This window comes from Pistacia vera, unplaced genomic scaffold (genome assembly GCF_008641045.1).
Source record: "Pistacia vera cultivar Batoury unplaced genomic scaffold, PisVer_v2 Contig2, whole genome shotgun sequence".
NCBI classification, from domain to species: domain Eukaryota; kingdom Viridiplantae; phylum Streptophyta; class Magnoliopsida; order Sapindales; family Anacardiaceae; genus Pistacia; species Pistacia vera.
Window position 1 is genome coordinate 413,196 of NW_022196001.1, and position 70,975 is coordinate 484,170.

The following is a 70,975-nucleotide window of genomic DNA, read 5'->3' on the forward strand; positions in this document are numbered from 1 at the left end:
AAGATATAGACGAAGCTTAGAAAAAACAACAACCAGTGGAGGAATGTGTTAATGGCAGGAGAAAGAAGAATAAGGTGTTTGGGATTGTTTGCAAGAATTTCGGCTCTTTGGGGACATATTGTAATTTTTAAAAGATTACACAATACTTCATTAATCTTAATTAACCATTAATCATGTTTAATTAACCTTAATCAACAATAAAGCTATTTACTTAACACTTTCAAACGATATGGCCTTTTAATTAAATTTGAACTTGATTTGGCCTTTTAATAATCATGTCTAAACAGCCCAATAAGAACCATCAAACTAAGTATAGAGTAGAGTTATATTGATACCCCACTAATGGATTAAAGAAGCCTCATTTCTTAAGATATCTTATTTCAAAGTTTTAAAATTAAATATTTTTTCTTATGGTACCTCATAAATTCTATAAATGCCCTTCATTCTATTTTTTTATATTTTGAAAAGGTTAATATTTCATTCCATTTACTTATGCTATACACCCCCTCACTATCATTATTCTTAAAATAAAAATTTAGATAATCAAATTGAAAGTTTAAAAAAAAAAAAAAAAATAGAGCTAAAAAAATATCTTACAAATAATCCCAATAACTTAATATAATTAAACAATACAAAAAAAATATAAGTTAAAATAAATACGAAGGCTTTGAAGAAAAGCTTACAATTTTGTATTGCGTTTTATGTTTGTTTTAAGCTACCTCTGAGTGGCCGAGTGGTTCGATAGGGACTATTGGGTGTATTACTCAAGAGATCCCTTCTCGGTTGCTAATAGGGATAGTCACTAAAACTCTTACCCGATCGATATTTCCAAGGTCTCAAGGAATTAGCTGAGGTATGCGTAAACTGGTCTGAATACCCCCAGTCATTAAAAAAAAATCTATGTTTGTTCTAAGAATGATTTGAATAGCATAAAAAAAATATTAGACTTTATGAGATAATAGTGTGGTGTGAAAGTATTGGAAAAGAATAGAAAATAAAGTTAATTTAATATAGGGTAAATTTGTCATTATAAAATTTATTAAAAAATGGGGTTTTTTTAGTCAATGGATTAACTAATAATTATAAGGATATTCAACGGCTGAACAGTCCCCCCCCCCCCCCCCCCCCCCCCCCCCCCCCCCCCCCCCCCAAGTTTGGGAAATGTAGTGTTTTCACCCACAATCTTTTAAAAAACCATTTTCCACCCATTGTTAAAATTTTGGGAAATGTAGTGTTTTCACCCACAATCTTTTAAAAAACCATTTTCCACCCATTGTTAAAATTCAGATGTTAGTTTTAATTATCAATAGGCATTCTTGTCAGTTTGCAATATATATATATAGAGAGAGAGAGAGTAAAACCTCTTTATAGGAATATTCTATATAGGAATAAACTCTACATAGTCATAAAAAAAAATTTATTCCCAATTTAGGATAGTTATAAATAAGAATAAACTCCACATTGTAATAAGTTATAATTTTTCTAATTCCTGTCTTAAAGAAAGTTGCCTCCATATAGTAATAATTATATATATTATAAAAAAAAAAATATATGTTATGTTACATTAAAGGTTTAGGATGAAATAAAATATTTATCTAAAGTTGTTTAGGATAATAATTTATGCTTTAAAGTTATTACCACATCTTTTAACTTGCAGATACATTATTCGCTAAAATGGACATTTTCTTGTTGAAGCCAAAACATTTCTAGCTTCTCAAGCATGTTTAGAGCTTCTTGGTATAAAACTTTTTGTATTTATGTACTATCATCCTCATAATTATTTCTTTTCTCTTCTTGTCTAATTGTGGTAATGATTTGCTCTTCTGTTAAAGCATACATGACTTGTTGCTTATTTAAATTATTAAGGAAGACATTAATATCTATTTGATTAATGTGAAGTTGTCGAATCTGATCACTCAATTCTACAATGACTCTTTGATTCTCATCATCCACTTCAATTGTAACTTGCAATTCATCAACATCGGGGGTCTTAATTTTGTAATGCTTAAAACAATTGGCGATTGTCTGTAGCTTCACATCAATTGACTAACAGCAACTGCATTTACAATTCCATCAAAGGCAGTTCTCTTGATTGGTTCCAAGACACGATCTTCTATCCGTTTCAAAAGTAAACAATTGAAGCGCTGAATTGAAACCCTAATACTATTAAAACATGAATTAAAATCTTAATATTGTACTACTAAAACATGAATTATGAAATAAGAAATTTTTGTAACTACACCTTTATTAAGTTATAACCTCCTCATAATAATAAAATTAGTTAGTCCCACCATTATGACTATAGAGAGGTTTTACTGTATATATATATATATATATAAATGATAGTTGATGAAAGCCACTTAGAATCCAGAGGCCTATGCAAACAGTCCAAGCAAAAACTCCCATGCATCCAATAAAAAATCCACAGCCCAACTCCAATCAACCCACCTTATCCCTTATATAACAGCCCATGAAACAACACTCATCCCATCATCTTATAAACTCAATCCACCCCCTTTAAAGCTAAGCCCAAAAGAAACTCCATGCCCAGAACCCATTAACAAAAATAAAAAACCCTTTATTGTTGGAGGCATGGGAGTTTTTACTTGGAGAGTTTGCATGGGCCGGGCTAGGTGTATGGGCAAGTTATGTAGGCTGGTTGTTTGGGCAATTACGTGGGCCGATTGTGTCCTTTTTGCTAGCTTTCACATGAGTTCCCTTTTGCGAGTTTCGTTTGAGTGGGCCAATTGCTTGGACAAGTTGTTGGGCTATTTCCGTGGACAAGTTGTGTGGGTTGGAGGCATCAACTTTTCTTCTTCATTTGCATGGGTTCGCTTTTTGGATTGTCCAAAGTTCCTTTTTTGGGCTACGTATCTTCAATTTTTATGATTAAAATAAAGGGTTGGAAAATGTTTTTTCTTTTAAAGATTGTGGGTGTGAAATTGTATATTTTCCACACTTCGCGTGGGAACATGTCATTCAGCCGAAATTCAGCCCATTCAAAAAAGTAGACTTGAAAAAGGATTCTATTGATTCTACAAGAGGGCAATAGCATTTAGACCAAGTATAACTTTTAATAACATTTTAGTCCCTATTAGTAACTTTACTCCCTAAGTTTGTCAACTTTCATCTTACTAATAAGGATCGAAACATTACCAAAAAATTATTGAAGACTCAAGTTTACTTAAATCAAACCTTAGGGATGAAATCTAATTTTTCTTCGGCTGTATTTCCACGTATTGTGCAAAGACATAGAATAATGAGAATGGACTTTGATTCATAAACTTATGAAAAGCCCCCAAGTGATGCATTTATGTATAATATAAGAATTAAATACTGTCATGCCAATCTATTTCATGCTAACACATGCTACCATCTCATACTACTTACAAATTATCAAATGTCAACTTGCATTAAAAGATTGGGATTCCAATCAACCATTATCAGGTTAAAAATAACATCACTTATTACACTATAAAAATAACATCACTAGATTAAAAGTTTATTACATTATCGAACAAGACTTTAATATGCAATAAAAATATAAAATCAAATTTATAATAAAATAATATTTTTAATTTTCTAACATTTTAAATAAACTCAAAGAGTTTATGAAAGGAGATCAAAGTCATCTACCTCTATGTCGCAAAGTGGTTCAATAGAGACTCTTAGGTATATTACTCAAAATGTCTTGATTCAAGTATTTCTTCGATTGTTAATAGCTTGGGGATTAGCTTGAGGTGCACATAAGTGGCCTAAACACTCCCAGTCATTAAAAAAAAAAAAAAAAATTATTTAAATCTATAAACATTTTTGGAAAGTTTTGAAGTTGTTTGATTACATTTCAAAAGTACCTATAAAAATTTTAAGGCTTATGGGAAAAGCTAAAAAATTTAGCTTGTTTAAAGAGAAAAAAATATACCTATTCAATTAAATAAATTTGACTTAATATGTTTTTGTATATTAAAGTTTATTTTGGGAAATTAATAATAAAAAACTATTCTAAATGTTTTATTTTTTTTTTCCATTAACTCTATTCGAATAAGTTGTAATTTTTTTTTTTATACACATTTTGAGAAGCGACCAAATAATTAAAAAAAATTAATATTCATAATTATATATAAATCATATTGACTTAATAGATAATCGAACAAAAAATACTTTTGACATTAATTAACATGTAATGCAATATTATTCATATATAATTTCTTAAAATACAAAAGTGACACGTACGAATATCGTGTATCTAAATCTAAGACTTTTTAATCACGTCAATTGACGTGTAATTTCCCCATTTTAAGGAAGAAATTAAAATAATCAAAATATTAATAAAAAAAGATCTAGGTCATCACGTGGAATGCACGTGATACAGAAACTGGTTTCACTCCAAAAACTAAATGCCAAAACAAAGAGATTTAGGTCCCCAAATCAAAGATAAAACCACTTCTCTCTTTCCTATCACTCGCCATCTTCTCCCCCTCTCGCTCTCTGCTCAAAACTGCACGGACGCTCAAATTACAGTAATTATTGTTTTTTCTTTAATATAATTTCTCATTAATTGTTTATTTTCTATTTTTGTTATTCTCTTCAGTTGATTCGATCTCCATTACTAACTTTCCATTATTTCCATTCCATTTTACGTTCCATTTTTTTTTTTTTTTTTTTGTTGCGTTTGTTTTTTAATTTCCATAATCCGTTTGGTTCCCGAGAAAACGCGAGGAAATTTGAAAACTTAAGGGAAAGTAGTACTGTATTGCGTTCAAAACCGTTGACTGTTTAGTGTTTAGTGCTGACTTTCTTTATTAAGTACTGTATTTCCATTCCATTTTTTGTTGCTTTTGTTGTTAATTTTCATGATCCGTTTGGTTCCCGAGAAAACGCGAGAAAATATGAAAACTTAGGAGAAAGTACTGTATTGCGTTCGAAAACGTTGACTGTTCAGTGCTGAGTTTCTTTATTGAGTTTGGAGTCAACGAAACTTGAGTTTCTTGTGTTTTCTTTCGTTGTTTTTGTTTGGAAACCAAATGGACCCGTTAGTTTCAGCTTGTTTATAGGATCTGTTATGTGATTTAAGTTGATCGGGTTATCTGATTGGTTAGAAGATCTTCCGTGTGAGTTGTGATGCTGTTTGTTCATGAATCAGATTGTGTTTTTTTCTTAAAATGGAAAGATTAGGAATAAAGAATGTGTTTGAATGTAAGTGAAAGAAAGACAGGTTTTGTGTTGGTTTTGATGATTAATTGGCTATTTTGTGTGGTTGCAGAACGAAATGGGGGTATATCTGAGCACCCCCAAGACTGAGAAGTTGTCTGAGGATGGCGAAAATGAGAGTCTTCGATATGGGGTGTCGTCCATGCAAGGTTGGCGTGCCACAATGGAAGATGCTGTGAGTACTTTACTTTTAGGGTGAATCATACTGTGTTGGTGGATATTGATTTTGAAGAGCAACATGAAACTTACAAAAAGACAGTAATTTGTATTTTGAAATGTGGAGCTCGTGTAAGACTTATAGAACTTTGACAGTATTAGACTTGTAAAATAGGAAAATGTAGGGACATTGGTATCAATGCCGATCAGTAATATAGTATAAGTCTTGACTTGAATCCTTGGTTTATGTTTGCATTTGCTGTTTGTAATTGGGTTTTAACTAACATGTTGAAAATATAATATTGGCATACACTTTCCTCATTTAGTTCTTGTTAATAAAGGAGCACTATGGTAAATTAATAGGTTAGTTACAATGTGAAAATGATGTATCTTTCCTGTCACTCATTATAATTTTGTATTACAATTTATAATTTGCAGCTAATTTTATGTTGCACTGTGTGGACAGTGTGTTGATGTCATGTTGATTCAGTTTCATTTTGGTTTGTTCGAAAGAGGCAGCTATTTGAAAGTGCCCTGGAATCTCTTAAAGGCTTGGAAATGCATGGGAGCTTTTAGTGGGACAAGAAGTTTTTGTGATATTTATATAGTTCTTGTAAATTGTTAATTGAGCACAGCGGTGCTCTTTTAATCGCCAAAACTATAAGAAGACAGTAGCCTGATAATGCAAGAATATATTTTATTACGAAAGTAGATACTTGTTAAACGTTGGTACTCACCGTCGTAGCGCTAAAAGTTTCAACAGATAGTCTAAGAATATACTAAAGCTCTAATTCCATTAAATACAATAGTAATGGTCCATAACATATCAAATTTTTACAGCCATATTATCTTACCTATATTGTCAATATAATCTGATTTGCATATCATTGCCATAGATAGTCTATTACCTTCTCATTTTGGTCAAATAATTAGAAGGGGAGATGATTTAGGAATGCTTTGTTGTATTTAGATATAGGCTCCTTTTTCTTAAGAAGAATTTTGGAGAAATTGAAAACCTCTGGTTTACAGCTTAGCAGGATTGTGGTCCATTAAAAGAGTCAGGTTTATACTAAAGTTACCAAGTCTATAGGTGCTTTACCTTGATATGGAATAGTATCTGTGAGTAATAAACACTTAAAATTCCACGTTAGACTTGAATCTGACTTAATGGACCTACAGTCCGTTCCAGAAAACTCAGTAACCTATTAAAATACCCTTAGCACTAAAATTTGGTTAAAACTGTTTAAATAAAGGACTGATGACTATCCTAAATTCTCTTGGCACTTATTTCTGGACCAAAAAGGAATATATATCATTTCTGGCCACAGCATCATTTCTTGGCTTCTAAAGAAGAAAGTGTCGTTTTAAACATGCTATTGATGTGGTGTGAAAAGGCATATGAATTTGAATCTGGGCATATGGATATAGGTCCCTTTTTGTATCATTGGGATAGTTAGTACAATATATGAATTTGATGAAACAAAAACCAGCTTAGTTCTATAGAAGCAAGTAAAAAATTGTATGGGTTAAATCAGATTTGGGTATCCTGTATAGGATATTTTAGAGTCAGTTATTTTTTTTGGTTGTTTTTGCGTTACACTGATATGTTTGTGCTAAGGTTATCATTTTGTTTGATTTCCATTAGAACCTAGGGAAATATGTTGCATACTGACTAAAGCACTTGATTATTCTAAAATTGTTGGTAATTATAATAACTTCATTTAGTTCATTATTATTACTATTATATATCAAAATTGGTGTTTTTGAGTTTCAACTGAAATAAAGATATGCTCCATGTATGTTAATATGCTGAGTGTGTTGGGAGACTAATGTGGCTTACTTGGGATTTGATAAGAGTATGCCTCTTTTAAATGTGTTTCTGCTATCTAAATAATGTGGCATATCTGTCATCTCTTCGGAGAAGGAATTAATGAAATACAGCTTCATAATTTGCTAAAACAAATGCATTTCGCTATGCATGCTAAACTCATATGAGTATTCTACAGCATGCAGCATATCCGGACTTGGACGATTGTACATCTTTCTTTGGTGTTTATGATGGTCACGGAGGTTAGCATCCAAGTTCTGTAATTTTCTGAATTCAGTTATTTGTTTTTGTTATATATTTAAGTATTATTTGTTGAAAATTTCTTCCATTTGCACATGCTGTTTGGGGTCATTAGGAGACGGCATGACATTCAGCTCCTTTAGAATGTCAAAGCTTTTCCTTAAATTCCACTGGAGGATAATAATTTATGAAATACAAGCATGCTGCTATTTCCAATGTATAAGCGAATTCTAATATTTTTTTCCTTCACCTTTCATTGTAATTTAACTTTTCATGACAGTTGTCAACAATAATGATGAATTGATTTGCTTTCNTAAAGAAGAAAGTGTCGTTTTAAACATGCTATTGATGTGGTGTGAAAAGGCATATGAATTTGAATCTGGGCATATGGATATAGGTCCCTTTTTGTATCATTGGGATAGTTAGTACAATATATGAATTTTATGAAGCAAAAACCAGCTTAGTTCTATAGAAGCAAGTAAAAAATTGTTTGGGTTAAGTCAGATTTGGGTATCCTGTATAGGATATTTTAGAGTCAGTTATTTTTTTTGGTTGTTATTGCGTTACACTGATATGTTTGTGCTAAGGTTATCATTTTGTTTGATTTCCATTAGAACCTAGGGAAATATGTTGCATACTGACTAAAGCACTTGATTATTCTAAAATTGTTGGTAATTATAATAACTTCATTTAGTTCATTATTATTACTATTATATATCAAAATTGGTGTTTTTGAGTTTCAACTGAAATAAAGATATGCTCCATGTATGTTAATATGCTGAGTGTGTTGGGAGACTAATGTGGCTTACTTGGGATTTGATAAGAGTATGCCTCTTTTAAATGTGTTTCTGCTATCTAAATAATGTGGCATATCTGTCATCTCTTCGGAGAAGGAATTAATGAAATACAGCTTCATAATTTGCTAAAACAAATGCATTTCGCTATGCATGCTAAACTCATATGAGTATTCTACAGCATGCAGCATATCCGGACTTGGACGATTGTACATCTTTCTTTGGTGTTTATGATGGTCACGGAGGTTAGCATCCAAGTTCTGTAATTTTCTGAATTCAGTTATTTGTTTTTGTTATATATTTAAGTATTATTTGTTGAAAATTTCTTCCATTTGCACATGCTGTTTGGGGTCATTAGGAGACGGCATGACATTCAGCTCCTTTAGAATGTCAAAGCTTTTCCTTAAATTCCACTGGAGGATAATAATTTATGAAATACAAGCATGCTGCTATTTCCAATGTATAAGCGAATTCTAATATTTTTTTCCTTCACCTTTCATTGTAATTTAACTTTTCATGACAGTTGTCAACAATAATGATGAATTGATTTGCTTTCATTATGGATATATGTGCATGCTTTGGTGATCAGCAGAAAACTATTTTTGATGATTCAGTTTCAGCTTACTTCTGGGTCATCTTTTGCAAGTTTGGGAGTCTTCTCACTATAACAACACTTTCAGACCTTGTCACTGCATGCAGTTAAAAGGCGTTTTGATTCTCATAGTTATTAATACTAGCAGTTTCAAGTTATCTGGAGTTACTGTATGCTTTCTTCAATAGGGTTGACATTGTCCTCTGTATTTATAGATGTCATGAAACACCTGGCATATACAAGATTGAGTGGTTGTTTTCGTTTAGACTGATTTTTTTCTGAACACATTTTTTGTTTAGTTAACACAGTATACAATTTGTACAGTTATGTTTTTGTAACTTAGGAGGAATTTAGTAAGTCTAATTATATGGTACAAGCTTAGACAAGTATTTAACTTGCCAGGGGTCTTCCAATTGACTTATGCCAAAATGCAGTTTTAGTTTTTGTTATTTCCTATCTGATTTTCTTAACTTCTTGGTCTTTGGATGAGTCTTGGCGTCAAAGGTGAGTGCATATTTTATTTTTTTACCTTTGCCTTTAGCAATTGTCTCAGAGATGAGAGGACTGAGCTATGCTGTATTGGTCTTGACTGTATGATGGGTGCCTTGATGTTTTCAAAACCTTCGCAGTATTGTCTTTCTTTTTTATATGTTGGTGATATACTGTCATGTTTTGTCCTAACAAAGTCCATAAATCTGTAGGTAAAGCAGTGTCTAAGTTCTGTGCCAAGTATCTTCACCAACAAGTGCTCAAGCATGAAGCTTATTCGGCTGGAGATATAGGCACTTCTGCACAGAAAGCTTTCCTCAGGTTATTTTATTTAGTATCTTCAGACTTGAAAATTTTCTACAGGTGCCTTAATGTAGTCATGGTCTGAGTATGAGGCAGATGAGATGTCCCTGTTCTGTAAGTGTCATGCGTTATTTAGTTTGATATCTGATACTGGACTATGGATTTACAATACTCCACATAAACTGTGTTACTGTCATAAACCTTTTCTTACATACCATTAAAAGCAGATTTTCTTATTCCAAAGTTTTTTTGTGAATTCAGTTTATATGAGATTTTTGTGTGTAAATACTTTTTGGACTCTTTTGTTGTTCCATTGCTAATATTTCCAATCATTGCTATTGACATTGTGCTCTATTGCTGGACACTCATTAGACAGAAAGATGGCAACTTTTTACTGGATCTGATCAGTCCTATGTATTCTACTCATGCTGCATTACAGTCGTAGTGCATACATTCATTGACTTTTGCCATGGTTGGCTTCAATTTTTAATTAATAAACTGGCAGGAAAATGTATTTTAGGATGATATTTGTTACTTCCATGAATATATATATATATATATATTTGGTATGTAAAACTTTTATTTTATTTTTATCATCTTCCAACTAGTGTAATGTTTCTGTACAGAATGGATGAGATGATGCGTGGTCAAAGGGGTTGGAGAGAATTAGCTGTATTGGGAGATAAAATGGATAAGTTTTCAGGCATGATTGAAGGGTTAATATGGTCTCCTAGGAGTAGTGAAGTTAAAGACCATTTTGATGATTGGACTTCTGAGGAGGTATCTTACTGTAGGAAACATACTTCTAATTTTATGTGGCAATGGCACAGTTTTTCTACCTTTTGGTCAGTTGATTTCTTTCAGCACTTGGGAGCATTAATGCTCATTTCAATATGCTAAAGTTGAGACTGGTTCAATTGAAGCTATCATTTTTCCTAATTTAAGTTTAATTCATAAAATCGTAAATTTTGGTGAATCGCTCTAAGTTCATATAGGAAGTTTTGGTAAAATCTCTCTAAGATAGATTGCATGTCACTCACATGATAAATCATGTTTATCAACAGTGTGAAAGATCATTAGCTTGTGCCATCTTAGAAATATATGCTTTAAAATTTAATGCCTATATACATCTTCTAATGCCTATTCTTATGTAGATATAAGGCCTATATACATCTTGATTGGTTGTCTATTCATCTGCTAGTTGTTATAGTTATATAGATTTTAAATAACATGATTTTATCTTGTAAATAGGGTCCTCATTCTGATTTTCATGGACCAAATTGCGGAAGCACAGCTTGTGTTGCAATCATTCGAAACCAGCAACTTGTTGTTGCAAATGCCGGCGATTCTCGTTGCGTGTTATCGAGGAAGGGTCAGGTATTTTGTCTGGCATTTATATGAAGGCATGAGGGGTGTTGTAGGAAGGACAAGAGGGATGTTGGTGACACTATAAGTCCAAAGACATCTTTCTATATCTTGCATGAATGCAGATGAGGGTTTTTCTTTTTTTAATATTTAGTAATCTCTCAATCATGTCCTAACATTTTCACTGAGTTATAAACTAAGACTGCTGTTGGACCTACATTCTTGGTAGTAACGAAATCTGTGAGATATAATACCTTAAGTAGGTGCCCTTAAGGGAGATCGGGCTTGACTCTTGATTGAAGCCAAAGGCTTAACCACTCAAACCCAACCCTTGGGGTTTTCTGCAATATGCTATTTTCTTTATCGATGATACTATACTCGCAAAGTTGGAATCCCAACTGATGTGGCAATTGAATTTGGCAACACCACCTTAATTATAGGATGACAAGTGATAAAGCTTGCTAAAATCAACTGCCAAATTGGTGCCACATTGGTTGAAGATATAAGGGATCCGAACTTTGTAGGTGTAGTATTGTTCTTCCCATACATTTCTCATTGTGCCCTAGGGTTACACTTGCAGCCATCACTGGTTTTAGTCCCATTTATCATAAGATTAGATATTAGCCAAATGGTTGCACCTGAACCTATCACTAGTTATTCTGATTTATTCTGAACCAAGACTCCTAAATAATGTTGTACATCTAAATTTTCATGTGCGTTGTTTTATTAATATCAATTTGTGCAGGCTTATAACTTATCTAAAGATCACAAGCCTGACCTTGAGGTTGAAAGAGATAGGATACTGAAAGCTGGTGGTTTTATACAAGTTGGACGTGTTAATGGAAGTTTAAACTTGGCAAGAGCTATTGGTAAAGATTTATTTCAGCCCCACTTGAAGGGGAGAATTTAGAGATTTCCTTCACCTTAATTTCAACTCCTTAAACAATTAAATTTTTGTTGGTTGCAGGAGATGTGGAGTTCAAGCTGAACAAAGCGTTGCCTGCTGAAAAGCAGATTGTGACTGCCAATCCAGATATAACTACTGTACGTTGCATCAGCACTTATGCATTATGTAGTTTTTGGCTTGCAATTTTTGCAATTTCACTTGGCAATAGAGCCATTGAGGATTATTTTTACTGTTTTTGATACTTATTTAAATTCTGTATATGTGTTTTGTGTGTTACTGTCTAATTATGTTCTTTTTGCCCTTGAATTAGATTGAGCTTTGTGATGATGATGAGTTTCTGGTTTTAGCTTGTGATGGGATTTGGTAAGTTACTTACTACTTCAAATTATATATAGAAACAGTTGCTAATGAAAAATCTATTTCCCTCCGACATGCTTTCTTCCCCTCTGTTGAAATGCTCTCTAAATGCTGTATGGGCTGAATTAGAGATAATATTTATATTTAAAATCTCACAGTACTTTTGAGTAAATTCCCTAACTTTGTGTGAACTTAATTAATTGCCACTGATATTCTTTATTACTTATGAGCATGGTTTGGATCGTGTTTGTTTTCTTTTTTTCAAACTATTGCTCCTGAAGCTGTTGATAGTTCTTATGAGCCAAAAAGGCGCATACGTTAAATATCAGTTTCGCTTTGACTTAGAAGTCTATGTTATTGAACAAGCAGGAGAATTATTCTTGATTTCTTTGGCTGGCCACCCGAGTTCAATCCTTGGGGATAGGGTAGGGGAACAAAAATTAGCTTTGGGCTATGACCCACCCCCTAAAAAATGGGGGAATTATCATTGCTAGTATCTGGATTAATGGCGGCATAGGCCCTCTTTTTTAGACCCTTAAGATTTCATTGCTAGTATCTGGCTATCTGCTTCTTGGTGCACTTATAAGTTGTGTTTGGTGTGTTGATTTCTTGGCTAACAGTTGGAACTTCAATTATTTATAAATTTTGCTTAATTGATGAATTTTTGTTGTTTCCATTAGGGACTGCCTTTCAAGTCAACAACTTGTGGATTATGTACGGGATCAGTTGGCCACAGTGAGTTTCTGAGACCCCTGGTGATATATTTTGACTGTTGTCATTGTGGTAACTAACATCTGAGGTCACTTGATCTGTGCAGGAAACTAAACTTTCTACCATCTGCGAGAGAGTATTTGAAAAGTGTTTGGCTCCGGTGGCTGGTGGTGAAGGATGTGACAACATGACCATGATCTTGGTTCAGTTTAAAAAACCTTTTAATGCTGGTGCTTCTGTGGCTGAGCAGCCATCTGCTTGCGATCAACCATCTTCTTGTGATCAACCATCTGAGCCTGAAATAAGTACTGCAGAGACTGAATCACAATCTGAGCCTGAAAGAAATCCAGCAGAAACTGAATCGAAGTAGTCGGAGCCATTTCTACTGACAAATTGGTAATGCATTTTCTACTATCTGCTAGCTACGGTGAGCACAAGAATTACGGACCTGAAATTTTACATTTAAAAAGTGATTCTGATGATACGATTGTAAATATTGAAGAGCATTTTCATTGATTAGATAAGCTTTGATGACTAATATTCTGTATATGTGTTGTGTTGAGTATTAAAATGTAAGCGCGCATTGATCAGTTTTAGGAGATGAATGGATCAAACACATTGACGATTTGTTACTGGGATGATATTTGATCCTGATCCTGTGCGTATATAAGTTGTCCGAGTTGCTTGAATAGTGAACAACCCAGCTTTCTGTGCAATTTTATTTTTTATTTTCCTTGAAAAAATTCAGCCTTCTGATTGTATGTCTGGTAATTTACTCCCCCTTTGCGATAAATAGTGGTACTTTTGTACTGCCTCCATGTTTTTGTTTTTTTTATGTGAAGGAGGTGTATGGGTTAGTTTACACGTATTCTAATTAATCTCTCTAGATCTTGGAATTATTGATCGAATAAGAATTCTAGTGGTTATTCTTATTAGCATTCAAGGAGGGATTCGAACTTAAAACTTATTAAGTAATATATTTCAGAGTTTTTATCGAATCACTCGATTATTCAAACGTAGTTCACCATCACCATGTTTATAACATATTGGGGAGCTCATTCATTATTCTGCAAAACCAGTATTCCGTTTCCAAACAGTAGTAAATAAAAAATTTTGAGACGTTGGGAATAAGTATTTGTATGATTGCTCTAAACATAAATTTTATTTTTTTATATTTTGACAAAGGATATTAGTTAGATATATAAATAAGATTTTTTGTTTTTTTTTATTTTGTGTATGTAGTGTACGACTAATATTTAGTTATAATTGAAGAGGTTCAATTTGTATTTAGTGGGTCAAGTCAATAACGAACCAAAATAATTTGAAAAGTCGATTAAAATCTTGGACTGCTTCTTGTTGAACAGTTTCAACCTCTACTTTAAAACCAAGACTGACTTGTTCGACTGGGACTCGACAGCTTCTCCGGTCCGATTCAGGTTTTAGGTGGGTTTTGTAATATTTAAATTTATAGGGATTAATTCTAAATTTTTAGGGGTGTTTTGGAGATATGTCAAAAGTTTAGTGATTAATTAGTCTTTTTTGGGGTATTTTTGAAATAAATAAAAATTTAGGGACTAATGTGAATTTTTTTAGGGGTAACTGAATATACTAAAATTTAAGGGGTTAATATGTAATTTTTAAAAAATAAAATTATTATTGACATCACCTATCCAACCGATTGACCCGTGACTTGGGTAGTAAAGCGGGTTGCCCTCCGATCCGTGTTTTAAAACAATGGTTGAACTCTCGCGACATTAATTTTTGGGTTGTGAGCATTGTTTTAAAACCCGGCCTTGCCCGGTCGGTTTAACCGGTTTAACCGGGACTCAGCAGCTTCAACGGGCCGAATTTAACTTTTCCGATTCACCCCCAAACCCTAAGATTTGGGAGGATGATCAGCGAACAATCGACGACCGGAAGGTTAGGGCTTTTGAAGACTAAGGTCCGATGAATGCAATGGTGGTGGCGTTGTTGATTTCCAGTGAGTAAATCGATCGAAAATCGAAGAAACCTGGCAGGGGCAACAATGGGATTTTTCTGACGATTGGCGAGACTAACGGGAGTGGTGAGGTGGGTTTAGGTCGGGAGGAACATGGGAGTAATTCCTGGGTGATGGAGAGGTTTGTCGGCATCGGCGTGGACAAGATCTGGCCGAAATAGAACCTATTTCGGCCAGATCTTGGGTAGATTTTAATGGAAATGGGCTTAGGGGAAGATTGGGGTTGCATCTGGGGTGTCGCCGCTGCCGATCAGTCGCCAGTCGATTTTCAGTTGGGGTGTGTTTGATAAAGTTCAAACATGTAGGGACTTGCAGGTAATTTTTAGGGGTGTATTTGTTGAGTTTTAAAATTTTTTGTCAACCGGTTTGACCAGCGGTTAAACCGGTCAACCCGGGACCCAGAAACTTTGCCGGGTTTCGCCCCGGGTTGGGTTTTAAAACATTGGTTGTGAGACTTAATTTGCGAAAACATTTGATGACCACATTTAAAATGCTAACTACTTTTATATTCAAACCTTTTTTATTATTATTATCATGATCAAGGTGTCCGGCCAATTTATAGACACCTCAGTTAATCTCTTGGAATCTTAAAACTATCGATCGAATAAAAGTTCTAGTGGTTATTCTTATTAACAATTAAGGAGAAACTTGAACTTAGGACCTCTTGAATAATGCATTCAAAAATCTCAATTAAACTACTTGATCACCTAGAAGTAGTTTTTATATTTAAACTTTGTGTCACAAAATAACAACTCGAATGGTGGTGAAGTCGCTGAACTCTGGATTAGACACTTTGGTAGCTGGGATTTTTTTGATGCTCATGAAAAAGTCTCTAGTTTCCCCTAGAGATGGCAATGGGCCCGACATTTTCGGGTACCCGGCCCGGCCCGGCCCGAAAGAGGCGGGCTTTACCCGAGGTTGGCGGGCTTGGGCTTGGGCCTGGGCTTGATTTTAAGGCCCGACCTCGGGTACGGGCCGGGCATGGGTACATCTTTAGGCCTGGCCCGGCCCGGCCCGTCCCGAAAATTTTAGTATTAATTTTACTAATTTACCCTTATACTATATATTTAATTACAATATTATCCTATATATATCTATTTTTCCCAAACTCTAACCTCAATTTTTATCCCATATTGAAGGTTTAACATGTTAAAATTGCCTTTAAATGAGTTAGATGGGTTTGGTTCAACTTATAAAAGTGGATTTCACCATAACATGTTATGCACAGCTGAAAAGTTAGTATAATCAAATATTATGGAGTTTTAATTACTCAATTATTGCTTAAATTATTTGCGAAAATAGTTTCAATTAATATTTAAAAACTATTTCTAAAATTAAAAATAAAAAAAAATTGAAATTTATTAATATTTAAAAATAAACATTATTAAAAAAGGTGGGCTTGGGCCGGGCCCATGGTTATAAAAAACCCGTCGGGCCGGGCTTGGGCTTTGCCTATCATACCCGTAGCGGGCTCGGGCCGGGCTTGAGCCTATGTCATGAGGTCGGGCTTGGGCCTGGGCCAAGGGATACCTGGTCCCGGCCCGGCCCATTGCCATCACTAGTTTCCCCTAGTTCAACAGCAAGTTTCATATCACAATCAAACGGCATTTGACAAGAACAATTGGAAAAGCCAGCAAAATTTCAAACCGTTTGCCATTGAACTCTTTTCTTTCTAAACTTAATTTGCTATATTTGTGACAAAATTTATAATGTGAAAAGTAAAATGAGTCCAAGTCAAATGTTCAATAATTTTACACAACCCAGTATCTTAAATCTTAATAACCAAATTTTATATTTGTAATTTGATCTGGTAAACCACTTTTATTATTTAAATCTCAGAAAGTGATAGGTTGATAAGGATGGTATGTCATGTGCACCAGAACATAGCATAAAAACCAATCACTTAGATTTTTTTTTTTTTTTAATAATTTCTGGCTAGACCTAACGAATTTTGTAATTTGGCTTGACTAGTGATGCCTCTTTCTTGATTGGAACTACTTGGAAATTTATTCTTTTTTTGTGAAAGTAACACTATGTTATTTTAAAGGCATTGTTTGGCTGATTAATTTTTTTCCCATCTGCAAACCAATATCCTCTTTGTTATGACTAAGAAATTAAAGGTTGACATGGAGTTGCGTGACGAAACGTGGCCTGCTCCCGTCAGAACGGTAAACGGATGTCAGGTCTGCCAAACGCCCTGGTGCTCCCATGTGTCCGCTAACCTGCTCCAAATCGCGTGAAATCGGCTTGAAAAATGGATAATGGGACGTAAAATCAGATTAGGTCCTGACAATCGCACCAACCCATGGATTTAATGATGATTACACGCTTCAGCTTGATATAAAATGAAGAAGACCCCTTCATTAAAGGGATTCGACAATTTTACATAAAAAACTCTCCCTCTCTCTTGTAAACAACGCATTTACTTTTTCTAAATCTCTTGTAAGTCAGTCCGCTGTTGCGACCTGACCCACACTATCAATATCAATACAAATCAGTGGACGTAGGACTTGCTATCTTAGCATCCGAACCACTTTAAAAGCTCTCATAGCATTTATTTCGTATTGATAATCCATATTCACGTGCGTTCCTTGTCCAGTCAACGTTGCGCATGTGTCGATTGGTTGGTGCCTAAATCACGCATCAACACTCTTCTTGTCATTTGGTTCCATTTAAGACATTATATGAATGGTTAGGTTATATATAGTATCTTCAATGCAATGTAAGAATCCAAGAAAATGGAGGAAAATGGAGGAATATGTTTGCTTGGGAATTTCTTCTTTTAAAAACATTTCTATGGGTGTGAAAGAGATGTTGATATTTGAAGTTGAGAAATAACTTATTTGGATACAAATGTGAAGAATTGACTATTTCTATATGGCTCGAGTGGTTCGATAAAGACTCTTTAGTGTATTACTCAAGAGGTCCTTAAGTTCGAGTCCTTCCTCAGTTGCTAATACCGGTAACCATTGGAGCTCTTACCCGGCCAATAATTCCAAGGCCTCTGATGATTGATTGACATATATGTAAGCTGGCCGGACACACCCCGTCATAAAAAAGAAATGTGAAGAATACTTGTCAAAATTTGAGACCTTTTTGTTCTTAACAAATAATCTTCATGAGGTTTATATATGTAACATGAATTGCCTTTTGATTTTGTTATAATAACAAAAATCTCCTTTCTATTACATTTTAGATGTTAAAAAAAACTTGCAAGTGGTCAATTAAGTAAATATTCATTGCTTCCTAGTAAGATAAATTTAAAGACTCACTCAATAGATGAAAATTTCTATTATTTCTAAAATATGAAGAGATTTTTTGTTATTCAATTAAATCTTTAAAATGTCGTTATATACATTAACCCTTTCATAAAACTAGAGATTGATATGAATTAGGCAAATGAGACTAAAATAAGGTAGTATAAGATTATTATCTCATAAAGAACATCAATACAATTGTTTTCACGAAACAACATAATCTTACATTTCAAATCATAAATCTAGAGATTGATATAAATTTAGCTAATGAGACTAAAATATGGTAGTATAAGTATAAGATTATCTCAAAAGGAACAAGAATAAAATCATTTTAATGAAACAACATAATCTTAAAACATAAAAAAAATTATATCCTAAACAAGTAATCACGTAACAAATGGATAATAGTGTCATTTACATTTTATGATAATATATACAACCAATCATTTTACAATTAGTTTGAAAATTCTAAATTTCAACACCACAAAACTATTAAATAGTTAAAAGATTCGTAATACAGATAAGACATGAAGACCGAAGACAGTTAAAGCCAACCTTAATCCACGTCATTTTTTATTCCAAAATTAATGTAACAAATCCCCCTACCTTAAAAAATTTAAACAGATAATTATAATGATGAGATGTTATATTAGTTATCTACAAGAATTAATCAACGTGTGTGTATAAACTGAACCGAATACCTTATTTTGAAAAAAGAAAAAAAGTAATGTGTCATAAATTTCACCCTCGTTATAATTATGTAATGAATGAATGATTGCATCATAGAACTAAATTCATATCCTAAACAAATAAGACATGAAGATGGTTAAAATCAACCCTAATCCACTTAATCGAGGTCATCTTTTATCCCATTATTAATAATACGACGTGTCACAAATTTCACCCACATTTTCCTTACCATCGGATATGATTGTATTTTGAGCACACGGGAACCTCATTATCCAATCTTTACCATACAAAATTCAAATACAATATCCACCGTTGGATCAATCACCCAACCATCGGACCACATCCTAGATTAACGGACAATCCAGATTTAAATCTCGAGTGAACGAAAGGACCATGTGAATCTCTTTATTCTTCTTATCCACTCAATCAAAACGAACCGTTTTACACGCAAACCAACACTAAATCTAATGGCTACTCCCATTGTTATCTAATCCGTTACCGTTTTAGTTTCAGAATAAAATACATATTTTTCTATACCTTCGTGCCCACGAGATAACTGCACTTTTTGTCCCTCACCGCGTCACATGATTCCACGTGTCTTCACCTCGTTTAATAGATCCACACGTGTCAACACCTTACTTCATCAATAATTGCCCTGCTCTAATTATTGCGTAGTTTTCAAGTTGTTCCCAATCATTTCTCAAATTTCATTTTTTGCCCATGTCCTTGTAAAAATTATTATTCCACCCATTCTTGTTCACTTTTAAGGGATAATATTTGCTAAAATGTCGAGGGTCTATTTTATTTTTTCTCTATAAGATTGGTTAGTATTAACCTCATCCACTTTATTTAAAAAGTATTAAAAACACCTTATAATTACAATTTACAAAAACGATCTCACTGGAAAATGAAATAAACTCTATTGTCAATTGAAAAAATGTTTCTTTGAATTTATTTCTCTTTCTCGAGACATTATAAATTGTTGACTTCCTCGATTACTAATAAGGATAGTCATTAGATGATTATTCGACCATTAATTTCAGGATTTCAAATGATTAATTGAGGTATGCATAAATTAATTTAGGCACTCTTAGTTAAAAAAAAAAAAAAAATTGTCAACCGGACCAAAAATGAAATATATTAAATAATAGAAGCTTCTAAAAGAAATTTAAATTTAAAAGTGAGGATTCTAATCTTAGTTCCCAAGCAAAAAACATGGGTACGTAGCTTGGAAGAAACTTTCAATCTATACTTAATAGCTCATTTGACTTACAAAATGTTTCTTATTTACAACCTTCAAAACTTCTTCATATTTATTTTTTAAAAATAAATTTTGAATTTAAATGTTAAATTAAAATGAATTAAATCCTTCAAGTGCCGTTTGATTAAAGGAATTTGATTTCCGTGGCAGGTTAAGGCACCCACTGATTTTGACTTTAAGCATTTTTATTTCCAGGATTCCTCCCATCATCATCGAAATAACATAAATAAACGAGGTTGACTAGTGACATTTTCGTCTCATCAAATTAAATTTTGATTAATTCATTTGACCTTTCTTTCACATTACACCAAATAGGCAAATACGAACTTTTCACCAACTATTATTTCATAAATTTTTTTATAATTTATATAAATATTCTTCAAAATCTATTGAGAATTATAAAATATTATTTAAATTTACTTGAAAATGTAAAAAAATATTTTCAAATATAAGAAATCCATCGTAAATATCAAAGCGCGTTTTTAATATCTCTCTAAAATTATTACAACGTGTAAGACTTAATAACCTTTTAGAAGAATACGCTTGAGACTTATTAATCTCTCACGAGTAGATAAAATGAATGCAAGAATTAGTCTATGAGCTATATTTTTTTTATGTATGTGTGAAATAGATAAAGAAAAATTCAAAGCCATGTTTTATGGATCATGTTTAATTATGGCTTCGTTTGGTTCACTTTTTTGGTCTTTAGAAAATATTTTGAAAAAAGTTAAAAAAAGTTAAATTGGACGGGTATTACAATGTAGGATTTGAAAATTAATAAAAATAACCCCTATGTTTGTTTATTTACTAAACACCCCTATAATAAAACTTTAAAAGTTAACAAAAACACCCCCAACCCACCCATTGAATAATCACAGCCAGCCACCATCGTCAGAGGGTGGCCGGAGTCACCGTATCCGCGTATGACCGGCTGGATCATGCCTGTCGTGCGTCGATATGGCATTTGCCGATCAGATCTACGGCTAGATCTGACCATTGACAGCCAGATTTGGCCGCATTTACTCGTCAACGACGGCCAAAGATACGGCCGTCGTTGATGGTCAACGACGACCATATGTTGGCCGTCATTAATGGTCAACGACCAAAGATCTGGCCTTTTCTGGCCAGATCTATAGTGGATCTGGCCAGAAAAAGCTAGATCAGCGCACTACCAGTCAGATTCAGTCGATAGTGCGCCATTATATCAGATTCCGGCCAACTTCCGGCAGTGGTGGTTGGAATTTGGTATAATGTGGGTTTAGGGGTGTTTTTGTAATTTCAAAAAAAATATTTAGGGGTATTTAATTAAATTAAAAAATTTTGAGGGTTTAAAAAAAGTTGAATAATATTGGATAATTATTGTAAGTTTTTTGGCATTTTACTATTTAACTTTTTTGGGAATACTAATAATAGTATTCCCAAAAATCAACCAAACGGAGCCTATGTTTTATGGATAATTACATTTATCTTAAAATTATATAGAAATAAAAGGAATGGGTTGAGTGAATTGTCCCTTTCATTCTCTCCTTTTTATAATTTAAGAAAACACCCACATCCATAACTACGTGGAGGATGGGGTGAAAATACAAATAAACAAAGCTAAAAAGGAATAAACCGCTACTGGGTAACTGAATTGTCAACTAAGAATTTTGAGTGTATTACTTAATACATCTCAAGTTCGATCCATCTCAGCTATTAATAGAATAGTTACTGAAGGCTTATTCTGTTGTTAACTTGAAGACTCGAGGATTTGTTAGTGTTCTTCATATCCATATTTTATGGATAATTACATTTATCTTAAAATTATATACAAAAAATGGGAATGGGTTAAGTGAATTGTCCCTTTCATTCTCTCCTTTTTTATAATTTAAGAAAGCACCCACATCCATAAAGGGTGGGGTGAAAATACAAGTAAATAAAACTAAAAAAGAGATAATTGAGCGGTCAACTAAGACTCTTTGATCTATTATTTAAGAGATTTTAAATTCAAATCATCTCAGTTGTTAATAGGGGTGACTAATAAAAGTTTATCCGATCATTAACTTTAAAGATCTTAAGAGATTAATTGATATACGTGTAAACTGGTTCTAACGTCAAAAAAAAAAAATGCTAAAAAGGAATATACCTAAAATAAACCATTCAATTGAAAATTGGAGCCATAGTTGACAAAATAAAAGTCATGAATCTGACTAGGATGAATCAAAGAAAGAGATAAGAACAGCACATAAACTCTCTCTTTCCATCTTTTTTATTTTATTATTTATTTAACTCAACAAATTATGACACTACACCTCAACCTCTAGATAAGGACATTTCATCTCATCGTCTCCTCCTTCACAAAAATTTTCCCTCTATAAATATATAAAATAGACTGCCCCTTTGAACAGTCCCCTTAATATCTATCCATTATTGCAACAAATCAAATCTTGTCACTTGAATTTCACAAACCAACCAACAATATCCATTTCATTTTTATGCTCAAAACCGAACCAAACCCAACCCACTAATTTTTTTTATATATTTTCAAACCCCAATCATTCATCCATTTATTCAGCCCCTTTTTATAAACATACAGGCAGAGAACCAGAGGATAAGAAAATAGATTATCATTTGTCAGTGTTAATATTGTGTTGTTTATAATATTTCAATGGCTACTTTTACTGCCGCCGGTGGAATGATTGGATCAAATGGATTACAATACAAGACCATGAAGAAGAAGAAGAATACGGTGAATAGGATGAAGGTTTCTTGTTCTTCTCCTTCGGTTTCGATGGTGGATCCATACAAGACTCTCAGGATCCAGCCGGGTGCCTCTGAATCTGAAGTTAAGAAAGCTTTTCGCCAGCTAGCTTTGCAGGTTTCTCTCTCTTTTCTTTTCTATTCACTTCATTTTTTATTTCCATCTTTATATTAAAATATTCTGCAATTTCTGGGTTATAATTTTTGGTCTTGTTCTGTGTTTTTTCTTCTTTTTCAGTATCATCCTGATGTTTGTAGAGGAAATAATTGTGGGATGCAATTTCACCGGATCAATGAAGCTTACGATGTATGTTGAATCTGAAATTCTTTTTTGGATTTGGTTTTGGATAATATTAAGTTTGAGTTTTTTTTATTACCATGCCATAATAATAGGACCTGAAAATTTAAGTTAGTTTTTGGGATCTTATACCAATTGGGTACCATAAACGAACCATGATTTTGAGCATAAACGAAAATGAAAACGAAAACAGAAACAGTTATCAGAAACGACATGGCCTGTTTCTCAAATTTTGGTGTGATCGATTTTGATGTATCTTAAGCTGTCATCGAATCACTTAAAAATAAATAAAAAAATACAATAAAGATTTTTCATTATGGCCCTTCAAATCCCTTAAGAACAAGAAATCTTGCCCCCACCAAGTTTTTTCATTTTTTGATGCTTTCAATGGATAATATGGTCATGGAGGGCCATCCGAAAAGACATTAATTTTATCACTTTTTTGAGTTAAACATTAATTATTTACAATTCCACTCACTCAGCATTTCTGGGTTCATCCCTGATTATGGATGGTATCAGTTTGAGTATGTGCTTAGTCTGGTTTTTGGTGGTGGTGTTAATTTTTGCAGATTGTGATGAGCAATTTGAGAGGTGAAAGTGAATCCCAGATGATATATGAGACGTACGATGAAGGCGCCGATGAACCGATGAGGGGAATGGAGGATCCGGATTGGGATTTATGGGAAGAGTGGATGGGATGGGAAGGAGCTGGAATTAGAGACTACTCATCTCACGTTAATCCTTACATTTAGTTTAATTAAAACTTGTAATTAGTTAATGAATGAATTAAGTTCTTGCAACCCACAAATATGGAGTGGAGGTTGTTATTGTAAATAGTGAATGAAAAAAAGCCAAAGCCATTGTTGGTTGTACATATTGAAGCTGAGATGATGGCTGTGCTGTTTATATTCTTATCTAAAAATCGTTTAAAAGAAGTATGAATTATGCTCATTTGAGTTTAAATATTTTAATTATTTTTGCCTTTTAAAGTTAGAATTTTAACTTAATATTTTAATATGTTTAGGGATTTATTTCTTTTTTTCTTCTAAGATAGATTAAAATGAAAAGCATTTATAAAGGCGAAATGACTATTTCCCACCCAAATTATGGTTTAATGACATTTTTTCACCTACAGATTTTTAAAATATTACTTTATTACTCAAATTTATATTTCATTTCTGATTATGATATCTTTGTGGTTCTATATCATCATTACTCTCTTTTCTAATCATCACTCACCAAAAACTTTCAAACCTTACTCCTACCAATCCCTAGTAATTAAACGATTAGGGTTTGTGTAGTCGTCATTTTCAAGTTAAATCTCTATCAATTTCAACCACTAAAATTTAACATTTCACACAAAAAAACTCACCAGTCTTCAATCTTTAAAAGTTCTAACAGTCCGAACCGAGTTTGATCTTTGTTCACTATCGAAATATAAATTTGAATAATAAAGTAGTATTTTAAAGTATAGGGGTGAGAAATTTCATTAAACTATTATTTGGGTGAGAAAAAATCGTTAACTAATTTATAAACTATTGAATAATCTTCTACTAAGACACTTGTGATAAATTTATAAGGCGATGTTAATAATTTTAAATGAGTTTTTGATATTTTTAAGGTGTATTCTCTGAAACTTTTTATTGTAAATAATCACAAAGAAAATATGTGATAAATCCCATATTTTAGATATAAAAGGTTTATATTTTCAAAGTTTTATATATTTAAATTTTTATAAATGGTTTTGCAGAAGGAATGAAATGCTTTATAAATGGTACAACTATCACACAATATCATATTAAATGTGTTCCAATTTTGACAGAATCCACCCACTCCACACTTTGCACGAGGCTGCCAATTACCATCCTAAAATCTCGGCATTACCGACCTCGGATTACCACAAAACCCCATGGCTGCGTTTGGTTGAAAATTGGGGGTTTTGGAAAAAGTTTTTTGAAAAAGTTAAAAAAAAGTTGAATTGGGCGGTATTACGAGGTAAAATTTATAAAATAATAAAATCTCCTTTATATTTTTTTTTTTCAAAATACCCCCTATAATAAAACATTAAAAGTTAACAAAAATACCCACACCCACCCTCAAACACCCCCAGCCGGCGACCACCACGGAGGTGGCCGGAGTCGCCGTATGGGCGCATGACCGGTTGGATCTTGCCGGTCATGCGTCGCTATGGCCTTTTCCGCCAGATCCACGGTGGATCTGACGGAAAAGGCCAGATCTACGGTCAGATCTGGCCGTCAACGGCCAGATCTGGCGTATTTACTCTCAACGACGGCCAACAAACGGTCGTCGTTGAGTCACGATGAACGTTTGTTGGCCGTCGGACGAGTGGTACGGCCAAAGATCTGGCCGTCAAAGACCAGATCTTTGGCCTTAGATCTGGCCTTTTCGGCTAGATCCACCGTGGATCTGGCCGGAAAAGGCTAGATCGGCGCACTGCCGGCAGTTCAGCCGGTAGGGCCATTCTACCAGATCCGGCATTTTCCGGTGGTGGTGGCCGGAATCTGGTAAATTTGGTATTGGGGTGTTTTGTATTTAAAAAAAAATATTTAGGGGTATTAATTAAATTATCAAATTAAGGGGTTTAAAAAAAGTGAATAATTTTGGGAGTAGTATTCCCAAAAATCTGAAATTTTGGGTAATTTACTGTTTAACTTTTTTGGAATACAAAGTAGTATTCCCAAATGTGAAACAAACGCAGCCCATGTATTTTAAAAATTCAAAGACCTCCCTTTATATTTTGTAAATTATAAGGACCTCCATCTTCTGTTATTTAATGGCCAAATACCTAAATGACAAAAGAGCCCTCAAACAGTCTTTAGTCAACTGCCTTGATACTGTAAAATGCTCAATGTTTATTGTAAATTTGTAATCCATAAGGTTGAATTGATAGATGACAACGGGGCGACCCAGTTATGGGGATGGCAAGGAATCCGTCCTCGTCTCGCAGTTAAAAATGTTGACAGTAAATAAAAAACTTATAGAATTAAAAAAAAAAAAGTGAATAAAATAAAGTAATGTCACCGAGCTGAGGGGGTGTTTGTCTAAGCTATAAGCTGGTCAAACTTGTTATAAGCTCTAAAATTAAGCTGACTGTTTATTTAATTTTTTTGAGCTTATAAACCAAAAAAAATAAGTTGGAGGGGAGGTACTTTTTTTTTTTTTTTGCATAAGTACTCTGCTATAAGCTAGTTTGACCAAATATATTACCATATTATCCTTATTTAATTTTAAATCCCTAGTATACTCTTGTTTAAGTAGTACCCTTTTTAGTCATTTTAATAAAATATACTTATAAGCCATATTTACCAAGCACGTCAACTACTTATCAGTCACTTATAAGTACTTTAACCAAATACGTAAATGCTAAAATTTCAAATGCTTATAAGCTAAAATTAGCTTATAAATATTGTTGTTATAAACTAAATTTTCGTAAGCTTGACAAACACCCCTGAATATGTTGACAGTGAATAAAAATGTTGCAACAGTTAAATTAGCTTCTAATCACTGAACTAAAATATATTGACAGTGAATAAAAAAGTTGCAGAATTGAACCAACTTTATAATGGATTCGAACGTCAAATTCAATTTGAAAAAAAGGCAACATCTAATATTTTAAACCAACAGCTCAAATGCAGCAGGGGGGAAGGAATCTGTAATTCATCATCTCAACCTTCTCCTTTTCAAGAACTCTAAGGCAAATATCATTCTATTCAAACCAAAAAGTAAAAAAAGAGGCCCTGAATTGTCTGCAAGAAAGTTTAAATATTTAGAATTGGGCAACTCTTTTAACTTATAAATTAAATAGTAATATAACTCTACGGTACATTTTTTTAATCTCCAACGAAATATCCAATAATCAAATGCTAAATCCAATAAAATCTCTAACCAAGACCAGTAACAGGTAAATCACACAACAAAGCAAATAAATTGGAACATGCTTATAACAATATCAATAAATTGCGAGAAAAACTAACAACCAGAAGGCGAGATGAAATTGGTGAGATGGATCGGCTATAAAAGTAGATTGTGATGGAATTGGCGAGCGAATCATGTGAATGGTGAGTGTAGTTTAGGGAGGGTCTAGATTAGGTTTAAGAAAATTGAGTATATACACGTAGAATAATTCTGTAATTAAGTATTATTATAACGGTATTATTGAAACTATATATACACTATTAGGGTGGGGGGGGGGAAGAGTTGCCCCGGCCGCGACGGGGACTAAAACGTCCCGTCCCCTACAAAAATCGAAAGGGGCAGGGTGAGTCCCCAGAATTTTGAGGCTCTGTCATTTACTCTATTATACATAGTCATTTGTTATTATTAGGTGATGTCTTCAGAGTCCCCTGTTTTATATTAATGATGCATACAATTTTGTTAAAAGTTAATTAGGGTATGTTTGGTTCGGGGTCATATAAGATTTAGGAGGTAATCTTCGTTAATTTTCAAGATTCCCTTGTTTGGTTTGCAAGTAATAAAATATATGAGTATTTTTGTGACAGAGAGTTTATTGTTGATAATATAGGGGTGTTATTAAAAGATATTGAGGTAATCTTATTTTATACATATTTACCCTTAATTAAATATATTTCGGACACAATTGCCCTCCAGTGTCTACTAAATAACATTACTCAGATCTCTCTACATTTGAGAATTTAGTTAAAAAACCATACCATAGAAAAGTTTAAAAATTAACAAAATAGTTTCAACCATCTAAGACCACCATCGGCCACTGACAACAGTCATCGTAATGACATATGACTGACGTGATTTGGCCGATTGTGTGTTGATAAACGTTTTTATGACCGTTTCACGACGAAAGATGTGTAATAAATATACCAATAGAGTAAAGTTGTTCATAGTATCAACAGAAGGACCATAAGCGTTTGTCGAACGACATATAATAGCACACGCCACCATCAGCCACCGTAACAGTAATTATAATGACACAAGACTGATGATTGGCCAATTGTGTGCTGATAAAACTGGTTTTATGACCGTTTCACGATGAAGATGTGTAATAAAATAATAAAATACCATAGAGTAAAATTGTGTCATAGTATCAACAAGGAGGACCATAAGCGTTTGTCGAATGACCATATCAATGGGCAACAGATGGGAGTTTGATTTGACTAGTCTCTACATTATTACTTAACATTAGCTATAAATTTTCAAAATACGAAGGAAGTCCTTCAAGATTTAAAATACCTAGGACTCTAACACTCCGGGGAACATTAGGGAAGGTAGTTTGAAATTACCCTTTGCACAACTTTACATAGCAATTCCACGTATACCAATTCATTTGGGTTATAGTCTCAACCCATTAAAAAATTGGATTATGTCGTGTTACCGGGTACATGTGAGGAATTTAGCAAAGTAAAGTAAAGTAGTGGAGGTAAGTTCGGGACTGACCTCGGCAAACTGAGAGCCCGTACTTCTTGTTTTTCGAACTTTCCACTCATTACGCACACGTGAGCTTCCAACTTCATTTTTTAATATTTCTTCTTCGGTTCTTCCTTTTTTTAATCAATTTTTACATGGATTCTCTGTCGCCTCTGCCCTTGCGCCCGTGACTTCAACTGGGTTTCTTTATTTCATTAATCAGGTTTTAAATCGAGGGTTCTCCTTTTAAATTTATGTCTCTTTTGTTGCTTTCTTTGGTGGGTTTATTTTGTTCGTTTGCTAATTAATCGGATGATTTTTTTTTTTTTTTTTGTTTAGAGTTTATTTGCATAATCAGACTGACCCATCAACGTTTGTGACGCAAATTCCCAGTGGAGGTAATTGATAAGTTATATTTTCGGTTTTTAATTCTGTAAATTATGTAGAAATGATGAGAACTGCCTGCTTTTTGCTTAGAACCGACTTACAGAATTGTTTAGTTGATAGAAAATTTGGTGCTGCCTTGTGTTGTTGTAATACGTGGGGGAAATTCTAGTTTCTTCATAAGCTTGTTAAATGCCATGAATTTAGCGCTTTTGGTGGATAGGTTTTGTGTGGAGGTGGGTTAAAGCTAATTTTAGTTTCAGGGATTGTGTAGGAGAAGAAATGAAATGTGGCAAAGAAAAGAAATTTGATTGGATTATGATACCCATTTAATCCTAGATTTTAGTTGAAAATTAGGGTCTTTTATATTATTTCATCTCTTTGCATTGGAACTTAGGATGAAAAATTGTTTGATAGTTAAGGAAGGAAGAATTCATGTGTCATTCATTTATAAAGTCCGTAATATGCGGTTAACTATTTTGGATATTTGTGTTATCTCATGTTGGGGATATCTGGTACCTGTTGTGACTTGTGGGTTTTAAAGTTTTTACCATATTCTCATAGTTCTAGCATGCTTAGTGATGTATTATGCCGAGCTGGATACTGATTTTATGACATATGCTCACATTGATCCTTGCTTAGTCCATTTTTCTAATGTAGATAAGAATTCATGCACTAGGCATTGTATGTTTATCACATAACCAAATGCTTTTAAGTATTTCAATAAATGTCCCCAACTCGATTAAACCATTTTATGAATGTGGAAGAATGAAATGAAATCTGTAAATTGCGTACATCACTACTTGTAGTGGGTGAGGATTTTGTGGAGGAAGATGCTTTATTATCTTTTTTCTTCTGCCCATTTGTTTGAAATTTTTTATATAGTAGTAGTAGTAGTAGTAGTAGTAGTAGTAGTAGTAGTAGTAAGAGATGCAGTAGTTGTAAAACTTTCTGTTTCAGGTGTTCTAGCATTTTTGAGCTCGTCATCAATGTCGGAACTTAAAGAACGCCTGCTTCCACCAAAACCTGCGTCTGCTGTAAACCTTAGAGACCCTTCTTATCGAGCATTTACTTCAGGACGTCAACCATTCCAAGGCATGGATTTTTCGGGGTTGAAGAAACGAGGCCAGGGTGTTAGATCATGGATTTGTGTTGATACATCTGGGAATTCGCATATCATGGAGGTTGACAAGTTCACTATGATGCGTCGTTGTGATTTACCTGCCCGTGATATGCGCTTACTTGATCCTTTGTTTGTTTACCCCTCGACGATTCTTGGTAGAGAGAAGGCCATTGTTGTAAATTTAGAGCAGATTCGTTGTATTATCACTGCAGATGAGGTTCTACTCTTGAATTCCCTCGATAGCTACGTGTTGCAGTATGTGGTGGAGCTACAACGGCGGCTGACAACAGCCGGAGTAAATGAAGTCTGGCAGTCTGAAAGTAATGATCCCAACAGAAGGCGAAGTAGGAATTTTGACAACGTATATGGGAACACATCACCTGATTACTTGCCCTTTGAGTTTAGAGCTCTTGAAGTTGCTTTGGAAGCTGCTTGTACGTTTCTTGATTCTCAGGTGTGTAGTAGGGACATAATTCTCTGTTATGTTTGGTTTAAATAATTGGTGGTAGACTTCATTAGAATTGGTAGTTACATCTTATAATCTGAGCTTCTGTTTTTAAAAGGTTCACCTGAGTAACACATCCTGAAAATAGTTAATTCTGCACTTACAAAATCTTTAAATCTTGAACAGTTAACCTAATTCTAGCATAAGTAATATGATGTTATATCCGAGCTTCAGAATAATATGATTCATACACGGGTACTGTAAGTTACAGTTGTATATTAAAGCAATTATTGACTATGGAACATTTGACTTTCTTATTTATCTTATATAGCTAGTGTTTCACAGATGAATTTATTATTCTTTCAGTGATTTACATCAGTTGGCAAATTGGGAGAACTAACCTTGCTAACGAATGTAGAAAACCTCTTCAATGAAAATGGGTAGATTTTTCTATATTGTTTTATCATACAATTTTAAGGGGATAAAAGATGGTTTTAAGTGGCAGAGTCTTGCAAAAGGTGTTTATAATTTCTTATATATGTAAGTTAGGATGACTGTCTTTTTGTTTTTAGTTTTCCAGCCATTATTAAATCAAAGGGGGGGAAGGGGAAACGTAGCACGTGGTCTAAAGGTAGGCAATGACTATTAGTGACTGCATTCTGTCTTCCTCTCTGAATTTTTTTGGTGTCTTTATTTTTCCATGGGAATGTGGTGATTCTCAATTGGTTACATCAATGACTTACTCATCCAGATGAATCCAATTAGTAAAATCTGCAAATTTTAGGACAGAAGGACATTGTTTTTCTATCCAAGTGTTCACCAAGACCTCAAGGGTCAAATTGTGTGCAATGTAGCTTAGAGATCATAGATTTTCTCTCGTGGATTGAAATATCAAGCAAATCTCTAGTGAGATATTTTATTGAAACAGTATATTTGCTCTGGTCTGTTTATTATTCTCCCTTCTCTCTCTAGTGCACTATTGCCAATTTGGACAGCAGAAACATACGGGAAATCCTTTGCAATAGCCATGTTCTTTAACAAGGGGAAGTCTGTGTCATAAATTGTTCGCTTGGGAATATAAATATCAATGTATGTGGCAGTCCAAGTAGGATCCAAGATGGAATTGGAGATGACAACTTTGTTTCACCATTGGGCTGTCAAAAATTGAAAACTTTTTGGTATATTTTGTTGTTGGGTTTGCTAATTTTTTTTCTTAATACAAATATATAATAGTTGTTTGTCATCTTATCCGTTTTAGTGTTGATTACCTGGACATTTTAGTAATCCATAATTGGATATTTCCAAAGGCTGCAGAATTGGAAATTGAAGCATATCCATTACTAGATGAACTAACGTCAAAGATTAGTACGCTAAACTTGGAACGTGTGCGTCGATTGAAAAGCAGACTTGTAGCGCTGACTCGAAGAGTACAAAAGGTATTGCATAATGGCATTTTTACATTTTCACTCGTATTGTCATGTGAACGTTGGTAACAAATATGTTTTCTTTTCAATTGCCTATAATTAGGTTAGAGACGAGATAGAGCAGCTAATGGATGATGATGGGGATATGGCAGAAATGTATCTTACTGAGAAGAAAAGGCGAATGGAGACATCAGTTTATGGTGACCAGTCCCTGATGGGATACAGATCAATCGATGGCTTGCAATCTATTTCTGCTCCTGTATCTCCAGTTTCTTCGCCTCCTGATTCCCGTAAGCTTGAGAAGAGCTTGAGCATTGCAAGGAGCAGACACGAAAGCATGAGGAGTGTAGAAAGTAATACTGATAGTGTTGAGGAGCTCGAGATGTTGCTGGAAGCATACTTTGTTGTCATTGATAGCACCCTAAACAAGTTGACATCGGTATCTACTGCATCCATTATATCTGATCCCCATTTCTTTGTAGTATAAAAAACAGTTTCATCCTCATTTTTATTCACTTGTTGCAGTTAAAGGAGTATATTGATGACACCGAGGATTTCATTAACATTCAGCTGGTATGTTCCTTATTGACGATAATAGCATAATTAATAATTCGGTAATGCATGAAGGCTGTTCAAAGAACTTGAATTTTCAACTGGTTTACACAGTTATCTATGATAATTAACGACAAGTTAGACAATGTGGGTGTTAAGGTTGTACATTTCATAGTGATTGCTTTAACGATTACCACAGTGATTCCCAGAATCCGGTGGCATCCTAATCCTTAATCTGTTGACATACTATTCTATTCCTGTTTTGCTATTAGATCGGCAAGATAGAATGTCGGTTCAATTTCCTTTGAGCAGCTCAATTATTTCTTAAGAAAAATGTGAAAGGAAAATGTGTATTGTAACATTGACTTATTCATTGTCGTATTGTAGGATAATGTCCGAAACCAGCTGATCCAATTTGAGCTGCTACTGACAACGGCAACGTTTGTTGTTGCCATATTTGGGGTTGTAGCAGGAATCTTTGGAATGAACTTTGCAATACCATTATTTGATGATGCTAGTGCATTTAAATGGGTGCTGCTAATTACTGGAGTTACTGGAATCATCATATTTTGTGCATTTGTATGGTTCTTCAAATACAGAAGACTTATGCCACTGTAGACAGTAGGAAATTGTTGTCAAAATTGAAAAAGGAATTTATACATAGCAAATATTACTATTTCCGTTATTAATTAATTTGTATCTTGTATAGTAAATCAAATTTGGAAAATGTGAAATATGGCTCTCTCTCTATGATGCACTTCTGCTGCTTTAGTCTTTCATTCTCACTGTTTTTTTAATTGTATTATTGTTCTGTATAATATGTCAGTATATCACAGCTTATGAGAGGCAATACCGTACTTACAACTTAATCTCACAATCTTCGACGTGACAATTTGTAATTAGTCAGCTCGCAAATTAATAATGTCTGCTTGCTATGAGTCATGTTTGCTTAATTACGAGTTAATCAATTGTAAGTTGTTATGTCGAAGTTATGAGAGAAAGTTTGTAAGATTGGATTATGAATGAGTCTTTATTGTTAATGATAATTGTTGTTGGTGATGAAACCATGACCTCTATTATGCAGATGTAAGGTAGTTATCGTTCACTCCATATATCATATACTTTTGTGAGCACTCTCAATTTTTAATAAGTGGTTTTAAAAGGTTTTTTCATTGATAACCTTTAGGTGCTCCCCTATATTTACAATATTAATAAAGATTATTTTACAACCTTATAAACTTTTTTCACAATTAGGATGTGATGACTCATAATTAGTCACATTGCAATTGGTCAAGCAGAAAAATTGATTAAAAATCAATTGTGAGTTANACAGTATTTATCCCAAGAGGCACAATCACAAATCACTTCTCAATCTCATTGTGAATAACACACATTTGAATGTTGATCAAACATTCAAAAGTCATTAAGCAAAGAGATAAACACTCAATCATGAAATTAAAATTCAAAGTAAATCAATTCATAAAAATTTGAATCATTGTATCAAGGTTACATCAAACCCTAGCTAAACAACTCAGTTCATACTCAAAAACAAAACAAAATAACAAAAACAAACCGAATCAAGATTCATCATTGAAAAACAAGCAAAAGATGGAAAAATCTTCTCTAATTTGAAGCCTAAATCTTCAATAATCTTCTCCTTCCAAGAGCTACCTTCCAAATGACAAACTAAGATCCTTTTTCTTTCATTTTCATGCTAATTTATACCTCTTTCACTTAAGGACCAAGCCCTAGCAAGCCAAAATGCGTCATTTTATTTTTCACATCTAACGCAGTTTCGCGCAACGAAGCTTTTTTCTTACCGCGGTGAGAATATTTTGGGCCAAATTTGAGCATGAAAGAGTCTGAATCTAGAAAAGTGTTAAACATATGAATTGTAGCCCTTTAAATTATGTTTCTACTGTTCAAGAATCAGCACAATCCGAGGTCTACAGCTCAAGTTATGGCAGAAATACTGAAGCATAACCAAAGACGTTTTTCTTCGGTTTCTAACATACTGTTTAAAACTTCAAGCCAAGTTTTCACCCTTGTCCAGTCAGAATTAGGAAAAACCCAAAACATGAAAGTTGTAGCTCTGCTTCTTAGCTTTCCAAAGCTTTTAAAATCAGGTTATTCTGAGTTTCCAAGCTCAAGTTACGTAATTTACGCTCAAAACTATCATTTATGCTCAAAATCATCGTTTAGGCTTGCAAAGACAAATTAATAGAATTAGGTAGCAATTATAGCTCAAATTGTATGAGAAGTATCCTAAATCCTATCGAAATTCAATGCAAAATCATAGGGAAAAATAGGATTATCATTTACAACAACCACAAATTCACCAAAAATATTCTACACAAATTTAGAGTTCAATCACAATTCTAACAAAAATAAAATACATAAAGGTTTCCAAAAAGATAGATTACAATCACTCCAAATCCAGATCCGCATGTACAAGGGAAGTTGAGAATTGGGGAAGAAAAACTTGAATATAAAAAAGACAAAATCTAACTTTTTAATTTTTTAACTTTTAACTTTTTTTTTTTACCTTTCAAAAAACTTTTTAAATTTTTTTTTAAAGTTGAGGGTAGGCCTGGGCCTACCCTCAAGGGGCCTGGGTTTACCCCTCAGACCCCCTTACATTTGAGAATTTAGATAAAACATCATATCCATAGAAAAGTTCAAAAATTAACAAAATAGTTTCAACCATCTAAGACCACCATCGGCCACTGACAACAGTCATCGTAATGACATATGACTGACGTGATTTGGCCGATTGTGTGTTGATAAAACTGTTTTTATGACCGTTTCACGACGAAAGATGTGTAATAAATATACCAATAGAGTAAAGTTGTATCNCATTGTACAATGGAGGTGATTTAGCTTGGTTTTTATGCATGATGAATATTCACATGCATATGGAAACGTACTTATATTGTAGATGACAAAGATTTATGAATACAAGTTGATGATAATATGCTGGAGAAAAGATATTGATGATCTATCGAATGAGTTAGATGAATAGCTAATTCAAAAATCATAATTTTGGCCAACATACGTTTTTAAAATAACTAAAAAACCACTTCGTTATTTCCTTTCTTCTGCCAGGAAATCATAGTTAATAACGGAATGAAGCAAGTAAATTAAGTTTAAGATCACATGTGAGTACTTGCGAATTCAGCTGATTGGATCTTTGGAAATGTACAAGACGTCTTGAAATCAAATTCAGGTCACACAAGATACAAATCCACCACAAAGATAAAAAAGTCCCCAAGCGAATTAAACAGAAGTATTTTTATTTAATCTCTCTGTAGTTTGTAACATTTAAAAGGAAAACCAATTAACACATTAAAGGAAAGAAATGAAACATAGTAAAGGAAAATCAAGCAAATCTGATTAGAAAATTTATTAGTACATCATCTAGTACAAGTTGGATGGCTGACTATTTATGGCCTCACAAAATTTCTTATTATTCATTCATAGACTTGTAAATTTCTTATTAGTCATGCATGGATAGGACATATTAACACGCATGGACTTGTAGAATCTTTTGTAGGCCATGCATGGTCTAAAATTTTTTTTAACCATATATGGACTTGTAGAATCTCTTGCTGGCCATACATGAGCTTGTAAAATCTCTTATTGGCCGTGGATAATCTCTAGTAGAACCTAGTTGTACAGAAAAACCACAAAAGAGTTGAGTTGACTGTCTAAATGGTTTTGTCAGCATCACCGCAAAGACCTTATTTTTTGTGTATCTTGGCAAATAGTTACTGTGGTCACATGGACATCCTCCACATAATCAAGATTTTCCACTTCACCAAAATTTTTGCTTGACAAACAATTCAATTAATTAATTAATTAATTTTTTATTAAGTTTGTCCTTTTTGAAATAGTCATCTTGGTATAACAAGTGTACAAACCTTTCCACCCAATAACCCAAAATTTATGGATAAATACACACAAAAATAACACGCTAAAGATAGNTGGCCGTGGATAATCTCTAGTAGAACCTAGTTGTACAGAAAAACCACAAAAGAGTTGAGTTGACTGTCTAAATGGTTTTGTCAGCATCACCGCAAAGACCTTATTTTTTGTGTATCTTGGCAAATAGTTACTGTGGTCACATGGACATCCTCCACATAATCAAGATTTTCCACTTTACCAAAATTTTTGCTTGACAAACAATTCAATTAATTAATTAATTAATTTTTTATTAAGTTTGTCCTTTTTGAAATAGTCATCTTGGTATAACAAGTGTACAAACCTTTCCACCCAATAACCCAATATTTATGGATAAATACACACAAAAATAACACGCTAAAGATAGTTTTGCAGGGGCACAAGATAATCAATCATGAAAGACAAGATGTATATCAAATTGGAAAGATTTAGTACTCCTTACATAGGTTAAAGTAGGGACTACTATTTCATACTTTACATGGTATTTTACCTATATACAAGATGCTGTGGCCTGTGGGCATTTCAATATCTACCTAATGATGCATAATTGTATGGATGCTCCAACATGCAGCATCACACCACTGAATTCTATGCACTGTGCCAAGCGCCCACAAGACATGAGTTCAGTACCTATCTTAACAAGAAAAATATCATGGAACCCCAAAACTTTACCTAAATACTCAAAATTTCTAGAAATTTAATCACAATTACTCACAATTTCTAAAAACTTAATCACAAATTCTTCTGTACTCAAAATTTCTAGAAATTTAATCACAATTCCCGGCAGTTGGAGTACATGATATTTTCCGTCGAACTATCTATCTATAAATATGCAATTTCATACTAAATTGACCTTTTTTTTGGTTAATTCCAACAGATGATTCTAATTCACAAAATTTTGCAATAACAAACTAAAAAAAAATGAGAGATAAGAATTTGAATGAACCTCGATTCATGAGATACCAAGGCACTCCGAAAATTGCAGAGATGATAACGATGCCAGCGAACACGTGCTTCTTCTCTCCACTGTACAGGTAATGATCCAATCTTGACCTAAATCCTCCTCCAGCTGCTCCGGCTGCGGTCCCGCCGTTTGTCGTGGTACTTTTTGTTTCGTTTCCCATTTTGCCTCTTCACAACCGCAAAATTTACTCTATTCTAGCTTTAGTTTCCTCTCTGGTGTTTGTATACTGTATCATGGTACTCTGGCACTCTGCTGTGCTGAGGCTTAAACCCTTCGGTTAGGTTGTGTTTGGTTGCTGGCTTATGGTATTCCGACTGTGGGCAATTTCGTAGCTCCACCGGATGAGATCGTGGGCCGGCCCAATTTTGATTCATTTTTACTAATAACAATTAAAAATAAAAAACAAAATTGATAATAATTAATAACATTATATTTATTTATTTTCTATTTTACCGGGCAGTCCATTTACCCTGGAAAAACTTTTTATTTGAAGATTTCTCATACAATAATTTAATGAGAAACACTATGGCTTCGTTTTGTTGGATTTTAGGAATGCTACTTTTAGTATTCCCAAAAAAGTTAAACAGTAAAATACCCAAAAACTCACAATATTATTCAACTTTATTCAACATTTTTTAAACCCCCTAAATTTGTTAATTCAATTAAATACCCCTAAATATTTTTAATGTTTTTTGTGACGGTGACTCCGGCCACCCTCCGCGGTGGTGGCCGGCTGTCCGTATTTAAGGGTATTAGGAGTGTTTTTTAACTTTTAATGTTTTATTATAAGGGTGTTTTGTAAAAAAACAAACATAGGGGGTATTTTAAAATTTGTAAATCCTATATCATAATACCCGCCCAATTCAACCTTTTTTTACTTTTTTTCAAAAAACTTTTCCCAAAAACACAAAATTGTGAACCAACGGAGCCTATACTATGAAATTCTAATTGCATAAAAAAAAAAAAAAAAAAAGTTAACATGAAGAAATTTGGCTCACAATTTAAATCCTACTATTTCTCCTTCAAAATCTTGATGGTCTAAATAGTTGAAATCTTCGTAGATCAATATTTGAATTTTTAAAAGTATCAATACATCATACCTTTTTTTTTTTATATAATAAATATGGAGATATTTTTTAAAATATTTAATGTACTTTAATAATTAAATTAAATATATAGCTATAAAAAATGGAAATGGGAGGTTAACACCCTGTTATAGTTTGAGAATTGTGATGAGTTAATTTCATTTCCCTTTAAGATATATTATATATATATATATATATATATATATATATATATATATATATATTATATATATATATTTTTAATGTTAGGGGTGTTTGAGTCAATTTGCGTATACCTCAATTAATCTACAGAACCTATTGAACACCTTACAAATCTAATGTTCTATGTAAGTTACAAATATAATAGATAACCATAAGGTGGTTTGCAATCAGAAAATCACTGAACGGAGGAAACTTTCTTGACTAATACTAGACCAATCCCTTTGGATTCCCTTAATATAGTAAGGTCTCAAGCGTCCCAATAATTTTTGAAAAGTATCAAATACTTTGAAGACATTAATAAAAGCCTCCTAAAAATATTAGACAAAAAAAACTGTAGAAAATATTATAATCTAGGTAAAAAGTCAAAAACCCCCTTAGAAATATAAAAATCCTTGTAAGCAAGAAATTTTTTAATGCTTTCTTAAAATTGTTTGGGTGCTTAACTATCTCTTAAAGGGCGAGAAGATTTACACAATTATATGGTGTATTCTTTTTAAGATTTTGTTTAATTATTAGTTACCTCTATTAACAGATGCCAATAATATGTGTGTGAAATTATATGATAGCCTTATAGGAAAATGCATAATTATAACTACAAAATGCAACAACTTGTCAATGTAATATAAATACCTAGTGGTGTTATTTTGATGCTCAATCACATTCATAAAAGATTATCCTAGTTTTGGTTAATCATCATTGACTCGTATCTGTTGAGGTAAGTTTAATCACTGCAAAGAGGTTCGTTGATAATTCTTAGATTATAGAGGTGTTTAAATTATACTAAAACAATGAATTATGAATTAATAAAACAAAACTATATTTATGAATATGTAAACTTTTTAGCGTTACCTTCATCTGCGGGGATAGCTCAGTTGGGAGAGCGTCAGACTGAAGATCTGAAGGTCGCGTGTTCGATCCACGCTCACCGCATTATTTTTTTTTCCTTTATAAAAATTATGTTTGATAATTTTTTATTTAAAACTTATTTTCTTTAGATATTTTTATTTTGTTTGTAATGTTTTTGTTTAAAATTTAATTTTTTTTTTCAATATTTTTTATTTTGAAAATTAATTTCTTTAAATTTTAAAATAAAAAAGTTTAATTTGGTTTTTGATGTTTTTATGTTAACACTAATGTTTCTAACTTTTAATAAATTATTTTTAGAAATTTATTTGATCGTAATATTTTATTTTACAAAAAGTAAATTGTTTATATATTTTTTCAAAATATTTATTTTAAAAATTTATTTTGGTTTTAGAATATTTATTTCAAAATTAGTTTTGTTTTAATATTTTTATTTTTAAAAATCATTATTATTACTTTCCTCTCATCTCAACTTTCAACCTCCATTTCAAATGCCAGAGCCAGACATTCGTTGTTCCCCTAACTCATGGTGATGGCTCTCATCATCCTAGCTAGAACCCTTCGAAGAACTTATCACTTTCTCCCCTTTCTCTTTCCCTCAACCCCACAGTCAGTCTCACTCTTCCCTTCAAAACAGAAGCACTTCCCTTCCTCTTTCTCTTCGGCATTTCATCAAACACTTTCATCACGCTGTGATTTCTTCACTCTCCACTTCTCCTCCACCCCAACTATCAACAACCCTTTTTCCTTCACCCCACCCACACTCCACACAAATGACCCACAGCAACCGCTTCTCCTCGAATCCCTCAAACGGGTCGCCCACTTTGACTCCCAAGCTCAGGCCATGGCCGCTCTTGACGAGTCCGGTGTAAAGGCCAATGCGAATTTGGTTTGTTCAGTGATTTGGGCGTTGAAGGAAGAGTGGAGACTGGCTTATTTGGTGTTCAAGTGGGGGGAGAAGTGGGGTTGCGCTGATGACAAAGTGTGTGAATTGATGGTTTGGGTTTTGGGAAGTAACAAGAAGTTCAACATTGCTTGGTGTTTGATTCGAGATATGTATAAGTCTTCTATTAATACGAAACGTGCAATGCTTGTTATGATTGATAGGTGATTTAGAACTCTTCTTTTGGTTGCTTTAAGTTCATTTAATTTTTCTTCTGTGGTATATTTTTGGTGATATACGAATAAAATTAGAGAAAATTAATTTGAGTATATGAAATCTAATTTTAGTTTCATGCATTTCAGCTGGAAATTTGTTTATTCTCTATATGTTCTGGTTTTTGAGATTCAAATTAATAATACAATATGATTGCTCAGGTGCATATCTATGAAGTGATAAGAAAGATTGAGTTCCGTCTTTGACATGCTACATTGCTTTTTTCCTCTTTTGCTTAAAACTTGCAACATTAGGTGGTCTTTACATGAACTTAGAATTTAGTTGTTTATTTATTTTTCTTAGGATTTTTCACATTTAGAATACCGTGGTTGATGTCCATGTTCAGAAATAAGCGTCACATATTTTCCTATTTTGAAAATTTATGTTTCTAATAATGGTGATCAGCATAGATTTATGTCAATGAACTGATGAATGGAATGGAAACCAAAGATCAAGTCATATCGCTTTCAGTACATGAGAAACTAGAAGTTTCCAATATGAATATGAGATGACTTTTCTCTTCCCAGTATCACATATTTTGTTGAGGAATTGTAGTAATCTAAGGCTTATTTATTTATTTTCTTGGCACTGTTAATTTGGAGAATATTGAAATTTCTTTTGCATCTTTCCTGGTTTTAGAAATATTCATGTTGGTATCTCTTGTGTCTTTTGTTTCATTAGATATGCATCAGCAAACAATCCATGCAAGGCCATTCGTACGTTTCATTTCATGGAGAAATTCAGAATATTGCCTGATGAAGAAGCATACCTCTTTCTTTTGAATGCTCTTTGTGGAAATGGATATGTTGAAGAGGCTGAGGAGTTCATGCTTGTAAATAAGAAGCTGTTCCCATTGGAAACTGATAGTTTTAACATTATACTCAATGGATGGTGCAATATAGATGTTGATGTATTTGAAGCAAAGAGAATTTGGAGAGAAATGTCAAAATACTGCATCACACCAAATGCAACTTCGTATTCCCACATTATTTCTTGCTTCTCAAAAGTTGGAAATCTTTTTGATTCGCTGAGACTCTATGATGAAATGAAGAAAAGGGATTGGATCCCTGGTCGTGAAGTTTACAACTCTTTGATTTATGTACTGACACACGAGAATTGCTTCGATGAAGCTTTGAAGATGCTTGAGAAAATGAAAGCAATGACACTGCAGCCAGATTCTGCCACTTACAACTCAATGATACTTCCCCTCTGTGAAGCAGAAAAGCTGGAGGAGGCAAGAAATATGTTGGCTATTATGATTAAAGAGAATCTTAGCCCTACCACTGAGACGTATCATGCATTTCTTAAGGGTGTAGATATTGATGAAATTCTGGAAATTCTTGACAAAATGAGTATAGCTGGTTTAGGTCCTAATGGGGATACCTTTCTCCTAATTCTTGGCAAGTTCTTCAAACTAGAGCAACCTGAGAATGCATTAAAAATTTGGGTGGAAATGAAGCAGTATGAAGTCATTCCAACTTCCACTCATTACACAGTTTTGGTAGAAGGGCTAGCATGTTGTGGGCTGTTATTGAAGGCCAGGGAATTCTATGCTGAGATGACATCAAATGGTTTCTCAGATGATCCAAAGCTCAAAAGCCTTTTGAAGGAACCAGTGGAAGGTAATAAGGGTAAGCGAGAACAGCAGGTGAGAAAGGGTAAGAGAGACAAGCAGGTAAGTCTTCAAAAAGGCAATACAGTGCAATCTAAAAGAAAAGGCCAAAAACGATCAAGAAAGAGGAAGAAAGTGGTTCAGGAGTCTGATTCAAAACTCTAAATGGAAGACTCCTTGTGGCAGTTAAGTTATTTAGTTTTTGCTGACATGATGATGCACTATTGATGACTGTCTTGGTGTTGGAGTAAGTGAAGAAGCTGCTGCTAGCTCAGAGACCTTGCAGCTTGGCCTAGCTTGTTCATGCTGGCCTATTCATAAGGAGAATTTTGCAAATCTTGAAAGGAGCTAGTTTACCCTTTACACATAGCAACTGTTCAAGGATTTTTCTCTCCCAAAATTCCAACTCAAATATCTGGGGTACACTGCTGCAACAATTCTTGCCATATCTTTCTGGTACACACTCATTTGATTTATGTGTTGTACTTCACCCTTTGCAGATGGCCTGAGACTTTTATTATCTGACTTATCACAATTGTGAGTTCAGGGTCAAACAATTCAAAATCTCAATGCTAGCTGTTGGTAGGACTGTTTTGTTGGGGGCACCTGAGGTACCTTGTTGACCCAACTACCTCTGTCATCACGAAATGTTGTTGTAAGTCTTAGCATTTTCACTCTCTCACTGATTGCTTATAATTTGGAATGAAATGAATTATCTGTCGGTTACTACTCTGCATGCATTTCGTTCTATAACTTGTCTGGCCATTATCAAATACATATTGCTCCATGTTTGCAAATATTCTATGTCATCAATAGCTACCATAACCAACGTTAAATTGTGCTAAATATATCTTGTAAGTGAATGTAAGAGTCAAGACTGTTATGTTTGATGCTGTATTGTTTAAATATTTAAAGATTTTTGTGGTTGATAGTGTTAGTAGAATATAACCATTAAAACACTTGATGACACTGATCACTCTTTAGGAGAGGTTAGATGGTTTACAGCAGAAGCCTTCTCGCTTGTTTTTTCAATTTCCGTTGCTCACTAAGATATGTTTCTTTCCTTTTTCTTTTTTTCGCAGCTAAAACCAAACATTCTCTTCTTGGCTGATATTCAGATACCGAAGGAGATATACTACAAGGAAAGCCCATGAACTGACAGGAAGAAGGAAAAATCATCAAAAGACAACATTTAACTTATATCATTCCATTACAGTTCCCTTTTCTTGTATTTCCATCTGCAACATAGCATGGAAGTGGGCTCCAAGCGATGCTACTAATGCTGTCGTTTTAAGCAGATTTGGATTCATATGAAGGCCTGCCACACTATTGGTTGGGGTGATGCACATCAACATGCATAATCAGCTTGCAACGAACTCAGCTTCACATGACACTCAAGCTTCATTTGCTACTTTGAAAATGGTGAGATCAAGATTCAAGTTAAGAGTCACCAGGTGTTCCCCATGTTAAAATCTGTGTTGAAGATTGTCAATATTAATAAAGACTATGATTGAGGTTGGAAATGTTTATATACCAGATTTGGTGTGTTGTGTGAATCAGAGGAAATTATTTTAGATTCCTTTTACTGAAGAGATCGATTAATGATTGGTCTTGGGAAATGAAACTGGGAAAAAACTGGAAATTTGCTTTGAAAATGGTGATACAGAAAATCTGCTAGACCTGTTTGGTCTTGAGAAATGAGATTGGAAAAGAACCAGTATNTGGAAATGTTTATATACCAGATTTGGTGTGTGGTGTGAATCAGAGGAAATTATTTTAGATTCCTTTTACTGAAGAGATCGATTAATGATTGGTCTTGGGAAATGAAACTGGGAAAAAACTGGAAATTTGCTTTGAAAATGGTGGTACAGAAAATCTGCTAGACCTGTTTGGTCTTGAGAAATGAGATTGGAAAAGAACCAGTATGCAATTCCTTCCACGCATTCGTTTTAAGGCTGTCTCGAGGAGGGGTGTCGAGTTTGCATAATGAAGATGGTGGCAGTTTTTTGAATTAACAATTTAGACAATGAATGGTATCTTCAGTTCCAATTGGATTCTTTTATCACTCTCTTGTTCTTTCAGCATGTATTGTTTTTATGTTTAATGTTTAGGGATGCAAATGAATCAAGTTCTTTTGATGTATTTGATTGGTATAAAAGGTTTTGTGATAATAAAAGGTTTTAGTACACTTTCAAGTTTCAATGTAATAGGTTACTTGTGATTCAGTAGAGAACATTTTCATTCATTTATTAGGGCTGAAGTTGAAAATACAGAGAGATATTAGGGCTGTTCTTATCCAAGACATGGGGATGGGGGATGTTTAGGTCCGTTTGTTTCGTGATCCTCCAAATATTATTATATTTTTTTCAATTATATTTTAAATCCCTTAAGTTTATTAATTTAGCTAAACACCCTAAAAAAAAAAGTTTAAAAATTAATAAAAACACCCCCAATCACCCACATTTGTCAAATTCCAGCCACCACCGTTGAAAGGTAGTTGGAATCTGGTATAATGGCACACTACCGAATGGATCTGACTGGTAGTGTGTCGATTTATCATTTTTCGACTAGATCCACAGTCAAAGATTTGGTCGTTAACGACCATATCTTTGATTGTCATTGATGGCCAGAAATGGCTGTAGATCTGGCCTTTTCTGGCCAGATCTGTGGTGGATCTGGTCGAAAAAGGATATAGCGGTACACGAACGACCATATCCGATTGGTCGTGTGCCGTAACGTCAGATTTCGATGGTGGTGGTCGGAATCTGGCAATTGTGGATAGGGGTGTTTTTGTTATTTTATAAAAATTTTATATATTAGGGTGTTTAGTAAATTAGCAAATCTAGAGCGGTGTTTTTGTTAATTTTTAAATTTTACCTCGTTATTTTCACTTAACTCTAAAAATATCAAAAATCTTATCCAAAATAATAAAAAAACGACATTTGCTTGTCATACACTTTTTCATTTCCTTGCTGTCTTTGAATCCAACCCTTGACACTAGGAAAAGGGAAAGGATACCCCTCCCCACTCTCAAGGTCAAGGTTGCTTCCACCCTCTAGTAGATAGAGACCTAAACTTGCATGCCTCAGCCTTATTTAGAAATTATATGATACCAATATTTTATATACCCATTTCTGCATCATGTTTGAGTGGAAATTATGCCGGGTTAGGCGGGCTAACCCTAACCCAGCCCGTAAAAAGAGGGCTCAAACCCGGCCTACCTTAATGGCAGGCCGGGTTGAGCCCAACCCGCCAGCAACCCCGGCGGGCTGGTTACACAATGGTAACCCGGCGGCCCGCCGGGTTGCTAATTTGTCCTCTTTGCAAGAGGTCCGCACCCGACGTGGCTGGCGGGTTGGCTTGTTCCAACGCCAACCCCCAGGTTGGCCCCAAAAAAAAAAAAAAAAAAAAATTGTTAATATTTTTTATTTTTTCAATTACACTTTTACCCTTGAAATCTAGCCGTTTTAGCCGTTGGAGGGTCTTTTTTTTGTCATTTTCTTCCCTATTTTTCTTTAAATTGGACCTAAACTCTCGTATTTTTCTCACAATCAAATTCTCTCATTTTCTCATATTCTCTATTCTCTCAACTCTCAAGTCTCAATTATTCATTTATTCTCTTAATATTTTTGTTATCAATTTGCTCTATTTTAATTTTTATTAGGTTTTGCATTTTCAATTCATATTTCCAATTTCCATATTCCAAATCTCTTTCTTAATTTTTTTTCTTCTACATCATTTTTTTTTCAATACAATTCATACATACAATCTACTGGATAGATATTCTCTCCCTCATTTCAATGAGGAAGAAAACTATTATCCTAGTCCTAGTCCTCGCTGATTTACTATGAATGCAGGAGATTCAAATAGTCCCTTGTCCCAATCCCAGTCTCAAATCCGATACACCTCAAAATATGTCGTCGTTCCAACAGCGCCCGTGGTTCTAGAAGTCGTCCTCATCCAACTTCATCTCAAGCTGAGGCGGGATCATCAACTTGCCATTGAAAGCGAAAACACACACATCAGACGTTTGGGCGCATTTCGACAAGTTTTACGAGACAAGAAATGACGTTCAGTCAAGAAAGCAAGATGCAAATATTGTGCAAATGTTTATAAAGCTGATTCAGGTAATGGTACTAGTACTTTAAAAAGGCATGCTAATAAACATATTAATCAACATGGAAATAGAGAAAGCAATCAAACTCAAATAACTAATATGGGTACTACTTGGCGTTATAATTCTGATGTAATAGGGAACAGTTAGCTTTATATATTGCTACATCTGATCAACCTATTATATGGCAGAAGATAAATATTTTGAAAGATTTGTTCAAAATTCATTTTTCCAGGATTTAAAGTTATTCTAAAACTGCAACTAGAAATGATTTAATAAAATTGTTTAAAAAAATGAAATTAGAATTAAAAAATATTTCATACTTGTCATATAGTGTGGCTTTAAATGCTGATATTTGGAGTGTAGAGCTAAACAAGATTATTTTGTGTGACTAGTCATTATTTTGATAATGAATTTAAATTAATAATCTTTATTAGGATTAGATTAATGGATGTGGATCATAATGGTTTAGAAATCTATAATAAATTATTGAAGTTTTAGAAGATTATGATATTATTAATAAAGTGATAAGTTTAACTTTAGTAATGCAAGTTCTAATAGTAAAGCTATAGAATTTTTTCAAAATAATTATCTTTTATTATAATTTGAAGTTTTTTCACCAACGTTGTGCATGTCATGTTATTAATTTAATTGTGAAAAGTGGTATGAAAACAATTAAAAAAAATATTGATAGAATTAGGGAATCTTTAGCTTGGATTACTAGTAGTAATAAAGAAATGCTGAATTTCAAGAAGCTTGTATAAAATCAATATGTCTCCTAGAACTTTGCATTAGATATACCTGTTAGATGGAATAGTACTTATTTATGCTTGATTCATGTTTACCTTATGCTAATATAATTAGTTTTTTGTAGCAAATAATAGAGGTCCTCATCATTTGGTAGAAAATGATTGGAAGTTAGCTAAAGTATTTCATTCTTTTCTCAAATGTTTTTACCAAGCCACTTTACAACTTTCTGGTGTGTATTATCCTACGAGTCCATTGTTAATCACTGCAATTATAAAAATTTCCGAGTTATTTACAAAAAACAAGATGATGAAATTTTACATGCACCAATAAAGGCAATGGAAATTTTTTTTTGAAATATTGGAGACCCGTCCTTTTCTTTATTGTTTTGTCTATATTTGATCCTAGAATTAAATTAGCACGTTTAGAAATGGTCTTGACAATTTAAGTGAAAATTTACAAAACGAATCATATGTCAATCAAATAGGAGAGGTAAAAAATAGTCTTTTCGAAGTATATTTCAATAGTGAAACAGGTATGGGAACCCCAGTCGCAAAGAGGCGAAATATCCAGAGAAGCTGTAGCAGAGAAACAAATGAAGACTTATTCTCTTGGAATGCACTGAATAGGCCGAAGAGGACCCGAGTCCGAAGCACAGCCTCCTCTTCAGAAGCACCACCACCAACAACAACAATAATATGCTGTCCTCCATGGGTTGCAGAGTAATGAACTTCAACAATATTTGGCAACCCCCGAAATGTTTTCAACAGGTCACTTGATCTCTTAGAGTATTGAGAGACCAGAAAATGTATTTTTCCGGTATATCAGACTTGCCTTGGATGTTTTCGCTGTTCCTGTCTCAACCGTCTCATCCGAACAAACATTTAGTGCAGTGGAAGGATTTTAAATGAAAGGGGACTAAACTTGCTCCAAAAATGATTGAAGTCCTCACATGTCTTCGAGATTGGGAACGATGCGCCCATCAAGATCAATACGAGGTTATCGACAATGCTTTAGTAGAATCATTTAATTTTGAATATAGATGATACAGATGAGGGAGGTCCTAGTGAACCACCCCCAATTTAGTTGTTTTGTAAAATGTAATTTGTAAATTAATTGTCAATTATTCCTCTTTTTTCTTTACCAGTTTTTCTCTTATTGGGTTTTCTTGTGAGGTTTTTAACGAGACAATAATATTGTAATTTCTTATTTATTTTTTGATAAATGAATAAGTCTAATTTTTTCTATATTACAATTTTTTGTATTAAAATTGAATTAATATTGAAATGTTAATAAAAAAAAAAATTGATTGAATTGAAATTATTGATATTGAAAAGTTAACTAAAAACATTATATTTATAATTATTTTTTGAAAAGTTAAATTAAAAAAACAAAAAAACACAAAAAAAAAAAAAAAAATCGGCTAACCCGGCCCGGACCGTGCCTAACCCGGCGGGTTAGGGCTGGCGGGCCGGGCTGGGCCAGCAACTCTCCCTAAATTGACGGGCCTAACCCGGCCCGCCTTTGTTGGCGGGCGTTGAGCCCAGCCCGCCAAGCAGTAACCCCCGCGGCCGGCCGGACGGGTTACTTTCCACCTTTAATCATGTTTAGGTCATACATTGTCTACTTTTTGGATTCTTAACTAATATTTTTTCAAACATATTTTACATATATCTCGGTAGTATTAAAATAACGCATAACAAACATATATAACCTTGAGTTCGATTTTTCCAGGTGTTAATAGAGATGGTTAGCGTTAATAAGGGTAACATTGAAAGAGTTATCTGATCGTTATTTTTAAGATTTTGGAGTCAATTTTAAGACTTCGAAAGATTATATAGACTAGCATTAACTCATCAACCACTATGGATTTAAAAAAATAAAAAAATAAAAAATAAATAAATAAATAAATAGGGTATAACTTGTACTTATCCTCCTCTTCTAAAATCAAAATTCAAATGATTTGGCCCATGCATGTTTCACATCATTTATTGCTTGTGCTTTCCTGTAGGACCACCTTTTGAAATATCTTGTTTCCCCTAATAAACTTTTGGTGAGATCTACCTACTACTACTTACTTAAAATAATATCTAACCAACCCAAATATAAAACATCGTCTATTAATGAACTATAATTTATCCGATGCACATGTATTGGTCAATCAGAAAGCTAAATTCAACAAACGTATCATTTATATGTTTTTATATTACCCTTTGTTGATTGATGTGTGTATTTCTTGCATTCAACGAGTGAAAACAACTTTTCTTTTCTTTAATATTTTACGTCAGTTTTTTCAATTGTATCCGAAAGTATTTTCGAGAATATTTATCACATTTTAATGAAATACAGTTTTAAAATTGATCGTATCTCTTATTTTTTGAGAACCAAAAAATATTTAAATTCTGTATCAATAGAATGAATTTTTCATTATAGTTCCGAGGATGTAATTGCTAATTTTTAAGACTTGTGGAGCCCAAAAATTACAATAATAACTACTTGACAATATTAGGAGACAGGAAAACAGTTTGTAGGTTATGTAGTTAAGCTTGGTCTAGCTCTAGTCTCATCACTTCAGTCTCTCAGTATCCAGAAAGTGAGCTAAATCACCAACCACAAAGCGACCACTGAACCACCGCCATCATGTCCACCTCACCTCATCTCTTCTACTTCACCGTCTTCCTTCATCTTCTTCTTCACTCACACCTCCGCCACTGACCACATTGTTGGCGCCAACAAAGGCTGGAACCCGGCATCAACTACACTGACTGGGCTAATAACCAGACCTTCTATGTCACCGACCTCATTTGTACTCTCCTCTCTCTCTCTCTCTCTCTTTCTTTTTGCTTTTATTTGCTATGGATCTGTTGAAAGTTCTTGTTTTGTTTCTGGCTATTGGTTTCTTTTTTCTTTACCAGAAAAAACGAAACAGATTGGATATATTGTGTATGTGTTTGTTTGGATCTGTTTAAAAATTCATTGTTTTTGGGTAATTCTCCAAACCCCATTTGCCTTTTGTTTTCTCTGAGATGAAAGCTGCTCAAAATTTAATTTTTACACAGTGAAATGGCCAATTAGTTTGAACTTTAATGAACATTACTAATGTTTGTGGTTGTGGATGAGCTTGACAATAGTAATCTCAAGAAAAAGAATTAGAAATCTGTTAAGTTGCCATCGCTAAAGTTCGAATACCCTCACATTTCACTAGATAAAAGAAAAATGAAAAAAAAATCCAAATTTCGTGCGAGGGTTTTTCATATTTCTTACATCTAGTTGAAATGTGGGGATATTCAAAGTTTAGATTTGACTCTGATATTATGTTAAGTTGCCGTCTCATGATGAAATTTTTAACCAGTTGTTGGTTCAGTGTTCTTGTAATCTTGTGAGTTTTTATTTTTTTTTTAAATCTGTTTTGCAACAGCATTTAGGTACCAAAAGACTCAATACAATGTGTTTATGGTGAACCAAAGTGGGTATGACAACTGCACAACAGAAGGGGCATTAGGCAATTGGAGCAGTGGTAAAGATTTCATAACTCTGAACAAATCCCAGAGGTACTATTTCATTTGTGGCAATGGTCAGTGCTTTAGTGGCATGAAAGTTTCTGTTTTTGTCCACCCTTTACCTTCACCACCATCATCAAAATCAGCTGCAGTTGCTGCTAATGCATCCTCAGAATCTGCAACTCCTCTCATTTTGCACAAGGGTTTAAGAGCTTTGGCTATTGCTGCAGTTCCATTCTGGATTGGATGGATTTAGTTAAGTTTTTTAAGAATCTACCCTTGAATTGTATTCCTTTTAGCTAAATGCCAGTGTATTATTATTGTCTGTCTATGATTTTAGATTTTTGGATATTTTATTATTTGGCTGAGTGAAGCTTCATTTCTGGATTTTGTTTAATTTAAATGCAGAGAAACTCTGATATGGAAGTGCATTTACTAACTTGAACCTGTCAAGCCCATAACTAGAATTTTAGAGCCCTATTTGTAACATCTTTCAAGAAATGTGACAGAAAAGATATGTTGTAATAGGAAGAACACTCATCTCAATCCTAGCCCTCTTATTCAGAAAATCAAAGAAATTTACACTTCATTAAAACTACTCTGTACTGACCAGGCTTCCTCCCATGTCAAGAAAATGGCGTACGTTTATAGAATTCTACTAGTGGTGTTACGATCTATTTCTCCATCTTTATCTAACCAACCACCTTTTTATTTTTTATTTTTTTATGATCGGGAGTGTCCTGACCATCTTGGCATACCTCAACTAATTCTTCGAGGCTTTAAAGTTAACAATCGGATAATTCTTCCGATGATCACCCTTATTATGGGTTGAGGTTGATCAAATTTAAGACCTCTTGAGTAATACATTCAAGAGTTTTAGTTAACCGTTCGTTCATCCAGTGGTGGTTTAAACTAACCACTTTCCATGCTATAAATGGAGTCAGTAGTTACCAATAATATATTGAGTGTCGAAAGTGAGGGTCGTTCTTGATACAGATATTGTGATAATGTTACCCCCAAAGGCAGCCGTTGAATTAACTTATCCCTAGCTAAATCCCACAGTGATTTCCAGCTTAAGGTACTTTTTTATTAAGGGAATCAATCACTTTATAAAGCAGATAAAAGTAATAAAATCTCAGATAATCCTCCTGAAGAACAGCCACAATCTCTGCAATAATGTGTCAATATAGCTAGCAAATTGATATATCTTTGTAGCTTATTTATGTAACACATGTATGATAAGATCTGATTGCATTGCAGAACTTTAGACATTTGTTTATGTCATTATGCTCTCCTTTTTGTATAAACACCAAACAAATGAACACCGTTACAGTCTTTGATCTTATAATGTTATTTAGATATGATTTTTCTGTTTAAGAACCAGAACACCCCTCATTTTGATACTCTCTATTCACAATATGGGATGTATCCTAGTACTTTAAACGGGGAATTGGACTAGTGGACCTGAACCGCATGGGTAAATGCATTAACTCATTTAGCAAGCAAAAGCATTTTACCTTAAAGTTGTTCTCAAGAAAGATGTTGACTAAGGACTCAAAGTTGAAACCAAACACATTCTTAATATTCGCTTGTCGGCGGCCTTAAGTAATTCTATCAGAGGGAGTGTTGCCAAGAGCAATATGGGGCCTCTTTCTTGAACTAGAATCCATACCAGTGAAGGTTAATATAATAAAATCAAGTTACGTGCAAGGCAACATCCACAAGCTTAATTAGACAGTAAATTACCTGATGAGCGACTTGGAATTAAGTCAAGACTTTCCAAAATTTCAAGGGAGGTAAGTGTTTCAATGTCAAGGTTATTTTGTGGGTGATTTCGAACTATACCAAGATGAGATATTAACGAACCATGCAAAGTTGGAGACTTCGACAAGATTTCTGCAAACAATATGAGATTTCCACTTATGAGGATTTAGCTGAATGGTTAGGTTTATGGTTTACTTTCATAAGATCTGGGTTTCATGCTCCTCATGGGCATATGTAATGACCAAAGCTATTTTTTCTGGCTTTCCAAAGATTACAGGTTGGACAAAGGCTCCAGCTTCAATGAATGCAACATACACCTTTAGGAGGAAACTCATGGGGAAGGGACAAGAAATTTTAGTAGGTTAATAATGCCAAAATTAATATCTTTTTTAGACAGGTAAGATACTTCTTTTGTTGTTTTTCAGGATCAACCATTTTTGCCATAAACCTTAGGGTTCTCAAAAGACATGCCAAATTTTTCCTAAAGAGAATAAAAGAAAAAAAACGAAATGGGAGCAAAGTACCTGGAAAAGAAGGAAATGGAAGGCCAAAAGTGATGCTAAGAACAAGAATGAAGTGGTGGAAATGAAGAACTCAAGCAGCCTGCACTTAAGAGAGAATTGAAAAAGCAATTTGGGAAAGTTGATTGAAGATTGAGTCATAACTCTTAAAAAAGATAATGTAAAACCAAGAAGATAATGCAAAGATTAAGGTGTATAATATTTTGATCCTGGCAATTTTTCACTCAAACTGATTCTATATCATAGCAAGTTAAAAAGAAACATCAAAATTCTTGAGTAGCTTGAGTTAGATTTGTGACTGTCAAGCCCAATAGAGCCCTTATTTGTAATATCTTTGAAGAAATGTGAATTGTGGCAGGATGAACACTTAACTGCATCTTGGCCTTTGTGTTAAGAAATTTACTGTTATGCCTGGAAAAGTAGGGCTGATGCAGGACCTTATCAGCGCAAGTGGTCAGAGCTTAAGTAAGTCTAGGTGCCATTCAGGTGTAACCACATCGCGCTCTGACGCAAAAGACATGCTCCTGCCAGTGCAGTAGGTGCGCGTCAGGCTAACGAAAGACTGGAGGCGATCCACGTGTCAAATCCTTGCAAAACTCAAGTGAACTACTCGAGCAGGTGAATAACGGGGCGCAAGGAAGGATTTGCACAGCAATCTGACCCATTCACATATTTAGTAATCATTACGTGATTTTATCTCACTATAAATAAAGGCCCCTCTCCTGTTTGTGGGATTAGCTAATCTTTCTCTGTAATAGCTTATTTATTTTCTCTTTGTAATCACTTGTAAGTCAGATCGCTTTCTCAGTAAATTAATACAATATCAGTGGACGTAAGAGTCGCTTGTTGAAGCATCCGAACCACTTTAAATATCGTTCTCCATCTTTTATCCATTATCATACCCCCAATCGCATGTGTTCTCTGAGTCAGCTCAGCATTTCACACGTGTATTTAGTTAGTGTCAAAATCACGTGTCGACATTTACATTCTGTTTCTTTGGGGACGTAGCCAGAAATGAAATAAAAGAGGGTCAAAGTTGGAAGAACAATACAATTTTAAATTAAAATACACACAAATTGAAGAAAAAATAGGGCTTGCCAACAGAATAGGTGGGAGAAAACTGCGTTTGTGTGAATAAAGAACTAAAAATTTAGGAAAAATTTGAAACGTAAGTTGTTGAATCAATTATGAACAATAGAAGTAGAGAAAGAGAGGTTTACTTTTGACGGTCCAAAAAGAAAAAAAAAAATAGAGTTTAACTTATTTGACGGATTACAGTTTTTTTTGTAATTTACTTTTCATTTTGGGGTAAATTTGTAAAACTTAGTCCAAAAAATTTAAAAACTTAAGGAGGGTCACTTGACACCCCCTCCTCCGTCCCAGTGTTTGCCCATTTAAAAAGGAAGGTGATTTGTATCCCCCTCCTAATTGATGAGTATCCTCGCTTTTAAATATAGTTTTTTGTTTGGAAAAGGTTAGTCTTGATTAAAAATGATATTATAATTTTGAATTACACTCATACTTTATTTTTTTTTTTTATGTTTTAACTTCTAATGTTTAAATTTTCATAATCATTGAAACATTTTATTTTATTTCAAATATTTATTTGTTTGATGAAAATATAAAAAGTAATCAAACAACATGATGAATCTGAATCTGAAGAAGAAAAAGTAAGTCTCAAATTTGAAATTAGAAAATTGGGGAAAAAGGGGTGTAAATAAAAAACTTAATTAAGTTTAAGATTAGTGATAAAGGGTGCAAAATAAAAGCCTAACTAAGTTTGAAATTAGAGAAAATAAATCTAATTAAGTTTAAAGGGTTACTTTCGATACTAAATGTGGTTTAAAGAGATTTTTTTTTTTTTTTAATTATAAAAGAGGTGTATATAGAAATGAGAGATATTGATCTAAAAATCATGTCCCATTGGAAAAAAAAAACCCTCTTAATTAACCAACCACTTTTCCATGCTATAAATGGAGTAATCAATTGAGTCATCCAATAAATTTTGTAATGGGTAAATTACTAGTGTGACCATAATAAATAGAGTAGACGACATGTTCTCACCCAAAAATTAGCGAAAATCCAAGTTCCGTACTCTGGTTTCATTTATTCCATATTCCTACCCTTAATCTTTGGGTGGGAACATGTCCTTTAATAAATATAAAAAGTTTGTATATCAAGGAATCACTAGTACAAGTTGTTTTATCTTTCTCAACTTAAAAAGTGGTTCTAAGTTTCTCATCTCAAATAATATGATAACTTATTTCACATTATTATACATCACATATGACATATCCTCGATCATTTTATATAACAAATGAATATTTAAAATTTAATTTGGAAAGATAAAAGAAATATTTCCATATATAATCAATCTTACTGATTTTAGTTCCCAAAATATAAAAAGGTTTGTTTAAAAGATAAATTTAACCAAAAAATCACATGACTTAACCTAATTGTCTTTAATGAAAAATTGCTAAGGACAAAAATAATTGAAATGCGTTAGACTATTAGTATAACATTTATCATTTCCTTAAGGGTATAATTGTAAATAATAGGATTTTACGATTAGATTTGTACTGTAAATAAAACTTGCACATTTTGAGAAATTTTGAATTTGTGATTATTGAATTGGCTATATATATTAAAACTTTATCTTGTGTTGACATAAATTAAAATGCATAATAACAATTTCAAATCGATATAATTAGTGTTATCAATTCAGTAATATTATTAAGAGACGTGATTTTTAGCCCTCATCTATTATATTGATATCCCCTATAGTGAAATACACTTATCTTATATCTAAAAAATATCTTTGAACTCTATTTAGTATCGAAAATGCCCCTATCAACTTAACTGGTTTTTTCTTTACAAATTTTGGTAATATGTATATGAAGTATGATTCTTCATTAACTTAAAATCTGTTTTTTGATCCAACATAATTTATATAAAACAGATTAAAACAATAATATAAAGTTATGTGTAATGTAAAGTAAAATAGAATATGGATGTACGTATAACTTGTAATGTCTTTTTATTATTGTCAAAGAGGGGTCGTTCTGATACAGATATTGTGATAATGTTACCCCCAAAGGCAGCCGTTGAATTAACTTATCCCTAGCTAAATCCCACAGTGATTTCCAGCTTAAGGTACTTTTTTATTAAGGGAATCAATCACTTTATAAGCAGATAAAGTAATAAAATCTCAGATAATCCTCCTGAAGAACAGCCACAATCTCTGCAATAATGTGTCAATATAGCTAGCAAATTGATATATCTTTGTAGCTTATTTGTAACATATGTTGAAAGATCTGATTGCATTGCAGAACTTTAGACATTTGTTTATGTCATTATGCCTCCTTTTTGTATAAAACCCAAACAAATGAACACCGTTACAGTCTTTGATCTATAATGTTATTTAGATATGATTTTTCTGTTTAAAACCAGAACACCCCTCATTTTGATACTCTCTATTCACTTGGACTAGTGGACCTGAACCGCATGGGTAAATGCATTAACTCATTTAGCAAGCAAAAGCATTTTACCTTAAAGTTGTTCTCAAGAAAGATGTTGACTAAGGACTCAAAGTTGAAACCAACACATTCTTAAATTCGCTTGTCGGCGGCCTTAAGTAATTCTATCAGAGGGAGTGTTGCCAAGAGCAATACGGGCCTCTTTCTTGAACTAGAATCCTACAGGTAAGGTTAATATAATAAAATCAAGTTACGTGCAAGGCAACATCCACAAGCTTAATAGACAGTAAATTACCTGATGAGCGACTTGAATTAAGTCAAGACTTTCCAAAATTTCAGGAGGTAAGTGTTTCTGTCAAGGTTATTTTGTGGGGGATTTGAACTATACCAAGATGAGATATTAACGAACCATGCAAAGTTGAGACTTCGACAAGATTTCTGCAAACAATATGAGATTTCCACTTATGAGGCTTAGTCAATGATAGGTTTCGGTTTACTTTCAAAGATCTGGTTTCGAGCCCTCATGGGCATATGTAATGACCAAGCTATTTTTTCTGGCTTTCCAAGATTGCAGGTTGACAAAGGCTCCAGCTTCAATGAATGCAACATACACCTTTAGAGAGGAAACTCATGGAAGGGACACAGAATTTAGTAGGTTATAATGCCAAAATTAATATCTTTTTTAGACAGGTAAGATACTCTTTTGTTGTTTTCAGGATCAACCATTTTGCATAAACCTTAGGTTCTCAAAAGACATGCCAAATTTTCCTAAAGAGAATAAAAGAAAAAAACGAAATGGGAGCAAAGTATGGAAAAGAAGGAAATGGAAGGCCAAAAGTGATGCTAAGAACAAGAATGAGTGGTGGAAATGAAGAACTCAAGCAGCCTGCACTTAAGAGAGAATTGAAAAGCATTTGGAAAGTTGATTGAAATTGAGTCATAACTCTTAAAAAGATAATGTAAAACCAAGAAGATAATGCAAAGATAAGGTGTAATATTTTGATCTGGCAATTTTTCACTCAAAACGATTCTATATCATAGCAAGTTAAAAAAAACATCAAAATTCTTGAGTAGCTGAGTTAGATTTGTGACTGTCAAGCCCAATAGAGCCCTTATTTGTAATATCTTTGAAGAAAGTGAATTGTGGCAGGAACACTTAACTGCATCTTGCCTTTGTGTTAAGAAATTTACGGTTTGCCTGGAAAAGTAGGGCTGATGCAGGACCTTTCACGCAAGTGTCAGAGCTTAGTAGTCTAGGTGCCATTCAGGTGTAACCACATCGCGCTCTGACGCAAAAGACAGGCTCCTCCCAGTGCAGTAGGTAGGACCACCTTTTGAAACTATCTTGCTCCCCCTAATAAACTTATGGGTCATATCTATCTACTACTACTTACTTTATAATAATATCTAACCAACCCAAATATAAAAATACATCGTCTATTAATGAACTTAAATTTATCCGATGCACATGTATTTGGTCAATCAGAAAGCATAAATTCAACAAACGTATCATTTATATGTTTTTATATCTACCCTTTGTTGATTGATGTGTGTATTTCTTGCATTCAACGAGTGAAAACAACTTTTCTTTTCATTTATATATTTTACGTCAGTTTTTTAGATTGTATCCGAAAAGTATTTTTGAGAATATTTTATCATGTTTCAATGAAATATGGTTTTATAAAATTGATCGCATCTCTTATTTTTTGAGAACCAAAAAAATATTTAAATTATGTATCAAATATATGAAAATTTTCATTAATAGTTCCGAGGATGTAATTGCTAATTTTTAAGACTTGTGGAGCCCAAAAAATTACAATAATAACTACTTGACAATATTAGGAGACAGGAAAACAGTTGTAGGTTTTTGTAGTTAAGCTTTGGTCTAGCTCTTAGTCTCATCACTTCAGTGTCTCAGTATCCAAGAAAGTGAGCTAAATCACCAACCACAAAGCGACGACTGAACCACCGCCATCATGTCCACCTCACCTCATCTCTTCTACTTCACCGTCTTCTTCTTCATCTTCTTCTTCACTCACACCTCCGCCACTGACCACATTGTTGGCGCCAACAAAGGCTGGAACCCGGGCATCAACTACACTGACTGGGCTAATAACCAGACCTTCTATGTCACCGACCTCATTTGTACTCTCTCTCTCTCTCTCTCTCTCTCTTTTCTTTTTGCTTTTATTTGCTATGGATCTGTTGAAAGTTCTTGTTTTGTTTCTGGATATTTGGTTTCTTTTTTCTTTACCAGAGAAAAAACGAAACAGAAATTGGATATATTGTGTATGTGTTTGTGTTGGATCTGTTTAAAAATTCATTGTTTTTGGGTAATTATCCAAACCCCATTTGCCTTTTGTTTTCTCTGAGATGAAAGCTGCTCAAAAGATTTAATTTTTATACAGTGAAATGGCCAATTAGTTTGAACTTTAATGAACATTATTAATGTTTGTGGTTGTGGATGAGCTTGACAATAGTAGATCTCAAGAAAAAGAATTAGAAGTCTGTTAAGTTGCCATCAGCTAAAGTTCGAATACCCTCACATTTCAACTAGATAAAAGAAAAATGAAAAAAAAAATCCAAATTTCGTGCGAGGGTTTTTCATATTTCTTATATCTAGTTGAAATGTGGGGATATTCAAAGTTTAGATTTGACTCTGATATTATGTTAAGTTGCCGTCTCATGATGAAATTTTTAACCAGTTGTTGGTTCAGTGTTCTTGTAATCTTGTGAGTTTTTATTTTTTTTTTAAATCTGTTTTGCAACAGCATTTAGGTACCAAAAGACTCAATACAATGTGTTTATGGTGAACCAAAGTGGGTATGACAACTGCACCACAGAAGGGGCATTAGGCAATTGGAGCAGTGGTAAAGATTTCATAACTCTGAACAAATCCCAGAGGTACTATTTCATTTGTGGCAATGGTCAGTGCTTTAGTGGCATGAAAGTTTCTGTTTTTGTCCACCCTTTACCTTCACCACCATCATCAAAATCAGCTGCAGTTGCTGCTAATGCATCCTCAGAATCTGCAACTCCTCTCATTTTGCACAAGGGTTTAAGAGCTTTGGCTATTGCTGCAGTTCCATTCTGGATTGGATGGATTTAGTTAAGTTTTTTAAGAATCTACCCTTGAATTGTATTCCTTTTAGCTAAATGCCAGTGTATTATTATTGTCTGTCTATGATTTTAGATTTTTGGATATTTTATTATTTGGCTGAGTGAAGCTTCATTTCTGGATTTTGTTTAATTTAAATGCAGAGAAACTCTGATATGGAAGTGCATTTACTAACTTGAACCTGTCAAGCCCATAACTAGAATTTTAGAGCCCTATTTGTAACATCTTTCAAGAAATGTGACAGAAAAGATATGTTGTAATAGGAAGAACACTCATCTCAATCCTAGCCCTCTTATTCAGAAAATCAAAGAAATTTACACTTCATTAAAACTACTCTGTACTGACCAGGCTTCCTCCCATGTCAAGAAAATGGCGTACGTTTATAGAATTCTACTAGTGGTGTTACGATCTATTTCTCCATCTTTATCTAACCAACCACCTTTTTATTTTTTATTTTTTTATGATCGGGAGTGTCCTGACCATCTTGGCATACCTCAACTAATTCTTCGAGGCTTTAAAGTTAACAATCGGATAATTCTTCCGATGATCACCCTTATTATGGGTTGAGGTTGATCAAATTTAAGACCTCTTGAGTAATACATTCAAGAGTTTTAGTTAACCGTTCGTTCATCCAGTGGTGGTTTAAACTAACCACTTTCCATGCTATAAATGGAGTCAGTAGTTACCAATAATATATTGAGTGTCGAAAGTGAGGGTCGTTCTTGATACAGATATTGTGATAATGTTACCCCCAAAGGCAGCCGTTGAATTAACTTATCCCTAGCTAAATCCCACAGTGATTTCCAGCTTAAGGTACTTTTTTATTAAGGGAATCAATCACTTTATAAAGCAGATAAAAGTAATAAAATCTCAGATAATCCTCCTGAAGAACAGCCACAATCTCTGCAATAATGTGTCAATATAGCTAGCAAATTGATATATCTTTGTAGCTTATTTATGTAACACATGTATGATAAGATCTGATTGCATTGCAGAACTTTAGACATTTGTTTATGTCATTATGCTCTCCTTTTTGTATAAACACCAAACAAATGAACACCGTTACAGTCTTTGATCTTATAATGTTATTTAGATATGATTTTTCTGTTTAAGAACCAGAACACCCCTCATTTTGATACTCTCTATTCACAATATGGGATGTATCCTAGTACTTTAAACGGGGAATTGGACTAGTGGACCTGAACCGCATGGGTAAATGCATTAACTCATTTAGCAAGCAAAAGCATTTTACCTTAAAGTTGTTCTCAAGAAAGATGTTGACTAAGGACTCAAAGTTGAAACCAAACACATTCTTAATATTCGCTTGTCGGCGGCCTTAAGTAATTCTATCAGAGGGAGTGTTGCCAAGAGCAATATGGGGCCTCTTTCTTGAACTAGAATCCATACCAGTGAAGGTTAATATAATAAAATCAAGTTACGTGCAAGGCAACATCCACAAGCTTAATTAGACAGTAAATTACCTGATGAGCGACTTGGAATTAAGTCAAGACTTTCCAAAATTTCAAGGGAGGTAAGTGTTTCAATGTCAAGGTTATTTTGTGGGTGATTTCGAACTATACCAAGATGAGATATTAACGAACCATGCAAAGTTGGAGACTTCGACAAGATTTCTGCAAACAATATGAGATTTCCACTTATGAGGATTTAGCTGAATGGTTAGGTTTATGGTTTACTTTCATAAGATCTGGGTTTCATGCTCCTCATGGGCATATGTAATGACCAAAGCTATTTTTTCTGGCTTTCCAAAGATTACAGGTTGGACAAAGGCTCCAGCTTCAATGAATGCAACATACACCTTTAGGAGGAAACTCATGGGGAAGGGACAAGAAATTTTAGTAGGTTAATAATGCCAAAATTAATATCTTTTTTAGACAGGTAAGATACTTCTTTTGTTGTTTTTCAGGATCAACCATTTTTGCCATAAACCTTAGGGTTCTCAAAAGACATGCCAAATTTTTCCTAAAGAGAATAAAAGAAAAAAAACGAAATGGGAGCAAAGTACCTGGAAAAGAAGGAAATGGAAGGCCAAAAGTGATGCTAAGAACAAGAATGAAGTGGTGGAAATGAAGAACTCAAGCAGCCTGCACTTAAGAGAGAATTGAAAAAGCAATTTGGGAAAGTTGATTGAAGATTGAGTCATAACTCTTAAAAAAGATAATGTAAAACCAAGAAGATAATGCAAAGATCAAGGTGTGTAATATTTTGATCATGGCAATTTTTCACTCAAACTGATTCTATATCATAGCAAGTTAAAAAGAAACATCAAAATTCTTGAGTAGCTAGAGTTAGATTTGTGACTGTCAAGCCCAATAGAGCCCTTATTTGTAATATCTTTGAAGAAACGTGAATTGTGGCAGGAAGAACACTTAACTGCATCTTGGCCTTTGTGTTAAGAAATTTACTGTTATGCCTGGAAAAGTAGGGCTAATGCAGGACCTTGTCAACGCAAGTGATCAGAGCTTAAGTAAGTTCAGGTGCCGTTTAGGTGCAACCACGTCACGCTCTGACGCAAGAGGCGTGCTCCTGCCAGTGCAATAGGTGCGCGTCAGGCTAACGAAAGGTTGGAGGCTATCCACGTGTCCAATCCCTGCAAAACTTGAGTGAATTACTCGAGTAGGTGAATAACGGGATGCAAGGAAGGATTTGCACAGCAATCTGACCAATTCATAGATTTAGTAATCATTACGTGATTTCATCTCACTATAAATAGAGGGCTCCTCTCCTGTTTGTGGGATTAGCTAATCTTTCTCTGTAATAGCTTATTTATTTTCTGTTTGTAATCACTTGTAAGTTAGGTCGCTTTCTCAGTAAATTAATACAACATCAGTGGACATAAGAGTCGCTTGTTGAAGCATCCGAATCACTTTAAACATCGTTTTCCATCTTTTATCTATTATCATACCCCCAATAGCCTGTGTTCTCTGAGTTAGCTCAGCATTTCACACGTGTGTTTGGTTAGTATCAAAATCACGCATCAACATTTACATTATGTTTCTTTGGGGACGTAGTCAGAAATGAAATAAAAGGGGGTCAAAGTTGGAAGAACAATACAATTTTAAATTAAAATACACACAAATTGAAGAAAAAATAGGGCTTGTCAACAGAATAGGTGGGAGAAAATTGCGTTTGGGTGAATAAAGAATTAAAAATTTGAAACCTAAGTTGTTGAATCAATTATGAACAATAGAAGTAGAGAAAGAGAGGTTTACTTTTGACGGTCCAAAAAGAAAAAAAAAAAAAAAAAATGAGAGTTTAACTTATTTGACGGATTACAGTTTTTTTGTAATTTACTTTTCATTTTGGGGTAAATTTGTAAAACTCAGTCCAAAAATTTTAAAAACTTGAGGAGGGTCACTTGACACCCCCTCCTCCGTCCCAGTGTTTCCCCATTTAAAAAGGAAGGTGATCTGTATCCCCCTCCTAATTGATGAGTATCCTCACTTTTAAATATAGTTTTTTGTTTTGAAAAGGTTAGTCTTGATTAAAAATGATATTATAATTTTGAATTACACTCATACTTTATTTTTTTTTTTTATGTTTTAACTTCTAATGTTTAAATTTTCATAATCATTGAAACATTTTATTTTATTTCAAATATTTATTTGTTTGATGAAAATATAAAAAGTATTCAAACAACATGATGAATCTAAATCTGAAGAAGAAAAAGTAAGTCTCAAATTTTAAATTAGAAAATTGGGGAAAAAGAGGTGTAAATAAAAAACTTAATTAAGTTTAAGATTAGTGATAAAGGGTGCAAAATAAAAGCCTAATTAAGTTTGAAATTAGAGAAAATAAATCTAATTAAGTTTAAAAGGTTACTTTCGATACTAAATGTGGTTTAAAGAGTTTTTTTTTTTTTTTTTTTTTTTATAAAAGAGGTAGTTGAAGACCAAAAGATGCACGCAAATTACCCTAAACTTCCCATTGAAAAAAAAAAAAAAAAAAAACCCTCTTAATTAGCCAACCACTAATGCTATAAATGGAGTAATCAATGGAGTCATCCAATAAATTTTGTAATGGGTAAATTACTAGTGTGAGCATAATAAATAGAGTAAACGACATGTTCTCACCCAATAAAATGAGTGAAAATCCCAGTTCCCACCCCTGATTCCATTTATTTCAATTCCCACCCTTAATCTTTTCGGCAGGGACATGTCGCTTGCTCTAATAAACATAAAGAGTTTGCATATCAAATAATATGATAACTTACTTCGCATTATTATACATCACATATGATATATCCTCGATCATTTATATGACAAATGAATATTTAAAATTTATTTTGGAAAGATAAAAGAAATATTCCCATATATAATCAATATTACTAATTTTAGTTCCCAAAATATAAAAGGGTTTGTTTAAAAGATAAATTTAAACAAAAAATCACATGACTTAACGACTCCGTTTGATTGCCAATTGGGAATACTAATTTTAGTATTCCCAAAAAAGTTAAACAGTAAAATACCTAAAAACTTTGATTTTTGGGAATACTACTCCCAATATTATTCAACTTTTTTTAAACCCCTTAAATTTGATAATTTAATTAAATACCCCTAAATTTTTTTTTTAAAATTACAAAAACACCCCAGTAATTCATATTTACCAGATTCCGGCCATCACTGTCGGAAAATGGCCGGAATCTATTAGGATGGCGCACTATCGGCTGAATCTGGCCGGTAGTGCGCCGATCTAGCCTTTTCCGGTCAGATCCATGGTGGATCTGGTCCGAAAGGCCAGATCTAAGGCCAAAGATCTGGCTGTTGACGGCCAGATCTAAGCCGTAACGGTTTATAACGACGGCCAACAAACGGTCGTCGTTGACCATCAACGCGACCGTTTGTTGGTCGTCGTTGACGAGAAAAATACGACCAGATCCACCGTGGATCTGGCCGGCAAAGGCCATATCGGCGCACGACCGAAGATCCAGCCGGTCATGCTCCAATACGGTGAACCCGGCCACCCTCCGGTGGTGGTGGCCGCTGTCCGTATTTGACATGTGGTTGGGTGTTTTTTGTACTTTTAAGATTTTATTAGGGGGGTGTTTTGTAATAAACAAATATAGGGGGTATTTTAAATTTATAAATCCTACTCGTAATACCCCGCCCATTCAACTTTTTTTAACTTTTTTCAGAAAACTTTTCCCAAAAACACCCAATGTGAACCAAACGAAGCCGTTGGCTTCGTTTGGTTCACAATTGGGTGTTTTTGGAAAAGTTTTCTGAAAAATTGTCTTTAATGAAAAATTGTCTTTAATGAAAATTGCAAAGGACAAAAATTTATCATTCCTTAAAGGTATAATTAGTAAATAATTACATTTTACGGTTAGCTTTGTACTGTAAATAAAACTTGCACATTTTGAGAAATTTTGGCTCCGTTGGTTCACAATTTTGTGTTTTTGGAAAAGTTTTTTGAAAAAAGTTAAAAAAAAAGTTGAATTGGGCGGGTATTACGAGGTAGGATTTACAAATTATAAAATACCCCCTATGTTTGTTTTTTTACAAAACACCCCTTATAATAAAACATTAAAAGTTATAAAAACAACTCCCAATCCACCCTCAAATACGGACAGCCGGCCACCACCGCCGGAGGGTGGCCGGAGTCGCCGTAACAAAAACATTAAAAATATTTAGGGGTATTTAATTGAATTAACAAATTTAGGGGGTTTAAAAAATGTTGAATAAAGTTGAATAATATTGTGAGTTTTTGAGTATTTTACTGTTTAACTTTTTTGGGAATACTAAAAGTAGTATTCCCAAAATCCAACCAAACGAAGCCTTTGAATTTGTGATTATTGAATTGACTATATATGTTAAAACTCTATCTTGTGTTGACATAAATTAAAATGAATAATAACAATTTCAAATCGATATAATTAGTGGTATCAATTCAGTAATATTATTAAGGGACGTGATTTTTAACTCTCATCTATTATTTAATATCCCCTATAGTGAAATACACTTATTTTATATCTAAAAAATATCTTTAAACTCTAATTAGTACCGAAAATACCCCTATCAACTTAACTGGTTTTTTCTTTACAAATTTTGGTAATATGTATATGAAGTATGATTATTCATTAACTTAAAATCTGTTTTTTGATCCAACATAATTTATATAAAACAGATTAAAACAAAAATATAAAGTTTTGTTTAATGTAAAGTAAAATAGAATATGGATGTACGTATAACTTGTAATGTCTTTTTGGGAATTTTCTTTAAAGCTAAAATTGTTAAAAATAAATAAATTAAAATCTCTTTTTAAACCCTACTTAATACCAAAATTACCCTTTTAGACTTAAACATGTTTATTCTTTACCTTTATTTTCCTAATTTTTTGAGATTTAGATCATCTCCTATTTGATTGCTTCTAAGTTCGTAAAATTCCATTGAAATATGACAATTATAATATAAAATGGTAATATATATTCCCTTTTAAGTCTCCTAAACTCAAGATTTTCTCTTCTTAATTACTAAATAGATTTTCTATATTTTCTATACTTCTTCCATCAACTTACAATTGTTAAGTACAAAGTTATGTATCCGTAAAAGAACTCCAATCACTCCAAGAAACTCCTTGTAAGTGAGAAAATCAAGGATTTTTTTTTTTTCTTTCTAAAAAATTGGATTAGTTTATAACTTCAAGTTTAAGAAGAACAAACATATTAACTAAAAAATTTGAATACGATGGAGAAGTGAAAAACGATTATTTTTTAAGTTATGTATTTTTTTTTAAAAGCAATTTAAATGGATAAACTATGAGTTTTAAATGTTATAAAAAAATAAATATAAAGAAAATATAAAATTAAACTTGTTAAAATTAAAAAATGGGACTAATAATAATAAAAAAAAGTGAACTATCTCTGGGTGGCCAAGTGTTTTGATAGGAACTCTTGGATGAATTACTCAACAGATTATGAGTTCGAGTCTCTTTTCGGTTGCGAATAAAGGTAGTCATTGAAGCTCTTATCCGACTGATAGTTTCAAGGTCCCGAAAAATTAATTGAGATGAGTATAAGCTAGCCCAGACACCCTCGGTCATTAAAAAAAAAAAAAAAAAAATTGCTAAATGTCACTACCCATCAATGTTCTAAAAACCGGAACGGTAGCCGGCGACATATCCGGTCCGGTATCCTCTGAAAACCATTATTTTCAATCAAACTGGATTGAGCGGCAGTTGGACCGCCGGAATAATGCTGAATCGCGGTCCAGTCGCAACTCAATCCCGTCGAATTCTGGCATCATTCGAGGGAGAAAACACCACCATTAGACTTGACGACATCTCCATGACAAAACCCAGCCATTTTCAGTGGCTGTCGTCCAGCCTTTGTCGTCGCCGTCCACCTAAAGGACGCGACCGTCAGACTTCTTTCTTGATTCCGGTGAGTTCCAACGCCGATGGAACTCCCTAGTCGTCGGCACCTATACATCAAAAGCCCCATGATTCCAAGCTTCGATTGGCCATTGATCATCACTGTTGCCACCATCACTAGTCTCTTCGCGCGACAGGGGTGTTTTGGACATATTTCAAACCTTAAGGGAGCATTATATGGGTGTTTTTGATCAATTTCAAACCTTTAGGGACTAAATTTTACATAATACGGTCCAACCGACCTATCCAACCTGAAACCAAACCCTTGAACGGGTTATAGTCCGATCCGGTTTTCGGAACATTACTACCCATTATTAAATTACTCGGTTTTGCCAAGCATCCTCAAAGTTCTTGAAGCCCAGCTCAGCTCAGGTTGGTTTGGCCCAATAAAGGTCGAATGCATTATAGATATTTCATTTCCAAATAAAAAGATGTAAATTAGGTTCCTGTTGAAAGAATCTAGAATTAGATTATATTTTCCTTTTTAAGTCACAAGATTATACTATACCAATTTAGCAGTCAAAAGTGCACAAAAATACAATATACTTAAAACATTTTAACTCTTAATACTTTAATTATTGATTGATTGATAAACAGTTAGGTCCCCCGTGACTCAATGATTCATGGTTTGAATAGTGATGACTGATGAGTGCTGATTAGCTTTAGGCTAATCTGAAAGTGACTTTAATGGACCCTGAAACAGTGACCAGTCAACAATAATCAACCGAAAATGAAGGAAACAATCATCTTCTTTCAAAAATGGAATTGAAAAGATTTGGTGAACTGGAAACTACCTTAATAACTACATGTTTAATGGTGGACCTTATCTCTTCTCAGGGTTGTCATAGAACCCACGGCATCTCCATTAATGCCCTTTATTATTCAAACCAATTTTTACCCAGATTGGAATAACTACTGGTACATTTACATGCTTCTTAGGTTTTGTGTTGTAACTTATTTTGCCAAAAAAGTTTGATACTGAATGCTACTGATTTAGATGGCGTGCGATCTGCGTCTGACTCAGTTGCTTGTTGTATATTCTTAAACTTATATGATCCGTGTGTTGGACGATAATGGTTGTATTGCGATTTGTATGATATCGACTTGTCAGGAATAGAAATTTCCCATTGCAACAAAGAAACAAGTTTTGGTTTTCAAGTTGTTACTGCTTTTGTGAAACATGGACTGGAATTTACACCAAACAGAAGTAGTTGAAAGTTGAAACCCTATCTTAAACTTCAAGAAATTTTTTCTCAAGGTCAGCATAGAAAGTGCAAGAAAATTTTGCTAACATAAACACAGAAAGCTGTCAATATTTACATTTAGTTAAAGAGCAAAGAAAGCAAATAAAATCCATTCCTCTAATATACATTATTAATACATACAACAGCATAATCCTCACATAATTAACAATGTACAGTACAGATTTAGTCCCCAAATGTGTTTCCAGGTTACATTTTCTGATCACTGATTCTAGATTACACTCAACAAAAAACCCCATTAAGATTACTAAACAAAAAGAAGCAAGACCGAACAAGAACATGTACCAAAGTCTATCTAATCTGCATTCGCCTTCTGTTTTCTCCTCGCCTTGCTGAATAATTTTGAAGGAGGAGATGGAGAAAACTCAAATGGAAGTGGTGGAAGATCCATCTCCCCTTTCAAAATCTTCACAGCCTCAACAATATCAAGCCGCAACTCTGGTGTCTTCTGCAAGCAGGTGAGAGCTAAGTTGATACACAAAATTGCTTGCTCTTTACTATACTCATCTCTCAATTTTTCATCCACAAGTTCTAAAATGTTGCCAGTTTGAGCCAAGTGCCTGCACCAGCTTATCAAGTTTGCTTTTTCGAGCTTCATTGGTGAAGCAAGAACATGTAATGGCCTTCTACCAGAAACAATTACAAGGATCAATACTCCTAAGCTGTAAATATCAGCCTTCTCCATTAAATATCCGCAACCACCATACTCTGGTGCAACATAACACAGTGTTCCTCTCATGCTTGTTGTGCTACTCAATTCACGGCTGAAAAGATCTCCACTCCACATGTCACTTCCCATTGAATTTTTGTTCTTCTTCTTCCACCCTCTTCTGAAACTGAACTCCCCATTTGCATCACAATCATCTTGATTCTGTTCCCCAAATTTCTTTCGCCTATGGAACTGAAACCGCCTACCTAGATCAAAATGTGGAATCTTAAAACCCTTCTTCCACTTTGTTTCAAGCTTCCTCAGCTTACTACTCTTTTTACTGATCTCAGCCAAGTGCTCTTCTTTCCACCACTCTTGCATCTTCCTGTGCTTTTTCTTTCGGTTTTTCCTGCCTTTCAACTCCTTCTTCTCGAACCCCTTTTCCAATTTTTCAAAACCAAGCTCTTGTAAGTGTGATTCATGGACATCTTCTAAGTTGTCCAATTGGGTTGAACTATCCAATTCAATCTTCTCATGGGTGCTTTTTTTCTCTTCCTCCCAATCAGGATTTGCTGAAGGACAAATTTGGCTTCCTATCCACTCCATAACATAATCTTTGCTGCACAATTCACCGCTCCCATCTTGTCTCCACCACCAATCTTTCCCCCATTGTTTCATATTCGTCGCATCATCGCTAACAGAATTAGTGGTAAAACTCAACTCCTTGCTATGATCGATGCTACTAGGCTCATCCTCATACGGCACAAACTTACTAGACCAATCAACCCCCCCAATATCTATACTTGAAACCTCTTTCCCCTTTCCATTCCCAACCTTACTAAAATCACTTTCACTAGCAATACTAGCATTATAATTGAGAGAATTTAAGTTCAAAGCTCTGACATTGTAACATGCTCTACTTTTGTTTGAAGAAGAAGAAGCTTGTAAAGCAAGAGCAAAATCTACCTCATGAGCACTTTCAACTGGAGTACCTGTTGCCGGAGTCTCTGTAGTCAAATTCCCAGAAAGCTCTTGACTTTTCCATAAATCTGTACTCTTTCCCAAGTCTTGGCTAAACAAATCCACCCCAAATTCACCCTCCACTTTGATCCTTGACAACCCAAAATCAGAAACTTTTGCTCTAAAATCAGAATCAAGTAACACATTACTAGGCTTGATATCACCATGAATCACAGGTGGATCACACCCAAAATGCAAAAACTCTAATGCTTTAGCAACATCCATGATGATATCAAATCTTTGATTCCATTTCAGAACCAAATTATTACCTTCACTAAACAGCAACTCCTGCAAGCTCTTATTTGGCATGTACTCATAAACCAAGAACCGCTTATTCCTCTCCATACAGTACCCCAAAAGGGTAACCAAGAAAGGAGACCTTAACCCACCAAGAATCTGCAACTCATTCCGAAACTCTCTCTCAGTTTGTAAAGAGAAAGTGTCAAGTCTCTTGATGGCATACAACTTCCCATCTCTTGCAATGCCAAGAAACACAGTACCAGAACCACCTTTCCCAATGATATTACCCTCATCAAACGCATTAGTAGCATTTTTCAGCTCTTTGTAGGTGAACCTCTGGAGCTTCAAAGGAGCATTGGAGTCGAAAGGAATGGTTCTTGACCTGTTCACAAGAGAGTACCAAAGATGGTAAAGAAAGTAAAGGAATGTCAAGATAATAACTACAGAAGATGAAATAGTGAGGATGAAGAACAAAACTCTTGTTTTGCTAAGAAAGCTTGGTTTAGTTACAGGATTGGACGTTGGAGAAAGAAGTAGTAGTGATCTTGAAGGCATGCTTAGGCAATTTCTAGTTCTGGGAATAGGCTAGGAGGCTTTGTTTATTCTTTTGTTGGTGAAATCACAAGATTGATGAAGTTAACCACATTTTTTAATGTTAGCCATTTTTGTTTCTTGCTCTACTCTCCGTATCCAATGTTAGATTGCTTTACAGTTGGATAATCATAAAGGGTTGATAATGTTGTTTAGTAAGCAGAGTTTATATAGCGATTAAGAAATGAAGATAATGAAAAGAGAGAAAACAATAATG

The 70,975-nt window shown here is 33.8% G+C and overlaps 7 protein-coding genes, 1 non-coding gene and 1 pseudogene across 11 annotated transcripts; 7 read left to right on the plus strand and 2 right to left on the minus strand.

Annotated features, from left to right (window-relative positions):
* The first annotated feature begins 4,375 nt into the window (after window positions 1–4,375).
* LOC116128343 (probable protein phosphatase 2C 60) lies at window positions 4,376–13,714 on the plus strand. Of its 2 annotated transcripts, XM_031414054.1 has the most exons (11): window positions 4,376–4,520; window positions 5,264–5,386; window positions 7,374–7,437; window positions 9,523–9,631; window positions 10,240–10,393; window positions 10,865–10,990; window positions 11,724–11,847; window positions 11,946–12,022; window positions 12,196–12,248; window positions 12,923–12,977; window positions 13,060–13,714. In XM_031414054.1, the coding sequence occupies exons 1-11, from the start codon at window positions 4,398–4,400 to the stop codon at window positions 13,321–13,323; spliced, it is 1,272 nt and encodes a 423-aa protein (XP_031269914.1). In that variant the 5' UTR covers window positions 4,376–4,397; the 3' UTR covers window positions 13,324–13,714. The 2 variants fall into 2 exon arrangements, with proteins under 2 accessions (XP_031269914.1, XP_031269916.1); XM_031414056.1 differs by lacking the exons at window positions 4,376–4,520; window positions 5,264–5,386; window positions 7,374–7,437 and adding an exon at window positions 8,381–8,474 and having other exon boundaries at window positions 13,060–13,696.
* Window positions 13,715–22,532: 8,818 nt separating this feature from the next.
* On the plus strand, window positions 22,533–24,148 carry LOC116128376 (chaperone protein dnaJ 8, chloroplastic). The gene is made up of 3 exons (XM_031414084.1): window positions 22,533–23,017; window positions 23,138–23,206; window positions 23,767–24,148. The coding sequence occupies exons 1-3, from the start codon at window positions 22,808–22,810 to the stop codon at window positions 23,947–23,949; spliced, it is 462 nt and encodes a 153-aa protein (XP_031269944.1). The 5' UTR covers window positions 22,533–22,807; the 3' UTR covers window positions 23,950–24,148.
* Window positions 24,149–28,565: 4,417 nt separating this feature from the next.
* Window positions 28,566–33,286, plus strand: LOC116128385 (magnesium transporter MRS2-1). Of its 2 annotated transcripts, none has more exons than XM_031414094.1 (7): window positions 28,566–28,686; window positions 28,937–28,995; window positions 29,942–30,558; window positions 31,857–31,985; window positions 32,077–32,412; window positions 32,499–32,546; window positions 32,913–33,286. In XM_031414094.1, the coding sequence occupies exons 3-7, from the start codon at window positions 29,971–29,973 to the stop codon at window positions 33,141–33,143; spliced, it is 1,332 nt and encodes a 443-aa protein (XP_031269954.1). In that variant the 5' UTR covers window positions 28,566–28,686; window positions 28,937–28,995; window positions 29,942–29,970; the 3' UTR covers window positions 33,144–33,286. The 2 variants fall into 2 exon arrangements, with proteins under 2 accessions (XP_031269954.1, XP_031269952.1); XM_031414092.1 differs by having other exon boundaries at window positions 28,591–28,820.
* Window positions 33,287–37,381: 4,095 nt separating this feature from the next.
* LOC116128412 lies at window positions 37,382–37,726 on the minus strand. The gene has a single exon (XM_031414138.1). It carries the CDS (start codon window positions 37,607–37,609, stop codon window positions 37,397–37,399), a length of 213 nt encoding a protein of 70 aa, XP_031269998.1. The 5' UTR covers window positions 37,610–37,726; the 3' UTR covers window positions 37,382–37,396.
* A 1,866-nt stretch (window positions 37,727–39,592) lies between these two features.
* On the plus strand, window positions 39,593–39,665 carry TRNAF-GAA. Its single transcript has one exon. It is a non-coding gene; the product is annotated as a tRNA-Phe (tRNA).
* Window positions 39,666–40,081: 416 nt separating this feature from the next.
* On the plus strand, window positions 40,082–44,080 carry LOC116128334 (pentatricopeptide repeat-containing protein At1g80880, mitochondrial). Of its 2 annotated transcripts, none has more exons than XM_031414039.1 (4): window positions 40,082–40,706; window positions 41,437–42,823; window positions 42,915–43,022; window positions 43,450–44,080. In XM_031414039.1, the coding sequence occupies exons 1-2, from the start codon at window positions 40,126–40,128 to the stop codon at window positions 42,530–42,532; spliced, it is 1,677 nt and encodes a 558-aa protein (XP_031269899.1). In that variant the 5' UTR covers window positions 40,082–40,125; the 3' UTR covers window positions 42,533–42,823; window positions 42,915–43,022; window positions 43,450–44,080. The 2 variants fall into 2 exon arrangements, with proteins under 2 accessions (XP_031269899.1, XP_031269901.1); XM_031414041.1 differs by having other exon boundaries at window positions 43,486–44,080.
* Window positions 44,081–45,592: 1,512 nt separating this feature from the next.
* On the plus strand, window positions 45,593–51,107 carry LOC116128356 (annotated as a pseudogene).
* Window positions 51,108–58,357: 7,250 nt separating this feature from the next.
* Window positions 58,358–59,721, plus strand: LOC116128409 (lamin-like protein). The gene is made up of 2 exons (XM_031414128.1): window positions 58,358–58,634; window positions 59,261–59,721. The coding sequence occupies exons 1-2, from the start codon at window positions 58,466–58,468 to the stop codon at window positions 59,596–59,598; spliced, it is 507 nt and encodes a 168-aa protein (XP_031269988.1). The 5' UTR covers window positions 58,358–58,465; the 3' UTR covers window positions 59,599–59,721.
* Window positions 59,722–68,333: 8,612 nt separating this feature from the next.
* On the minus strand, window positions 68,334–70,884 carry LOC116128332 (putative receptor-like protein kinase At1g80870). The gene has a single exon (XM_031414037.1). It carries the CDS (start codon window positions 70,720–70,722, stop codon window positions 68,554–68,556), a length of 2,169 nt encoding a protein of 722 aa, XP_031269897.1. The 5' UTR covers window positions 70,723–70,884; the 3' UTR covers window positions 68,334–68,553.
* Between the last annotated feature and the right edge of the window lie 91 nt (window positions 70,885–70,975).

Bases quoted from the DNA above. Each gene is read 5' to 3' on its own strand.
- LOC116128343 (XM_031414054.1), top strand. From the start codon at position 4,398: ATGCCAAAACAAAGAGATTTAGGTCCCCAAATCAAAGATAAAACCACT. The intron at 11,848-11,945 runs GTAAAGATTTAT...TGTTGGTTGCAG, and splicing joins AAACTTGGCAAGAGCTATTG to GAGATGTGGAGTTCAAGCTG. The intron at 12,023-12,195 runs GTACGTTGCATC...CCCTTGAATTAG, and splicing joins CCAATCCAGATATAACTACT to ATTGAGCTTTGTGATGATGA.
- LOC116128376 (XM_031414084.1), top strand. From the start codon at position 22,808: ATGGCTACTTTTACTGCCGCCGGTGGAATGATTGGATCAAATGGATTA. The intron at 23,018-23,137 runs GTTTCTCTCTCT...CTTCTTTTTCAG, and splicing joins TTCGCCAGCTAGCTTTGCAG to TATCATCCTGATGTTTGTAG. The intron at 23,207-23,766 runs GTATGTTGAATC...TAATTTTTGCAG, and splicing joins GGATCAATGAAGCTTACGAT to ATTGTGATGAGCAATTTGAG.
- LOC116128385 (XM_031414094.1), top strand. From the start codon at position 29,971: ATGTCGGAACTTAAAGAACGCCTGCTTCCACCAAAACCTGCGTCTGCT. The intron at 30,559-31,856 runs GTGTGTAGTAGG...ATATTTCCAAAG, and splicing joins GTACGTTTCTTGATTCTCAG to GCTGCAGAATTGGAAATTGA. The intron at 32,413-32,498 runs GTATCTACTGCA...CACTTGTTGCAG, and splicing joins CCCTAAACAAGTTGACATCG to TTAAAGGAGTATATTGATGA.
- LOC116128412 (XM_031414138.1), bottom strand. From the start codon at position 37,609: ATGGGAAACGAAACAAAAAGTACCACGACAAACGGCGGGACCGCAGCC.
- LOC116128334 (XM_031414039.1), top strand. From the start codon at position 40,126: ATGGTGATGGCTCTCATCATCCTAGCTAGAACCCTTCGAAGAACTTAT. The intron at 40,707-41,436 runs GTGATTTAGAAC...TTGTTTCATTAG, and splicing joins ATGCTTGTTATGATTGATAG to ATATGCATCAGCAAACAATC.
- LOC116128409 (XM_031414128.1), top strand. From the start codon at position 58,466: ATGTCCACCTCACCTCATCTCTTCTACTTCACCGTCTTCTTCTTCATC. The intron at 58,635-59,260 runs GTACTCTCTCTC...GTTTTGCAACAG, and splicing joins CTATGTCACCGACCTCATTT to CATTTAGGTACCAAAAGACT.
- LOC116128332 (XM_031414037.1), bottom strand. From the start codon at position 70,722: ATGCCTTCAAGATCACTACTACTTCTTTCTCCAACGTCCAATCCTGTA.